The following is a 72,089-nucleotide window of genomic DNA, read 5'->3' on the forward strand; positions in this document are numbered from 1 at the left end:
CTGGCGGAAGCCAATACAGTAAATAAATAGTGTCCATTGAGCTGTGACAGTCTGTATGCAAAAAGGCTTTTCATACATTTATACATAACCAGTACAGAACAGTAAAACAGTACAGAAGGGGGAAAAACAAACAAGACACCCCCAAGCCATAGCATGGCAACTCGGAACCTCGGAGTGAGGCACAAAGGCTGGCTTGACAAAACTGGAGTTACCCTGACGCTCCTAGCTCCGATCTGGTGTCTGTACACCTACATATATATATGAGCAGTGAGCTAAAGCCCAGTGAATAACATAAAGCGTAAAGGGGTTTAGAATGAATGTCCTTACAGTAATGAAAACAGTTCAATTTAATCAGTATTTCAGTTGTTCAGTACAGTAAACGGTCATATGTGGTACATCCATTAGCATAACAGTCACAGTAGGTCTTAAAAGACCGAACAGTAATGATGGCCATCAGTCAGTAAACAGTAGTGGCTCCACGAGGGAACCGACAGAGATCTCTGTAACAATAACAGTAACAGTAAGCCGTAGATACTAAGGATGCCACAGTACAGTTCAGAAATAACGGACATACATTCATTCAGTAATACCAGTTCAGTAAACAGTTCAGTTCAGTATTCAAAAAAAATATCAGTTGAACATATCTTTACACAATTGTTACTCACAGAGTTCTGGGCTACAGTATGCTAGAGCGTGTCTCCCCAGTTGCCAACCCTACACAGTTCACAGGTTGAACACACTAAGCTACACAGTTGGGAAATCTCATAACTTAATCCCTAATTTGCCTTGGTGTGTTCTACAACGATATCCTCATCTAAATGTCTTAAACTAGGCCTAAGAATGCCTAGGATGGGATGAGGATGCAAAAAAAACACTTAGAAAACATTTCACAAAGTTTGCTGAAAATAGGAGCCTCGCTCGAGCGAGACTTTCTACGCTCGAGCGTAAGTCCAAAATCAAAGGCTTCGCTCGAGCGAGGAATCCTTCGCTCGAGCGGTCTGCAAAACAGTAAAAGTACTGGATGCTGAAATTTTACGCGCGATCGTCGCTCGATGGTCGCTCGAGGGGAGCCCTGGTCAAAGGTGCTCGCTCGAGCGGGGAATCCTTCGCTCGAACGAGGAAGCCAAATTTGGAAATTTCCAGATCTGCCTCCCAAGCTCAAACCAAGCATTCAACCACTCCAAACTCGACCTCTTGGGCCCAAATTCTGGAAAACATCATTAAATTCAATGTATAACAAGTTTCAAAGCTCAATTTATGAATTCAAGCCCCAAAGGTGAGTCAATTAAAACCACATACAAACCCATTTTCAAGAACAACATTCAAACATGCATGAATGAGTTTTAAACCAAATTAAAGCTCTAAAGCTTGCTCAAATGAGCTCATTTCTTTTCAAATCAGATGGAAACATGGTCTATAACAACAATATGAGCATGCATGCACTAATGTCCATGTAATCAACCTCAAAATGCAACAATACCAACATGCATGCAAGAAATGATCTTCAATCCATCATTAATGAACCAAATCATGACTTAGCTCTTCAAATTAACATGAATCATGCAAGAATGAACTCAAGAACAGCAACAAGAAGATGGATGTCCTACCTTAGTCTTGTATTCAAGGTCTAGGAGCTCAAAGTAGCAATCACACTTCAATTTTCAAACAATTCTTCAAGTTTCCAAGGAATTCAAGGTGAATTCACTCTAACTTCCTACCTCCCTCTCTCTAGTCGGTGGTGTGCTCAAAATGAGCTGATGAAATGTATGTGTGAGCATAATGAGAATCAAAGATGATCCAAGTAGTGGGCCACTTAAGTGGCAAAATGGTAATTAAGTCCAACTCTTTAATTAGCTTAATTTAATCTAATTTAATCATACCTAATCAATTTTCAGATAATTATACTATAAAATCGCATAAATTATGAGGGTCACGGAACATCAATCGGTGTCTAATTCGGCCGCCGATAAGGCCTTCAATTAGCAGCTTAAACATATAAACATGAACAGATAATCAGACAATCAAACAGATAGAATGCAATTAACTAACATATACTCAGTCAATTCAGTTCCAGTTTCAGTCAGTCAGTTCAGTACTTTTAATCAGTTCAATTATCGGTCAGTTATCAGTCATTATCAGTTCCGTTTAACAGTAACCGGTGATCAATCAGTCATTAATCAGTAAACAGTATGGGGTTGTTACACTGTGGTCGCCAAAAGATTGAGCATTGCCGACGGAAAAAATAGTCGCCAAATGTATAAATAATAAAAAAATTAATTAACTATTGGTGACTAATAGTTTAGTCGCCAAAGGTATAATTTCCAAAAATGGAATTGACTATTGGCGACTAAAACCTTAGTCGCAGAAGACCTGTGTATTGCCGACTAAATGTTTTTTAGTCGCCAAAGGTATTGCCGACTGTCTGTTCGCGACAAATCCGGCGACTAAAAGATTTTGTCGGGAAAAGTGGAAATTTGACATTTGGCTACTAAAAAGGGACTTTTGGCGACTAAAAATTTAGTCGCCAAAGGTGTATTTTCTTGTAGTGGAACTACCTGTTTTAGTCTAAAGCCAAAAAATTATTAAAAAAATCAAAAAGTTTATAACTTATACAAAAAAAGTCAAAGATTTTTTTTTTCTCTCTACATTTTTCATATTTTTTCGTAGAAAATCAAAAAGTCATTCCAAAATATATTAATTTTTTTACCTCATATTTTAACAAAAAAATTAAAAAATTACTAAAATAACTTGTTCCCAAATATTCTACTAAACACATGCTACATTAATTTTTTTTTTTAGGTTTAATATTTCAGTTTGTTTTTAACTGTTTTCACTAGTGCAAACGCTCTCAGGTGAAGGTGGAAAGAGAGAACGCATTGACTATACATCTCTAATTGTTTGTACATAAGGTTTAGAGTGAATTACATTTAGTACCTGCACTTTCATTAAAATTTTATTTTAGTCATTTTATTTTTAATTATAATAGTTAATGATGATTAATGTTGTCGATCCAAAAATAAATAAATAAATAAATTTAACTTTTTTCTTGTTTTAAAGTGAAAACGAACAGGGCTAAAGTCAATAATTAGTAGTCAACCATAGAAGCATGACCCCGAAATAATGCAGAGTAACAATAAGCAAATTACAGAATTGGTTGTACATGTTCCTCAATGTGCAAGTGGATTGAAAAATTCAATTGTAGGAAAGAATAAATTTAAATAAAAGGCATTGATTTTGAAAACTGATGAGAAAGAAAGTCAACTTTCGTGCAATTTGACTTATATAACTAAAATTGTAAAATTTTATTGTGATTTTCTTTGAATTTTTCTGGTATCTTGATTTCTTGCATTATTGATAGAGACACTCATATAAACTCTCCTTTTTTTCTTCTCTCTCTCTCTCTCTCTCTCTCTCTTCAAATTACAGGATTTTATTTTTGTTAAAGTTTGGAGACAAAAATGATTGAACACTTTTTTTTTTTTTTCCTCTCTCTCCAGTCAATCATTTGATGATAAAATAATGCATACATATTATAAGAACTATATCTGTTAGAACTGTTGGAAAAAAATCAAATATATATTGAGATTGATGACAAACTATTACAAGAAAGTGTATTCAATATTTATAGACTTACACAAAGTGCCAACCAAAAAACTAACCTAACCTATAGTAATCAAGCAGCCCAATTAATTAAGAGAATATGTAAAAATGGAAATACAATATTTAGAAATATTCTTCAATGTCTCCTCAAACTCAAGTAGGTAAAATTAAGTTAGAGTTTAAAAAGAACAACTAAAAAATCAAAAATAGAGATCCGCCAATACAGTCATGGAGGTGATAAACCAAGACGGGGCTACCTTAAGAAGAAAGTTCTATAAGGTAAAACTTAGATTTTTCTTACATTCCTTCTCATTTTGTAAAATTTATAAAACATTGTCGTTTTACAAAGGGATTTTGCAGGCCTCATTGAGTTGTGATCTTGTTGGATTTCGCACATTTGATTATGACAAAAAATGGCTTGCATAATCAAATGTATAGAATCCAATAAGATCACAATTCAATGAGACCCGAAGAATCTTTTGCGATGTAACAATGTTTTATAAATTATATAAAATGGGAAGGAACTATGCAAGAAAAATTCAAGTTTTATCCTATGAAACCTTCTCCTCTTGGTAGTCCCATCTGGGTTTATTGCCTCCATGACTACATTGACGAATACCTAATTCTCGGATAAATAGGCCTTCCACAAATCCTAATCAAACCAGACACCGTTGTTGGGAATCACAGGCAACATGTAATGAAACAGATTGAAACACGATCAAAATCCAGAAACAAGAAGCGGTAGAGAAAAGGATTCTCTAAGGGGAGATTTACCAATAAATCCCAAATGTTAAACTTATGAACCAATTGGTCCCAATTTTTTTTTCTAATAAACTGTTTAGTCCTTGGATATTTTGAGGGGCCTTAATGCCCTCATTTAGATGTCATTAGATGCATGTTCTTTATGAGGGTATGTCACGTGACACACACAATATGTCACGTGACACACACAATGGGTGCCACACATCAAAAAAGTACACCAAGGCTCTTTATGAGGGTGTGTCACGGGACACACACAATATGTCACGTGACACGCACAATGGGTGTCACACATCAACAAAGTACACTAAGGCTCGTTATACTTTTTGCCTTGGAGTGTCACGTGACACACATAATGGGTGTCACACATCAACAAAGTACACTAAGGCTCTTTATGTTTTTTTCCTTGGAGTGTCACGTAAGACACACACAATATGTGATGTGACACATACAATGGGTGTCACACATCAACAAAGTACACTAAGGCTCTTTATGCTTTTTGCCTTGGAATGATGTATGTCACGTGACACGTACAATGGGTGCCACACATCAACAAAGTACACTAAGGCTCTTTATGCTTTTTGCCTTGGAATGATGTATGTCACGTGACACACACACGGAAGGGTATAATTGACCACTCAATGTTACCAAACAAAGGAAATAGGATCAATTGGTAAGATATTTTCCCACTGATAGGACTAATCAGAACAATAGAAATAACCTTAAGACCAATCGGTAAAACTGTTTGTGAGATAGGATTTATTGGTAAATATCTCTTCTCTAATCAAGTAGTTTTCGCCATGTGAAAAAACTTGGTCTATCTGCAGAACATGGCTACTTCACCAGGTGGTGTTAAGAATGATTCTCCATGGAAGCCCTGCATGTTGCCAATGGACTGACTGGAAAAAGAAAAAGAAAAAAAAATGCAAGAAATTTTAAAAGAACTCTGAAAATATTGTATTGAGATATTGATGTCTAACCATTACAAGGAATAGCTTTTATTTATAGACTCATATAGAGTGCTGACCAAGCTAACTAATTCATCTTTGAATATTTTTGAATTATTTTACTTGTCTTATAATTCATCTTTGAACAAGAATAAAAAGGAGCATGACCCAAAGAGTATACAAAGTTCATTGAGGTAATAATATTGTCAACCGAATACCAATTGAATCACATGAATATCAGCGAACATGAGCTTGACATTGCTTAATTTCAGTTACAATGCAAATCAGTGGATTTAATACCTTTTCCTGCCCATTGATATTGCTGCCTCAAGCAGGGGAACTGTGATTTAGTGGTGCCAAAATCTCTGCAAGTTGCTCAGCCATCTGCATCTGAAGCTGAATCTTAAACAATTCCACAACTGCCTCTTCCGACAATTGAACCTCCAATTGATCCCCACAACCACTCTGAATACGGCCCCGGAATCCAAGCCACCATCATCATCGTCATCCAGATACAATCCTGGCTTTACCTCATTCGTAGCACAAAATGTATGCACATGAAAATCATCACACTTAACACAACAATAACCCCATTGCTTACTCTGCAACACATTGTTACATACCTTGCAGTTATGATCACGGAATGCCTCTTTCTCTGGAATGGTGTGAACGAGGCTTAGTTCATGTGGGTGTGACTTGTGATTCACCTTTGGAGGCAAGAAAGCACAGTGGAAATGGAGGTCAACCTCACATGTCGCACAACAGTATGAGAAGGACTTGCCTGTGGCCCCGCACGCGTTGCAGAGGAAGGAGCCGCTGCAGTAGGTCGGAGATGGGAGGAGGATGAGAGGGTGGGAAGGGTGTTTTATGAAGCGATTGGCATTGCCGCAGTGATTGTGGAGGAAGAAGTTGCATTGCCAGCAAGCATAGATGGAATCTGAAGTGCATGAAGTTTCACAGCCTCAGCAATGGAATGTTTGGCTTTGCTGCACTTGATAGAGGTTCAAGTTGTGATGATGGCTGAAATGCTTGTACTCCATTCTCTCTCTATCTCCCTCCTCTTTGATGTTGACTTGAACAATATATACATGTAAACACCTGTCCAAAAAAAATATATATATATATTCAGAAAAATGTGTAGAATTTTAAAGAGTCCGCATTATATCAAATTTAAATCTATATCATAAACATTCAAATTTTAGACATTTTTCCTGATACATAACCTATTCTCAAAATGGACCAAGTCAATTAAGCTGTAGCCAAGATGTGCATGTTCTTTATTGTCCAGTGGGCGATTGGAGAATTAAAAAGAAGTCAAAGTAGATGATTTATAGAATTTGTTATAGATCATGGCCTAGTTGATAGTTAACTTTTGATTCAGAAATTGGTTGTATATATAATCTTTATGCATGTTACTGCAATAGGTTGAAAAATTCAGCTGCAGGAAAAAAAATAAAATTTAAAAAGTTGACTTTTAGATGTCAATAGTTAGGCGGGAAATATCCACCTTACAATTAAAAAATAAATAAAATAATTTTATATTTTTGAGTCATAGTTAAAAAAATAAAGATAAAATGTCGTGACTAAAAACAACACAAAGCACAACTAAAGAACTTGTGAGTTACAACTAAAATAACGTTATAATTAAAAAAGAAAATTACTCACAACTAAAGAAGAAAATGGTATAACAATGGCTGCATATGGTACACCCTTTTCAAGGGCATGCATATTAGAATTTCCCTAGTTAGTCACCTTGAAGTACAAAATGATTTCTAATTAATACGATTGTGAATTAAAAAATCATCGACGGCTAAAAAAAGCTTTATAACAGTTGAATCTATCATGTCAATATTGTAAATATGAGCAATACTAGAGACCCACACATTTGACCCACAAATGCACCCACAGTGATATGGCAAGGGAATTAAGCTCTCAATCATTAAATGTGTAACAAATCAGAAGTTAATACCTATTATATCATTGTGGGTAGAATAGTGAGAACTTTTTGTGGGTCTCAAGCATTTTCCTCATGAGTAGTCTGCACCTGCTGTAAATTGGATTGTGAATCAACAATAAACTGATACAAATCGTGAATCAGCCTCCACGTAACCAATTTTTTTCTAACAAATATACTTTAGTATATCACTATCAAGAGGCCAAAAAATTGTATTAGCCAATATAATGTCTTCCATATTCTGGAAGTTGTAATGAAAACAAACCACAGCTATGTTGCCCTAAGTAGTAGGATTTGTGAATCATTTGAATCAAGCCAACCAAGTTCCTACTCTTGCAAATAAGCCAGGCTTTTCCAAATCTAAAGAGGCTGTGTTTGTTTGAGAATTAGGCATAAGCTTGGAGCAGATGCATCCCTGCTAATTCCAAATCTTATGTTTGGATACAAAAGCGGACCTTTGGATTAACATATATCACCTATATGAGGAACAACTATTGAGTCCTTCGAAGGGGGTGGAGCAAAATGGGAGGATAAAAGAGGATCCAAATTAAGAATTAAAAAATCAAAATATTCTCAAATTAAGGTCATTATACTATATAGTCTATGTCAAGTAATTCCAAACAAACATGGAATATAACAGTATTCTACTAATTTCTTCCCAATCTAGGGATATTCCAAAGGTGAGATATGATACGAATCTTAAGGGATTAGTAATCTAGTCCAATTCAACAAAACCAACATAACCATAATGGGCTTAAGTAATCTTACGTTAATTTCAAGTTTAAATTGGCATTGACACCCAAGTTTGGATGGAATTTTAGAACAAGAAATTCGTAACAGAAAAGTTAATGGACCAAAGATATTGTAAGTTTGTTGATCAGGAGATTATGTTTGCAACAATATTTTATCTTTTTATGTTCCTTTGCATTTTTCAAAGGAAGACTTTCAATAGGACACCGCATTCACAGGTATAAGACTCCAACTCAAGTATTATACTTGGTAATATAGAACCCATCTGTTAGGAATTATTATAGTTCAAGTGATGATTGGCAAATTATTTATCAACAATCTATTAAACGAAGAAAAATCTTCTGAAGTCTATATATGAACGAGTCAAAAACACAGGCAAAACGTCAACTTCCCCCATACCCCTCCTTTCAAAACTAATATTATTTCGAAATACATAATGATTCCTATCAACTCACAAAATCAAATCAATGCAAGAGGGATTACAAACCTGCTGCAGCAATGGTAGCTGCTAGTAGCAGTAGACCCTTTGTTGTACATTACAACAGGCTTGTGCCTGCCATCTGTCCCTCAAGTTTTACAGCGTCAATCAAGCACTCCTTTCTGATGCAGTTCTCGTCACGCGTCTTCAAAAGTGCCTGTTTCTTCTTTTCAAGCTCTTCAATAGCTTCATCGAGTTTGATGATGGTTAGCTGCATAGAATCTGTCTTCTTGCGGAGATCATCAGTTTCTCCATCTTGTTCAATAATAACGAGATCTTTAGAATCTACAACTGCAAGTTGCTCTGCGATCTGGACATCTAGTCCAGCAAGGTTAAGGTGTACAGGAACATCATGATCAGCTTGGAGACCAAAGTAAGCACGCACCAATTTCATTAAATGGGCAATGAAAAACTTAATTTCGAAGTCTGCATATTGAGCAAGAGTGAAGGAGTGAAACCAGGTCAATAGTAGACTTGTAGTTATGTCCACGACCATGGTGCTGCACATGCTGTGTATGGCTTCACATACTGTCATTATGAATAACATCATTGCCTTTGTACTAACTAAGTATTGATCTATTTCTGAAGTCCCCGTATATGGAAAACAAGGCTTTAGGATGGACACCTGGTTCTCCAAAATCAAGTATTTTCCATCCTCAATAACCATGGATGTGGAATCCCAATTTTCCCAAGGCATTGTGACATCAATTTCAGAAACAAACTTTTCCATCAAGACCTTGGTCATACCTATTTTGTTGTCCTCATCCTCATCCTTGTCCTCATATAAAGATGGATTTTTGGAACGATGGCAGCTTCTTGAACATCCCTTTTGTAGGATTCAAAAATACCTTGCACCTCTTTGTTCTCATCCTCTATAAATGAATCTAAAAATTCTTTCAATGTCAGTGCAAGCTCCTGAAAAGTACCAAAAACACATAATCAAGACGATGATTTTTTGAATGAGTTGAGCAATAGTAGAAGCACAAGTTTAAATAAAAGAAAAAGAAAATGAGGACATAAAAAATAAAAATTTAAAATTTAAAAAAGAGCTTGAAGAATGTAGGCACTTTCACCCCCAGGCTCAAGTAGAACTAAGATAATTGTAGATAGAACACTTTTAAGGGCAATATCAACAGATGCAATTTTTACGTCAACTTTTTCATGCTTTGATCACTCTTCTTCTAGAATATGTATGATCTAATTATCAAGACAAATTAAAATTAGAACAACTTAATAAACAACTGAAGAGAAAAGGACAAACAACGAAAAATGGAATTAAATTATTAAAATATAATTACTTCTCTAAATTGTCCATAGTTCTTTTTCCAGATTCCCTCGTATTCATTAAATGTAGAAGGCAAGAAATTTTTAGTACACTTTCCTAGAGGAGCTTTTGACACTTTGAACATTCACAAGTCTCATTTTTCTAGAAGAGTATTAGTTAAGTGTACTTATTTAAGTCATATCACCTCTCTACTTTTCTGTGTTTCTTTTTATAAAATATTTAAAAAATACACTTATTTAGATCATTCTAAACTACCTATAAATATTAGGAGTTAACCTTTTAACTGCATCATGACTTCAAACACGTTAAGTACTCAAAGGTGACGTATTCCCAAACTAGAGTGCAATGCAATATGTTCATGCAATTTACATGAAATTGGACTGGAGCACACAGGCATTTTAAAATTTTTAATCTGTGAAACTATTAACATCATATATATATAATATTATTAAAAGTAGTATTTTTCTCACTTAGGTGACAAAATCTAAAAGCTTACTTTTTTCTAAAAAATCCACATCAGCATGTCATTTCCATTTACATATAAAGTTCTACACAAACTCAATTTCAATTATAATAACCAATTCTATATGGACTCTATTTGAGAAATACTTATCTTCCATATATATGGTTATAATTTTATAATTATGATATTTGAAAAAAATTATCTTGATATCCCACATCGGAAAAAGTGAGTTGTTTCACTTATATAAAATGAACCTTATACTCCTATTTAATATTGTAGTGTTATGCATGTTTCAGTTCAAGATAATTTAAATTTTAAAATTAAAATAACATTTAAAAGTTTTAATTAATTAATTTGTGTATAAGTTGATTGGTCTTTTGACCTAGTTGATTAGGCTTAACCGTTTTCGGTTTAACTAATTTGCTGGTTTAACCGCGATTTTAGCAATTTTATCAAATATATTGGTTAGATTTGTTTGTTTCAAAATAAACTACAAATTGACCTAATTAAAGATTAAATAATTGATATTGTTTGATTCAAAATAAATTTTCTATCCAAACAATTGTTAATTTTTAAAGCAATGCTACGTACCTCGAATTTGAACTTGCCTCAAATGGCTCGAATTTCATTTTGTCGGTCGTTTGGCAAGTCATTCGGCAAAAAGGCTGACAGTCGCGGTCGACAAGGTGACAATCGCGCGGTAGACAAGTGTTTTACCTGGTCATCTGGTCGGTCGTCCGGTCGGTCGTCCGGTGAACACAAATTCAAGCCATTCGAGGCACCAAAGATTTCTGTAATTTTTATTTTACACAATCTCACATCGGAAAAAGAAAGAAAAAGTGAGTTGTTTCATTTATATAAAGTAAACATATGCTCCCATTTAATATTGTAGTATTGTGTTTGTTTCTGTTGAAGACAGATTAAATTTTAAAATAAAATAAAATTTAAAAGTTTTAATTAATTAAATTTTACGTAAGTTGGTTGGTCTTTTGATTGATTTTAATGATTTTATCAAAAAATATATATTGTTTTATTTCTAAAAGGTATGTTTAAATTTTATGACAAACTTTAACATAGAAAAATTAAAACTAAAAAAATTATAAAACGAAATTTATTTTTATTTTATCATAAATATTTTTTTTAATTTATTCTTTTTTTTTTCATCTTTACCAATTAAATTATGACATCTATTTTTTATTGTGAACTTAGAATATAAAATTAATGACATGACAACTGCAATAATAAAATGGTTAAAATTTAATTCATTCTAAATTACTTTTATATACTTTTTAAATAAATTTTATGTTATTATTTAATTTTAAAATTATTTTTAATTATTTATTTAGCTCGTGCATCGCACGGGTTCATATGCTAGTTTTATTAATTAAAATAAACATTACAACAGCAATAAAAGATGAACACATTCTTAAGCAATTTGACAATGAAAAAACCCAAATAGTTGCCCAAACATATGGCAAACCAGCGAAACTGAAAAGGAAGTTGGCTAGGTGCCAACTACCTACATGCTCCTTGAACCCACTAATACTGTATTTGGTTAGGGAATTTAGGAAGTAATTTGAAAAGGGAAAAGGAAAATAAAAAGATAGGTAAAATGTGAATAATATATATACATTTCTATTTGCACCCATTTTCGTAAAATTCCTATCGATAGGTGGATTAATCGAATGATGACACATGGCAGTGAAGTCAAAATGAAGTCTTTCAGCAGTCAAGAGGCTACGTGGTGTGAAGGAATGGATCATGTGCATTAATTGGCTGATAGGGTCATGAGCTAGTTATCAATTGGTTAATTGGCTTGGTGGACTGATTTATAGTGGATCATATTTGTGAATTAGAAAGCTTTCCTTTGTCGATCATCCTTCAAATCAACAGGCCACTTTTACTCAATTGCCCAAAACTGCCTTGGCCTTTTTGAATCTTCAAACCTTCTTTGGTTCCTCTTTCTGAAGCAAAACCAACTTCTTCAATGCTGCCACATGTCCCTCATGATCTCTAACACTATCTTCAACAAAGGAAAATATTTTACTAAGGCCTATAACTACTTGCAACCTCCTTTGCTTTTTTAAACCTTTATCTTTGACCCAACTCCGCTTTTAAACCTCCAACCACATCATCACACAATTTCTCTTTGTAACTGGTTAATTGTTTCAGAGAAGTCCTCATTCCTTTGTGGCATTTGAATCAATTACACAGTTGCTTGGTTATCCTTGTTTAATTGTTTGGTTTAAATTGTTGTTTAATTCTTGTCGATTGGGAGTAAATATAATTTTTACTAACAATTTTTGGCACGCTCAGTGGGACAACATCCTAATTTGGAACAATGGAAAATCAAAACCAAACGAATGGCCCTTCTATATTGCCTAGTAGCAGTTTGGTTCCACAATTATAGGAGGCTTTTGCATCTCTTTCAGTTGAGGAAAAACAGGTGCTGGTTGGTGAGTTAAGAAGTGTTATTGATGATTTTTCTAGAAGGCAGTGTCAGACAAGGGTGGAGGTCCACAAGACACCTTCAAATGTTGGTGTTGTAACTTCATCAATTGTCATGGTTGCAAAAACAGAAGGCCATGAGAATCAAAATTCCATGGCAAGGGCGCAATTTCACAAGGAAGAAATATTTTTTGGGTTTTCAAAAAATATTTCTAACCCATTAATGTGTGAAACAAAAAATCAGCCCTTTGTTGCAACTCTTAGTCCAGAGAGTAATGCAAACAATTAGTTTAAGAAGTGTGATCTTAATCCAACTATGGCTGAAAATTATGAATAATCAAATGTGCATGAATTTGAAATCTTTAACAATGTTCAAGATGTGAAGTATGAGTTTTTAAGGCCACCTTATGCTATGGCTTTTATTATTCAAAGTCCATTTTGGATTTGTGGATCACATCAAAGTTTATTCTTTATGAAATGGCTAGCAAGAGAACAAAGTTCAGGAAGTTATAGAAATATATTACCCATTGTGATTTCTTGATTAGCCAATTTCGAAGTACCAATAACTAAAACAATATGATGTTCCAAATATTTGCTTTATAGTTTAGAGTGTCTGTTGACATTGGAAAGTTATTGTGCTCCAACTAATAGGCCAATTCTTGTTGAAGTATTTCTATGGTTTAAACACTTGGTTCATGCATTGCTCTGTTGATTATGTAAATACACTTTCAATTGAAGTAATCTAGTACCAATTTAAAAACTCATACATGGCCTACATGGACTACATTTGTGAAGGATGCACAACATATTTATAATATGGCTTTTGGTGGCTATCTTATTAACATGTGCTTATAATAATAATTTTTTTGTTGATTCGTAAAAAAAATGAATTTCGGTGATGATTTTTTGACAAATCAATTTTATATAAGACTCTTTAAGAATTCGAGTCTTCTCATTCTTAAAGAGTTTAGGGGCATTGTTTGTACTCATTTTTGTAAAATTCTTATTGACAGGTAGATTAATCGGATGATGACACGTGGCAGTGAAGTTAACCCCTTGAGTCACATATCTTATAACTAACACATTTTTGCTAATAACCACACCATTTTGATTATAACCAATATCACATATCTCATAACTACTACGCACATGAATCATAACCACATCTCACAACCAACCCCTTAAGTCATAACCAACATCACATATCTCATAACCACTAGTCACATATCTAATAACCAACATCACATATCTCATAATCACTAGTCACGTAACTGATATCTCATATCTCATAACCACTAACACATATAGCATAACCAAACACCCTTTGGCACCACTTTGCTCATAACCATTATCCACATATCTCACAACCACTAACACATATAGCATAACCAAACACACTTTGACACCACTTTGCTTATAACCATTACCCACATATCTCATAACCATTACCTAGATATATCATAACTACTACTCACATATCTCATAACCACACCACTTTGATCATAACCAACATTACATATCACATAACCACTAATCACATATCTCATAACCAAACAGCCTTTGACTTATAACTACACCACTATGCTCATAACCAAAAACACATATTTTATAACCACTAATCATATATCTCATTACCTTGACCCACATATGTCATAACCACATTTCATAACCAACACCCTTTATTTCATAACCAACATCACATATATCATAACCACTAATCACATATCTCACAACCACTACCCACATATAGGGGTGTAAATTTGGCCCATGAGCTCGCGGCACATCCCAAGTCCACTCGTGCCCTGGGTAGACCCACCTAGGCCCGAGCCTAAGCTCAACCTAAGACCTTGGGCTATGTGTTCTAGAGCCCGGCCTGGCCCTGGTGTGTTATGGAATGTGACCCATCCCGTGAGCTCGACTCGAAATTTCCTTCCCCATCTGGCTGGACCCGACCTCAATAGCTCCCTGCCTCTCCTGTCACCCCTGTCAATGCAATGGTCAAAAATTTAAAACAAGAAAAATTTGAAACAGTCATATAATCGTTAATTCCACCAACAACCAATTTTATTTTCTTTTATTTTTATATATATAAATTAACCCCTCCCCCCCAAGTCCTATAAAAACCACCCCTCTCACATTTTATTCCTCACAAACAAATCTGTCTCTCAAACTCTCATTCTCTCTGAACTCTCAACTCTCTCAATCAATTTTGAAGTGTCATCCCTAAGTGACAATTGCAATTGATCACTTATCTCTATTTTAGATTTGTTTTTAGTCATAGTATCTTCATTAAATATAATAGAAATAATAATATACAAACGATATACTTTTTAAAATATCTATATACACTTATAGACATATATATAATTTAACTAAATTTTAATAAAAAATATGTTGAAAAAAATTATCATGACGTGATTTTATTTTGTTCTACTAAATAATTTTTCTCCTAAATTTTTCCCTAATTTTTCTTCATTTTTTTCTCCAATCAATTTTCTTTCCCTTGATTTGACCTAGTTGTGCCCGAGCTCTCTCTATTTCTTAATCAAACTTTTCTATTTTGCTTAAATCATTGAATGACCATTATTAATAGTTCTTTCTCACTGGATTCTTCTTCTCTTTACTTATGTGTCTCTGCAATAGATCCTTGAACTCGTCACTATTTTCTCTATCTATTTCAACACTATTCATTCTGGTGATATTTCTCTATTTAGTAAATGCATCTATCTCGAAACTCTAGCTCTTTCACATTAATATGTCATACATATACAAACATTTGGTCGTAGTTATGCTTTGAAAGGTTTTGTTATTATCAATTTGTACATGTGTTATAGAAATGTTGAAAAATGAATATTATGCATTTTGTTGTACTATTCTGCTATCTTAGTCCTCCTCATCCCTCAAGCATCTCTCTCATTCCTTACTGTCACTGTAGATATCTCCGATGTTCCTTATCGGGAACGACACCACCTTTGACGTCATTTTCACAGGCGATAAGTCCGTTCAGCCTCTCTTTCTCATATTCCCTTTCCTCTTGCTATATTGGTTAATCTTCTCAAACTCTCATTTTCTGTTCCATGGCTTTAAGTCGCTGATTAAATTATTCAATGATTGTCATTACATTTTGTTTTCTCTGTATCATTAGAGATCTCAATTGGTGATTCTACGGTTTTTAGTGATATATTGGTCATTTTATGATAATTGTTATGAAACTTTGTTGCTTGATTACGATATTTGTGGTTTATAAAAAATTTGGATATTTTTGTTACATCAATTAGTTGTGTTGTTACGCATGTTGTGATTGATGTTATGAAATTTTATGGGTTTGTTATGACATTTGTAATTTGTAAAAATTTTGATTATTTTTACTATGCCAATTAGTGGTGCAGTTATGCATTTTGTAGCTGATGTTATTAATTTTTATAAGTTGGTTATGACATTTGTGGGTTTTAAAAATTTTAGATGCTTTTGTTACACCAATTTGGGAATTAATTACGACATTTGTGATTTTCTATAATTTTAAGCAATTTTGTTACGCCAATTAGTGATATAGTTATGTATTTTTTATTTTATATTACAAAATTTTAGGACTTAATTACGATATTTGTAGTTTCTAAAATTGTAAATATTTTTATTATGCCAATTAATGGTGTGACTATACATTTTGTAGTTGATGAGTAAAATACTCTTTTTTTATTAATTTTACTTAATAAAAATAGATGAAAAATTTATATTAAAAATAAATAAAAAAATTTGAGTATAAATTGACAAAATTATAAATTAATAATAATTTTATTATAAGACTCTAAATGTTTTAATTTTTTTTATAATGATTATTACATAATTCCCTCCAAATAATTTTATCCAAAAATTTGGAACAAACATCCAAATTTTGTCAAAATCAAAATTTCCTCCTTAATTGTTCTTCACAAATGCCCAGACCCTTTCTTCATCCCAAACGTTTTCAAAATTACTCTCTCTCTCTCTCTCTCTCTCTCTCTCTCTCTTTCTTTATCGGTCGTCGTCGCTGCCCTTGCCATCGCCGAGACCTTTTTTGCTTTCATCGCCGCATCCTTTGCCACGGAGAAAAGCTCCCAAAGCTGTTGACAAAGATCTCTACAGGATCTCGCCGGAGCTCCTCTGCGCCAAGCACCGAAGAGTGAGTTTATTCGTCTGCCCTTTTCTTTTCCTCCTCGTTTTAGCAAGCTACATACCTCAATCTCTCTCTCTCTCTCTCTCTCTCTCTCTCTCGCTCTGTAACTTGTTTCTCTCTGTTTCTCATCTCCATTTTATGAAATCCTAGACCCAAATCCCCTTCTTCGAAACTGCCCCTTTCACCTTTGTGAACTCACTGGGTTGGTTTATAAAATTAGAAAAATATGGTTTAAATAGGTTTAGGTTTTTTATGTTTGTTAGTTGTGTTGATTCCATATATATATATATATATATACACTTGAAATCTGGCTTGTGTGTGAAATCTGATGTGTGGGTAATTGAATTTGAATTTTGTACTCATGTAACTAATTTGCCTATTGAAATTTGTTTATGTTTCTAACAATTACTCTTGTGGTGGCTTGATTTTCCTATGAGAAAGAAAATGGTTTGGGATGTATTACCTGTAGCAATTTTTTGGGAATTGTATAAATTGAGAAACAATTGGAATATTTTGATGTTACTGTATAAACCCATTAAGGTTTTATAGTTCACAAGCTCACAGACAAACAATTTGATATTGTAAGTTCATGAAGATGTATCGATAATTGTTTGTCATATTTCCCTTTCATTTCCCTTCCTATATCCATCCTAAAATACTAGATCCAAACACAACCTTAGTTGATCAAACAATGGATATTGACATATTGGCAACAGTGGTATACCTGTAATCCCCTATTCTATATAACTACTTTTTTTTTCTTTGCTCAAACGGTGTATAATAAACATTACATCAAATTGAACAATTAAAATTCAACAATAATTAAAAAGTCAACAATCACTAGACTAACAACTGTCACAAAAAATAGTCTAAGAAATAAACTACACAATCGCCATATTGGGGAAACCAAACTCCTCTTCATAAAAGTCTGATATCACAACCTCACACTTTAAAACGATGCTACACATTGCTACACAACCACCAGATTAAAATTTAAAAGTCCTAACTACTCACTAATGATTAGATGACTCAACAAATACAAAGTAGTGTGCATAAATCACGTATCCAAATTATTTTATAGAAAACATGTGCAGCTATGCAAGTTTTAGTCCATGTCCAGTGTGAAAAGTATTGGTCAGGCTTGATTTTTTATGATTAAAATCTAATTCAAGTGCAACAGGAGTCGACCCCAATATCTAAATTGCTGACTTGGGATGGTACTCATTTGAATTGAATCCACAAACGAGTTTTCAAAGTTCAGCTTGAAGTTCTTTTTGAATTGATCAATGTCTTGGAATCTACTCTCTGAATTTTACTAGTCATTTAAATGAATATGTATTAAAAGGTTCATATGAGAGGTCAACAAATAAGACGGTAGCCAAAAGGAATTAATGAATAACTTAATAAAAATGATATGACTGCTATTAATGGTCCAATACTGAATAAACGAGTATCTCCTCTAGATGGAAGAATGTTCTCTTTGAAAAGCAATTTTGTACCATCTGCTAGAGCTTGAAGAATTCCCAAAAGGCCAGCATATTCTGGGCCAAGACGTTGTTGTATCCCTGCGGATATTTCTCTTTCTAACCAAACCATTACTAGTACACCTATTGTGATTCCTAATACAAGAGTCAAAATAGGAACAAACACCCATATGATCCGATAGACTTCTTTTAAGGATTCCAATATAGAAAAAGAATTGATAGCCTGTACTTCTATTGTATTAATTATCATTTCAACGATCAACTTCTCCCATAATGATATCTATGCTACCTAGTATTGTCATAATATCGGCCAATTTCATTCTTTTAACTAATTAAGAAAGAATTTGCAAATTGACAAAACCAGGCAGGCAAATTTTCCATCGCCAAGGAAAAGCACTCTGATCTCCTATCAGAAAAATTCCCAATTCTCATTTTGGAGCTTCGACTCTTACATAAATTTCTTACTTCGACAATTCAAAAGTCAAGGAAGGTTTTTTACTGATGAATCGGTATTCAAAATCATTCCATTCGGAATTCCTTACTCTATCAAAGCGTTGGATTTCTAAATTCTCATAGAGTACGCCCAGAATTCCTTCCAGAGCCTGTTGAATAGTTTTTATAGATTCTGTCATTTCAATGAATATAAATGGTGTAAGAGTTTGGGGTAACTCCACTGGTATCAGTCTCATCCAACCCAAGGAGGGACACCCTACCCTATTCTTAGTGAATTCTACAACTGGAGAAGTTAATAAGAACATTCGGGATCCTTCCACAAAGGCGAGAGTCAAGTATGGAATTCACAATGAGAATGAAGCGGTGATATCGTTTGGAATGGGTGATGAGGGTGGTGATTTATACATAGGCAAGGTTGTAGAACAGGATTGGACGTGTCTGTATTCGCTGAAAAAAAAGAGATGGAGCAATATATCAGTCTTTCCCTACAAAAGCGCACAAGTCTCTGGTTGTGGAGTGTTTCTCAAAAACAAAATCCATTAGTTGGTTTCCCGGGAAACAAATTTAACACCGGTGATCGTGGCCGTGAGCCTTCTTGGAGACTTGGTTGAAATTCCAGTCCCAGAAGAAGCTGTTTCAGGACCCTACACTCTTGTATGTTTCGATAGTTGTTTGTGCTTGATGCACTACGATGACAATATTGCTGGAGAAGAAGAACAAGGACATCGTTCCTTCTGGGTTCTGGAAGACTATTCTGATATCTCTTTTGTTGATATCACCCCATGTAAGGGGTGATTTTCTTCTCCATGTAAAGACAGCTGTGGCATGTCAAGGAAGGCGGCTGCCAACCGACAAGCCGTAAAGGTGGACGGCCACTGAAAGGAGAAGAAGGGGGCTGGCAGCCAGCTCACATGGAAGACTCTCCTACCTACCATTATGTGTATAAATAGAGAGGGTGAGAGAGGAGAAGAGAGAGAGAACCGTGAGAGAGAACAACAAAGAGAGTGAGAAATGTGAGGCGGAGAGACCGTCTCTCTCGGTGTGAGCGCGGGAGACGAGTGAGTGGCTGAGTGAGGAGAGTCTGAGCTCCTCCTATTTTGTAATCTTTCTGTAATCTCTCCATTGTTATAGTGATAATCGGTTACTCTCCCGTGGATGTAGGCTTTGAGGTCGAACCACGTTAAATATGGTGTCTCCTTCTGTGTGGGTGTGTTTTTCTGCTTGGTATGATTTTTATAAGGTCTTGGGCGGGATCCTCGATCCCAACAAGTGGTATCAGAGCCTCATCGGTGTGTTTCGGAATGTGCACCACCACTAATATATATATATATATATATAAGAGTGAAAAAATAAAATTGGATAATATTAGCATAACTTTAATCTATCTTTTAGTTGTGTTGTGTTAAGATTAGATACATAGTGATTTTTTTTTTTTTTGCTTTTAATCAAGTTTTTGGCTTTTTAGACAAATGATTCGTGAAGTTGGTAAAAAGTTACTTTTAACTTTTTTGATTAATATTTGTTTATTATGTCAAATCACAATAAAATGATCAAATTACCCCCATTAATTTAAAATATTTACAACTTCACTAATGTAACACATTTTGACTCATGAGGGGTAGAATTGAAATTTCACTAGTAGCTAAAAATCAACTTCTCAAATAAAAAAAAAAACAAAAAAGCTAACTTTTAATTTTTACTACAAACCAGAAAAAAGGTTACTAAAAGCCAACTTCCCAAAATAGCCCTGAGTTGTGCAAATCCACAATTCATATAACTTTAGCATAAAGCCAAATAACTTGAGGACTATAGTAACCTAAAATAACAATACCGCTAGGTAGTTGGAAAGTGAGGGGCTCGAATGGCCTGAACGAGGTGTGTGAAACCCAAGCATTTTCACCGTCTCTTTTATTTCTCTCTCTCATCGTTTTGGTCACCAAAACAACCATATCTGCAGTTGTTTACCCTCTCTCTCTCTCTCTCTCTCTCTATACATTTCTGAATATATATGGTAGAGATGAGTAATCAATTGTAGAGATTATCATGGCCTTAAACACCACCACAAGTGAAAGTCTCCACCTTTGATGGTCATCTACTTTATTTCTTCTTCTCTTGAATCACTGTTTCGCTATAAAGTTAGATGGGTCTCTCTTGGTCTTTTTCAAGTACTTTGTTATCAGTGACCCACTCACTGTTCTTGACAACTGGGATAGCCTCGTTCGACTATGTAATTGATGATGGGACAGCCTCGTTCGACAGCACAGCTGAGCTGGCCATTCGATAGTTCACTCCAAGAGAAATTATAATGTGCTACAAGTTGAAATACACATTGTGCTCTCAATTTGAATTTTATTGGTTAAAGAAAAATAAAAGGACAAGTGTCCGATTATGAGTGGTGATGAACTCACCATGCGGCCTACAAGTGGCGAATGAAATATATTAGTAGGATTCAAACCCGTAGGAAAGAGAATGAGAGTAGTGCATAATGATAGAGAAATTATTTAGTGATTTTGGAATAATAATTTTTGCCGTTCATAAGATGACACTTGTCAAGGGACTCTAAGAATTCAAAAAAAGATATTGAAGTGTTACTATGTCAACCAATCAAAATGATGTTAGAACAGTACCTATATATATTCCAAAAGCAACAGATAATTTCTCAGAGTGGAGAGTAGGCACGTGAAATCAAATCAAATCAAATCAAATCAAATATGAAATCCACTTGAGAATCAAATCTACACATCCCCTGATTTTTTGGTTTATATTTTTGAATACAAAAACACGATTTTGCAAAACTTTCATTCAAATTTTCTTAGAACGACAGATTTCTGAACACAAAACGACCTCGCCAAAACGTGATTTGAAATTTTCCCAATATATATATATATAAATAGTGCCCTTTAATATATTAGAAATAGAGGATGGAAGTTTTCTTACAAAAATAATTTTTTTTTTTTGTTTTGTATACACAACAGTAATAGTAAGTAATAGTTCCAAAGAGAAACAATTGAGTTGGTACTTTCATCTTTACGCTATGTTTGGATTGAGTGATTTGGAGAGAAAAGAAAAGAAATTGAGTGATATGTATTTCTTTTATTTGTTTGGATAACCTAAGTAGAGAGAAATGAGAAGAAATAGAGAGAAATGGAGAGAAACTCATTTCTCTTATAAGCCTCATTTTCAATCTTCCCAAAAATGGAGAGATTGGGAGAGAAAAGAAATCACTATTTTCATAATACCAATTTTGTCCCTATAAAAATAGAAGAAATAAAATGATTAAAAATATAAAAAGGTTATTTTCGTAATATAACATAAAATAATTTCTTTTCTTTTCTCTTAATAAAATCTAACCAAACAAGAATGAGAGAAATCATAATCATTTCTATTTTTTTTTTATTTCTTCCTTATCCAAACAAAAAGGACAGAAATCACAGTCATTTCTTTTCTTTTATTACTTAAGTAATCATTTATTTTATTTTCTCTCCTAGGTTCCCAAACATAGTGTTAGTGTGTGATTGATTTGATTTGATGATGACGACCGAAGCATCCTACTCCTTTGCATCATCCTCCTCTGCGTCTTCCTCTTCGTCATCATCAATTTCAGTTTCAGTTTCAGTTTCAGAGGATGAGTCTTTGAGGGATTGGAATGCCTTGCCGTTATGTGTGCTTGGAGAGATCAGTTCCAAGATTCCAGCATCATATCTTGCAAACCGTACCTGGATGTTTCAACAATGGCAAACCATGAGGGAACATGGAACTTTTGCGTCTTGGCATTGTCGCATTCTCTCCGGCCTAGTTGAACTACCGACAGAGTTCTACACCCTGTGGGTGTACTCTGATGATTCCCCTTTTACCGTCAAATTCACGGAATCAAAAGGCATTACTAAACCTGTTCGAGGTAAAGGCTTAATGAATTTAAATGGTGTAAGAGTTTGGGGTAACTCCACTGGTATCAGTCTCATCCAACCCAAGGAGGGACACCCTACCCTGTTCTTGGTGAATTTTACAACTGGAGAAGTTAATAAGAACATTCGGGATCCTTCCACAAAGGCGAGAGTCAAGTATGGAATTCACAATGAGAATGAAGCGGTGATATCGTTTGGAATGGGTGATGAGGGTGGTGATTTATACATAGGCAAGGTTGTAGAACAGGATTGGACGTGCCTGTATTCGCTGAAAAAAAAGAGATGGAGCAATATATCGGTCTTTCCCTACAAAAGCGCACAAGTCTCTGGTTGTGGAGTGTTTCTCAAAAACAAAATCCATTGGTTGGTTTCCCGGGAAACAGATTTAACACCGGTGATCGTGGCCATGAGCCTTCTAGGAGACTTGGTTGAAATTCTAGTCCTAGAAGAAGCTGCTTCAGGACCCTACACTCTTGCATGTTTCGATAGTTGTTTGTGCTTGATGCAGTACGATGACAATATTGCTGGAGAAGAAGAACAAGGACATCGTTCCTTCTGGGTTCTGGAGGACTATTATGATATCTCTTCTGTTGATATCACCCCATGTAAGGGGTGATTTTCTTCTCCATGTAAAGACAGCTGCGGCATGTCAAGGAAGGCGGCTGCCAACCGACAAGCCGTAAAGGTGGACGGCCACTGAAAGGAGAAGAAGAGGGCTGGCAGCCAGCTCACATGGAAGACTCTCCCACCTACCATTATGTGTATAAATGGAGAGGGTGAGAGAGGGGAAGAGAGAGAGAACTGTGAGAGAGAACAACAAAGAGAGTGAGAAATGTGAGGCGGCGAGACCGTCTCTCTCGGTGTGAGCGAGGGAGAGGAGTGAGTGGCTAAGTGAGGAGAGTGTGAGCTCCTCTTCTTTTGTAATCTTTCTGTAATCTCTCCATTGTTATAGTGATAACCGGTTACTCTCTCGTGGATGTAAGTTTTGAGGCCGAACCACGTTAAATATGGTGTCTTCTTCTGTGTGGGTGTGTTTTTCTGCTTGGTATGATTTCTATAAGGTCTTGGGCGGGATCTCCGATCCCAACAAGTGGTATCAGAGCCTCGTTGGTGCGTTTCGGAATGTGCACCACCACTAAAATATATATATATATATATATAAGAGTGAAAAAATAAAATTGGATAATATTAGCATCACTTTAATCTATTTTTTAGTTGTGTTGTGTTAAGATTAGATACATAGCAGTTTTTTTTTTTTTTTTTTTTAATCAAGTTTTTGTGTTTTTTAGACAACTGATTCGGGAAGTTGGTAAAAAGTTACTTTTAACTTTTTTGATTAATATTTGTTTATTATGTCAAATCACAATAAAATGATCAAATTACCCCCATTAATTTAAAATATTTACAACTTCACTCATGTAACATATTTTGAATCATAAGGGGTAGAATTGAAATTTCACTAGTAGCTAAAAACCAACTTCTCAAATAAAAAAAAAAAAATACAAAAAAGCTAACTTTTAATTTTTACCACAAACCAAAAAAAAGGTTACTAAAAGCCAACTTCCCAAAATAGCCCTGAGTTGTGCAAATCCACAATTCATATAACTTTAGCCTAAAGCCAAATAACTTGAGGACTATAGTGACCTAAAATAACAATACCGCTAGGTAGTTGGAAAGTGAGGGGCTCGAATGGCCTGAACAAGGTATGTGAAACCCAAGCGTTTTCACCGTCTCTCTCACTTCTCTCTCTCATCGTTTTGGTCACCAAAACAACCATATCTGCAGTTGTTTACCCTCTCCCTCTCTCCCTCTCTCTATACATTTCTGAATATAAATGGTAGAGATGAGTAATCAGTTGTAGAGATGATCATGGCCTTAAACACCACCACAAGTGAAAGTCTCCACCTTTGATGGTCATCTACTCTGTTTCTTCTTCTCTTGAATCACTGTTTAGCTATAAAGTTAGATGGGTCTCTCTTGGTCTTTTTCAAGTACTCTGTTATCAGTGACCCACTCTCTGTTCTTGACAATTGGGATAGCCTCGTTCGACTATGTAATTGATGATCGGACAGCCTCGTTCGATAGCATAGCTGAGCTGGCCATTCGATAGTTCACTCTAAGAGAAATTATAATGTGCTACAAGTTGAAATACACATTGTGCTCTCAATTTGAATTTTATTGGTTAAAGAAAAATAAAAGGACAGGTGTCCGATTATGAGTGGTGATGAACTCACCATGCGGCCTACACGTGGTGAATGAAATATATTAGTAGGATTCAAACCCGTAGGAAAGAGGATGAGAGTAGTGCGTAATGATAGAGAAATTATTTAGTGATTTTGGAATAATAATTTTTGCCGTTCATAAGATGACACTTGTCAAGTGACTCTAAGAATTCAAAAAAAGATATTGAAGTGTTACTATGTCAACCAATCAAAATGATGTTAGAACAGTACCAATATATATTCCAAAAGCAACAGATACTTTCTCAGAGTGGAGAGTGGGCGCATGAAATCAAATCAAATCAAATCAAATATGAAATCCACTTGAGAATCAAATCTACATATCCCCTGATTTTTTGGTTTATATTTTTGAATACAAAAACACTAATTTGCAAAACTTTCATTCAAATTTTCTTAGAACGACAGATTTCTGAACACAAAACGACCTCGCCAAAACGTGATTTAAAATTTTCCCAATATATATATATATATATAAATAGTGCCCTTTAATATATTAGAAATAGAGGCTTGGAGTTTCCTTACATAAATACATTTTTTTTTGTTTGTATACACAACAGTAATAGTAAGTAATAGTTCCAAAGAGAAACAATTGAATTAGTACTTTCATCTTTTACGCTGTGTTTGGATTGAGTGATTTGGAGAGAAAAGAAAAGAAATTGAGTGATATGTATTTCTTTTATTTGTTTGGATAACCTAAGTAGAGAGAAATGGGAAGAAATAGAAAGAAACAGAGAGAAACTCATTTATCTTATAAGCCTCATTTTCAATCTTCCCAAAAGTGGAGAGATTGGGAGAGAAAAGAAACTACTATTTTCATAATACCAATTTTGTCCCTATAAAAATAGAAGAAATAAAATGATTGAAAATATAAAAAAGGTTATTTTCGTAATATAACATAAAATAATTTCTTTTCTTTTCTCTTAATGAAATCTAACCAAACAAGAATGAGAGAAATCATAATCATTTCTTTTTTTTTTTTATTTCTTCCTTATCTAAACAAAAAGGAGAGAAATCACAGTCATTTCATTTCATTTCTTTTCTTTTCTTTTCTTTTCTTTTATTACTTAAGTAATCATTTATTTTATTTTCTCTCCTAGGTTCCCAAACATAGTGTTAGTGTGTGATTGATTTGATTTGATGATGACGACCGAAGCATCCTCCTCCTTTGCGTCATCCTCCTCTGCGTCTTCCTCTTCGTCATCATCAGTTTCAGTTTCAGTTTCAGTTTCAGAGGATGAGTCTTTGAGGGATTGGAATGCCTTGCCGTTATGTATGCTTGGAGAGATCAGTTCCAAGATTCCAGCATCATATCTTGCAAACCGTACCTGGATGTTTCAACAATGGCGAACCATGAGGGAACAAGGAACTCTTGCGTCTTGGCATTGTCGCATTCTCTCTGGCCAAGCTGAACTAGCGGCAGAGTTCTACACCCTGTGGGTGTACTCTAATGATTCCCCTTTTACCGTCAAATTCACGGAATCAAAAGGCATTACTAAACCTGTTCGAGGTAAAGGCTTAATGAATTTAAATGGTGTAAGAGTTTGGGGTAACTCCACTGGTATCAGTCTCATCCAACCCAAGAAGGGACACCCTACCCTATTCTTAGTGAATTCTACAACTGGAGAAGTTAATAAGAACATTCGGGATCCTCCCACAAAGGCGAGAGTCAAGTATGGAATTCACAATGAGAATGAAACGGTGATATCGTTTGGAATGGGTGATGAGGGTGGTGACTTATACATAGGCAAGGTTGTAGAACAGGATTTGACGTTCCTGTATTCACTCAAAAAAGAGAGATGGAGCAATATATCGGTCTTTCCCTACAAAAGCGCACAAGTCTCTGGTTGTGGAGTGTTTCTCAAAAACAAAATCCATTGGTTGGTTTCCCGGGAAATAGATTTAACACCGGTGATCATGGCCATAAGCCTTCTAGGAGACTTGGTTGAAATTCCAGTCCCGGAAGAAGCTGCTTCAGGACCCTACACTCTTGCATGTTTCGATAGTTGTTTGTGCTTGATGCAGTACGATGACAATATTGCTGGAGAAGAAGAACAAGGACATCGTTCCTTCTGGGTTCTGGAAGACTATTCTGATATCTCTTCTGTTGATATCACCCCATGTAAGGGGTGATTTTCTTCTCCATGTGAAGACAGCTGCAGCATGTTAAGGAAGGCGGCTGCCAAGCGACAAGCCATAAAGGTGGACGGCCACTGAAAGGAGAAGAAGAGGGCTGGCAGCCAGCTCACATGGAAGACTCTCCCACCTACCATTATGTGTATAAATGGAGAGGGTGCGAGAGGGGAAGAGAGAGAGAACCGTGAGAGAGAACAACAAAGAGAGTGAGAAATGTGAGGCGGAGAGACCGTCTCTCTCGGTGTAAGCGAGGGAGACAGGTGAGTGGCTGAGTGAGGAGATTCTGAGCTCCTCCTCTTTTGTAATCTTTCTGTAATCTCTCCATTATTATAGTGATAACTGGTTACTCTCCAGTGGAGGTAGGCTTTGAGGCTGAATCACGTTAAATATTGTGTCTCCTTCTGTGTGGGTGTGTTTTCATGCTTGGTATGATTTCTATAAGGTCTTGGGCGGGATCCCGATCCTAACAAGTGGTATCAGAGCCTCGTCGGTGCGTTTCGGAATGTGCACCACCACTAATATATATATATATATATAAGAGTGAAAAAATAAAATTGGATAATATTAGCATAACTCTAATCTATCTTTTAGTTGTATTGTGTTAAGATTAGATACATAGTAGATTTTTTTTTTTTTTTGCTTTTAATCAAGTTTTTGGCTTTTTTAGACAAATGATTCGTGAAGTTTGTAAAAAGTTACTTTTAACTTTTTTGATTAATATTTGTTTATTATGTCAAATCACAATAAAATGATCAAATTACCCCCATTAATTTAAAATATTTACAACTTCACTCATGTAACTGTGACGACCCAGAATTCTTCCCTCCGCTCGAGCGAAGGAGTTTACGCTCGAGCGGACTTTTAGAGTTTTCAGCAATTTTGCAGACTACCCGAGATTCTGAGAGTGGTAGATTTCCGCTCGAGCGTAGAAGTGGACGCTCGAGCGGATGTCTTTGTTCGTCTGAGCGCTCGAGCGCAAGGTGGGGCGCTCGAGCGGGTCGCCTGGTGAGCTTGAATTTTGAGGCACGTGGGGTCATCTGAGGCATTTTTTATTAATGTATTTGGAACATCGTTATTTTATTTTGGGGTCTTGATTGTGGTGGTAATATGATGGTAGAGTAAGATTGTATAAAAAACCTTAGTTTGAATATTTTGTCTACGATCAGCCGTCACTCTTTTGCCATTTTCTTTTTCCACACTTTGAATTTGGATGTGAGGTTGGAACCATTGGAAAGCTTATTTTCGGGGCTTCAATTTGAGCATAAGAACGACTTAAAACGGAGTCCGGATGGGAGAGTTATGCCTATTTGAAGTTTTGACATCTGTGCTGAATGCATGTACGCTCGAGCGTGAAGATGTGCGCTCGAGCAGGTTTTTCGGACCAGCAGCTTTAAAAACGGGATTTTGGATCATTTTAGATATTTTTCTTCTTTCCTCTTCCTTCCTCTCTTCCATGTCCGAAACCCTAGCCCCCAAACCCTTGAATTCCTTTACTTTGATCACGATCCACCATGGTTTTTGGCATCAAGGATGAAGAACAAGGGAGGATTAATGTTTTTACCCGATTGGAACTTGGATTTGCGAAGGCTTCTTTCCAAGCTCACTCTTTTGCTTGATTATTGAGGTAGGGGTTCTATTTCTCTTCAATACTTACATCCATGGTTAGATTTGAGGTATTTTCATTGTATAAATGTATAAATTTTCATTTTGAGCATATAGAGGAAATTATGAGATTTTGGGAATTTTGAGTTTGAAACATTGAAGGTTCAATTGATGGGTTAAAGTGATGGAGTATGATCCCTAGATGTATAATCAAGGAGGGAATTGGGATGTAAGGTCGTGGTATGAGAAGTATGAATTTTTTTATGGAAAACTTTATGTTCTTGAAACCCTAGATGAATTTGTGATGATAAAGAATGATTTTGCTCAAATTGGAAATAGAATCATGGAATTGGTGGGTTGAGTTATACGTGTACAAGTTTAATTGGATTTCCGAGATGTTTTGCAATAATATTAAAATTTTACGAATGAACCTTGTTATGGGCATTATAAATCATGTTAAATTGAGAAAGGAAATTAGGGGAAATGATTTAAAGAATTAATGTGTGACTTCATATGTGTGTAGGACACGCTTCGGGAGGAATAAATGCTCCACCAATGCACTGTGAGTAATAGTACGGAGATGTACATTTTATTTATTATTGATGATTATTATCACTAACGCTCTGTTTCTTGTAAGTGTTACACGAATATGTTACATGAACAATTATGATGAGTGAAAGTCAATGTGAACGTTGAAAGATTGGCATATATCGGTATGACTTTGGAATGACTTCGTTCTATCAATAGCGAATAATAATTCTCTATTATCTATAAGCAAACTACGTCGTTTCTTAATGAATAAATAGAATTATGTTCATCTTTAAGCCAAGTATCTGTATGAAACTGAGATTATGCTATTGTGTTACTTATGGACCCGAGGTCATCAAGAACCTATGACACGCATGCAATGTTTAATATTATTATGTGGCCTCAGTTAATAATTGTTATGATTATTATTATTCAGTTGTTCGCGAGACACCTGTATTAATTTGTAATCAGGCCATGGGAAACTTATGTGCATTATTGCATACTGATACTTTAAGAAGACTGAAATCATTCTCATTACATGGGCTTATGCCATTACAAGTTACATGGGCTTTATGCCATTACAAGTTTCATGGGCTTTATGCCATTACAAGTTTCATGGGCTTTATGCCATTACAAGGGCTTTATGCCATCACAAGTTACAAGGGCTTTATGCCATCACATGGGCTTAATGCCAATCTATGTTCAAGGGCTTCATGCCAACTTTTCAAGGGCTATATGCCATCTTTCAAGGGCTTTTTATGCCATATGTTTCAAGGGGCTATTGTGCCAGATGTTCCAAGGGCTTTTATGCCATATGTTTCAGGGCTTTAATGCCAATGTGTTTCAAGGGCTTTATGCCATTTTGATAAGAGCTTCATGCCATTTTGTTAAGGATTTCAAGCCGTTCTGTTAAGGGCTTAAAGCCATCGTGTTTAAGATTAGGCTCAAGGCCGTTCCGTAAAAGATACTTAAAATATAAATGATTTTGATGAAATCCGTATTTGGAGTTACGAAATGTTTCATATGATAAGTAATTTCTGAAATGAGAAAAATGCTATGAACTTATGATATGTTTATAATATGATATGCTTGCTGGATAATTTTCCCCAAAATGCCTAGATGCACTATGAAACCCCGAATGTTCAAGATATGACAAGTTTTCTGAAAAAGATACTTAGCTATGCATACAGAAACAAATAAACCACATGTCCTCTTTATTGATAAACACACGGATATGGATTATAATTCACGTTGAGCATTGAATTGTTATGTGTTATTATTCACTGAGCTTGACTCACTCTATTTTATGTTTGTTTCTGTAGGCACTCAACCTGGAGATCAACCTTCACCTGTGGCTTTTGTTACCCAGTTGTCAAACCCTGAGTATCTAAGCTCTTAGCTATTGATCGTTCAAGTTATGGAGTTTTGCTAAGTTTTATTTTGTACCCTAAATGTCTGTTAAGATCGGCGTATATGTATATGTACATAGCTATCTTCAGGTGCACGTCGCTGTATATTTATCTGCATTATGTTCTGTTTGTGATCCTGGCATGGTAGTGGTAGCTCAATGGATATATTGTTATTATTATTATTATTATTATTATTGTTGTTGTTTGCTATTATATACTATTAAATGCTTCCGTTCAGGCCCCGTAGATTATATTCATCAGGTTTTATGTCCGTTTTCCGAAGTGGTCATGCCCAAACTTTTAGGGGCGAGTTAGGGGCGTGACAGTAACACATTTTGACTCATGAGGGGTAGAATTATAATTTCACTAGTAGTTAAAAACCAACTTCTCAAATAAAAAAAAAATACAAAAAAGCTAACTTTTAATTTTTACTACAAACCAAAAAAAAGGTTACTAAAAGCCAACTTCCCAAAATAGCCCTGAGTTGTGCAAATCCACAATTCATATAACTTTAGCCTAAAGCCAAATAACTTGAGGACTATAGTAACCTAAAATAACAATACCGCTAGGTAGTTGGAAAGTGAGGGGCTCGAATGGCCTGAACGAGGTGTGTGAAACCCAAGCGTTTTCACCGTCTCTCTCATTTCTCTCTCTCATCGTTTTGGTCACCAAAACAACCATATCTACAGTTGTTTACCCTTTCTCTCTCTCCCTCTCTCTATACATTTCTGAATATATATGGTAGATATGAGTAATCAGTTGCAGAGATGATCATGGCCTTAAACACCACCACAAGTGAAAGTCTCCACCTTTGATGGTCATCTACTCTGTTTCTTCTTGAATCACTGTTTAGCTATAAAGTTAGATGGGTCTCTCTTGCTCTTTTTCAAGTATTTTGTTATCAGTGACCCGCTCTCTGTTCTTGACAACTGGGACAACCTCGTTCGACTATGTAATTGATAATGGGACACCCTCGTTCGACAGCACAGCTGAGCTGGCCATTCGATAGTTCACTCCAAGAGAAATTATAATGTGCTACAAGTTAAAATACACATTGTGCTCTCAGTTTGAATTTTATTGGTTAAAGAAAAATAAAAGGACATGTGTCCGATTATGAGTGGTGATGAACCCAGCATGCGGCTTACACGTGGCGAATGAAATATATTAGTAGGATTCAAACCCGTAGGAAAGAGGATGAGAGTAGTGTGTAATGATAGAGAAATTATTTAGTGATTTTGGAATAATAATTTTTGCCATTCATAAGATGACACTTGTCAAGTGACTCTAAGAATTCAAAAAAAGGTATTGAAGTGTTACTATGTCAACCAATCAAAATGATGTTAGAACAGTACCTATATATATTCCAAAAGCAATAGATAATTTCTCAGAGTGGAGAGTGGGCGCGTGAAATCAAATCAAATCAAATCAAATCAAATATGAAATCCACTTGAGAATCAAATCTATACATCCCTTGATTTTTCGGTTTATATTTTTGAATACGAAAAAACAAATTTGCAAAACTTTCATTCAAATTTTCTTTGAACGACAGATTTCTAAACACAAAACAACCTCGCCAAAACGTGATTTGAAAATTTTCCAATATATATATATAAATAGTGCCGTTTAATATATTAGAAATAGAGGCTTTGAGTTTTCTTACATAAATAAATTTTTTTTTTGTTTTGTTTGTACATATATATACACAATAGCAATAGTAAGTAATAGTTCCAAAGAGAAACAGTTGAGTCGGTACTTTCATCTTTTACGCTATGTTTGGATTGAGTGATTTGGAGAGAAAAGAAAAGAAATTGAGTGATATGTATTTTTTTATTTGTTTGGATAACCTAAGTAGAGAGAAATGGGAAGAAATAGAGAGAAATGGAGAGAAACTCATTTTTCTTATAAGCCTCATTTTCAATCTTTCCAAAAGTGGAGAGATTGGGAGAGAAAAGAAACAACTATTTTCATAATACCAATTTTGTCCCTATAAAAATAGAAGAAATAAAATGATTAAAAATATAAAAAAGTTATTTTGGTAATATAACATAAAATAATTTCTTTTCTTTTCTCTTAATGAAATCTAACCAAACAAGAATGAGAGAAATCATAATCATTTCTTTTCTTTTATTTCTTCCTTATCTAAACAAAAAGGAGAGAAATCACAGTCATTTCTTTTCTTTTCTTTTCTTTTATTACTTAAGTAATTATTTCTTTTATTTTCTCTCCTAGGTTCCCAAACATAGTGTTAGTGTGTGATTGACTTGATTTGATGATGGCGATCGAAGCATCCTCCTCCTTTGCGTCATCCTCCTCTGCGTCTTCCTCTTCGTCATCATCAGTTTCAGTTTCAGTTTCAGTTTCAGAGGATGAGTCTTTGAGGGATTGGAATGCCTTGCTGTTATGTGTGCTTGGAGAGATCAGTTCCAAGATTCCAGCATCATATCTTGCAAACCGCACCTGGATGTTTCAACAATGGCAAACCATGAGGGAACAAGGAACTCTTGCGTCTTGGCATTGTCGCATTCTCTCCAGCCAAGCTGAACTACCGGCAGAGTTCTACACTCTGTGGGTGTACTCTGATGATTCCCTTTTTACCGTCAAATTCACGGAATCCAAAGGCATTACTAAACCTGTTCGAGGTAAAGGCTTAATGAATTTAAATGGTATAAGAATTTGGGGTAACTCCACTGGTATCAGTCTCATCCAACCCAAGGAGGGACACCCTACCTGTTCTTAGTGAATTCTACAACTGGAGAAGTTGATAAGAACATTCGGGATCCTCCTACAAAGGCGAGAGTCAAGTATGGAATTCGCAATGAGAATGAAGCGGTGATATCATTTGGAATGGGTGATGAGGGTGGTGATTTATACATAGGCAAGGTTGTAAAACAGGATTGGACGTCCCTATATTCGCTCAAAAAAAAGAGATGGAGCAATATATCGGTCTTTCCCTACAAAAGCGCACAAGTCTTTGGTTGTGGAGTGTTCCTCAAAAACAAAATCCATTGGTTTGTTTCCCAGGAAACAAATTTAACACTGGTGATCGTGGCCATGAGCCTTCTTGGAGACTTGGTTGAAATTCCAGTCCCGGAGGAAGCTGCTTCAGGACCCTACACTCTTGCATGTTTCGATAGTTGTTTGTGCTTGATGCACTACGATGACAATATTGCTGGAGAAGAAGAACAAGGACATCGTTCCTTCTGGGTTCTGGAGGACTATTCTGATATCTCTTCTGTTGATATCACCCCATGTGAGAGGTGATTTTCTTCTCCATGTAAAGACAGCTGCAGCCAGTCAAGGAAGGCGGCTGCCAACCGACAAGTCGTAAAGGTGGATGGCCACTGAAAGGAGAAGAAGAGGGCTGGCAGCCAGCTCACATGGAAGACTCTCTCACTTACCATTATGTGTATAAATGAAGAGGGTGAGATAAAGGAAGAGAGAGAGAGAACCGTGAGAGAGAACAACAAAGAGAGTAAGAAATGTGAGGCGGAGAGACCGTCTCTCTTGGTGTGAGCGAGGGAGACGGGTGAGTGGCTAAGTGAGGAGAGTGTGAGCTCCTCCTCTTTTGTAATCTTTCTGTAATCTCTCCATTGTTATAGTGATAACCGGTTATTCTCCCATGGACGTAGGCTTTGAGGCTGAACCACGTTAAGTATGGTGTCTCCTTCTGTGTGGGTGTGTTTTTCTGCTTGGTATGATTTCTATAAGGTCTTGGGCGGGATTCCCGATCCCAACAAGTGGTATCAGAGCCTCGTCGGTGCGTTTCGGAACAAAAACAGTGCATTGTTCGAAGCTACCTAGAAGTGAGGTTGCTCGAAATCAAGTTTTGAGCATACTAGGAGCAAGGTCTCGACGAGAGGAGTCCAGAAATGCAAAACAGAGCCCCAGGGGAGGCAGGACTCGCCCTCACGCGCTCCCTGAAAATGGCGCGTGAGGCCCAGTCACAGCACACGGTCTCACGCGCCGTGAAGTCAGACAGCGCGTCGGCCCAGTCTCACGCACGCTCCCCACTCGCGGCGAAAGGAAGAAGGTGAGTGGGGGAAACACGTGTATGCCACGCGCATGCCACGTGGCGCCGCTTCAACAGCTACGCAGCACGTGTCGGTGACACGTGGTCGCTACGTCAGCGTCCACGTCATCACCACGTGGCAGTCCAGTCAGTGCCACGTCAGCACAAAGAGTGCCACGCAATCAGCCCAGTCATCACCACATGGCAGCATAGTGATCGCCACGTCAGCACGCAGAGGAGGGATCCGATGCAACGCGGCTAAGGTGTAGCTGCAGAAGGAGTGATCCGATGCAACACGCCTAAGGTGTAGCCGCAGATCTGAGGCATACAAAATGTTTTGGCTAGAATTAAGCCATTCGGAGTCCGTTTCTTGCGATCCAATAGTGCTTTCCAACTATTTGGAGTATTTCGGACACATCCATACGGTCAGACTCTGGAATAGGAGTTTCTATAAAAAGAAGGCAGATCAAAGTGGCAGACAGCATGAGGTGCAGCGGACGTAATATTCTGTTGGAATACGGAATATTCCCTAAACTTCTGAAAATTGCAATTTGGCCCAAAATTTTCAAAAAATTGTGGTGTGGCCCAACTTTCGGGGATGGTTTTTAGTGAGGTCCTCGGAAGTGCAGCGAAGGTTGGTCCTAGCTAAACGGACTGTTCCGGAGGCAACCGCGAGATCAAAATAGTGAAATTTTGAACGGCTTTGAAAGATTGTCAAAACATGAGAATTTTTTCATCTTTAATAATCGAAGGAAGGTTGCCGGATATTGTGGAACGCTGTAGATTCACTGAAGAGGTTAGAATGGGCAGATTCTAACCAGATTGGACAACCAGATACAGATCGAGATAGATCATTGGAGACCAAAGAAGATCAAGCTTGATCAAATGGCAGATCAAAGGAGATCAGGATTTGTCGAGCGCGATCAAAGGATGGCAAAGATGATTATCTTCAGAGTTCATTGGAAGATCTGGTTCAATCAGAAGAGAAGACCATTCATCGACGGATAGATGATTTGGCAGCAAGTACAAGCTCAGGGAAATGTTGTGGCTGTTGGAGCTACTGTATACAAGTAGGTACTGGTGGTATGTGGACTTGTAGAACAGTAGTTGCAGAGGAGCATACTAAGCACAGAAGCACAAATGCAGACGTGCATCAGTGCAAGGGTACGCTAGAGTGTCGTACAGAGGTGCGAGAAAAGTATGCAGCAGCGGGTTGTTGAAAGTTCACAGGAACTGCCAGACAGAGGAATTAAGAAGGGTAAAACGCAAGAGTGCGCGCCAAGGAGTAGCAAGTTTTTTTTCTCTATGGTGGTTTCTTGAGTTCCATGGCAGTAGAGGATAGAGTTAATGCAGATCTCTCAAGCGAGCACGACGTAGAGAGACCAAAAGCCAGGGGTGCGAGCACTATGCAAAATTGCATAGCTGACAATGCTTTGACAGATGGAGCTACTGTCAACCATCAATCTACTTGACAGCAAATCAGGGATTACAAAGGCACAGACAACGAGCATATATGGAAACGCTAGGAGGTTGTTCAGAAGTGCAGAGGGCAAAGGCTGCTAGTTTAAAGGAAAAGCTCCAATGGGATAAACAACGAGTTTTCTATTGCTCCAATGACTGGTCCTGTGAGATAAGGCATGACAGTCAATGGCATCTCAGCAGGGGATGCAAGACATCCAATCAGGGGGTGTCGGATATCTTGGTTACCCAAGTTCAAGCATAGCAAGTGAAGACATCCGAGACAGGAAGCGTGGAAGAGATCTATGAGAGATAGGAGTAGAGGCTCTCTCCAAATCAGAGAGTGGTGTGAGTTGAGTTGAGGATGTAGGATTCCCTCCTCTTCTTGTATCTCTGGTGTATTATCTCTAGCTTCAGGGGATGTAACGTCTCAGTGAGGAGACGAAGCCTATGTTGAAATTTGGGTGTGACAAGATTAGCAGCAGTGTGTGCAGTAGATCACCTCACATGGGTTGAGGGGGTGATTTGTTGATATCACCCCATGTGAGGGCTGATTTTCTTCTCCATGTGAAGATAGCTGCAGCATGTCAAGGAAGGCGGCTGCCAACCGACAAGCCGTAAAGGTGGACGGCCACTGAAAGGAGAAGAAGAGAGCTGGCAGCCAGCTCACATGGAAGACTCTCTCACCTACCATTATGTGTATAAATGGAGAGGGTGAGAGAGGGGAAGAGAGAGAGAGCCGTGAGAGAACAACAAAGAGAGTGAGAAATGTGAGGCGGAGAGACCGTCTCTCTCGGTGTGAGCGAGGGAGACGGGTGAGTGGCTGAGTGAGGAGAGTGTAAGCTCCGCCTCTTTTGTAATCTTTCTGTAATCTCTCCATTATTATAGTGATAACTGGTTACTCTCCCGTGGACGTAGGCTTTGAGGCCGAACCACGTTAAATATGGTGTCTCCTTCTGTGTGGATGTGTTTTTCTGCTTGGTATAATTTCTATAAGGTCTTGGGCGGGATCCCCGATCCCAACATCTTCCTGGATCAGCAAAGGGGTACCATTTGGCTATGCCAGTCTCACTCCCCTATGCAATGTTGAGGGTGGATACAAAGCAATGTTACTAAATGAAGAGAAGTTGGTTCTGTATAATCCGGTTGAGCAGATGCTCAAGTATCCAACTATCAAAAATCTCCCCCCAAGGACGCAAACTGAAAGGTCTAGCGAGTTTGGATAGCCTCCACTCGCCTACCAACTACTAATATTTCCAGAAGAAAATATAGCACAACACACACACAAGTATATAGTTGTTTGAGTCAAATATTCTTGCTTTCTCTATATTGTTTTTTCATACCGGAACATTAAGTCACATATTCTTGCGGATCGCATGTCGTGTGGATCATTTACCATTAGTCGAATATTGAGTTGAGTTAGAATCTAGAGGTAGTTCTTGCTTCGGTTGAGTGTATATTGGTCTCTGTAGTTTGCTTTCCCTATTATTGTTCAAAGTGGTAAGTAGATCTATGTTGCTGACTTTTTTTCACAAGGTGTTGTTGGTTTGTTGTGGTTTTCCAAATTCCCATGAATTAATTGTTTGGGAACCCTTGTTGTTGTGTTTGCATTTGGATCATTTTACAGTCTTCTAGTCGTTGTGTCCCAGTCAATTTTGGCGGCTGTATCTTCTTACACTTCATGATTACTATTTTAGATGATTTAACAGTTTGCGATAACAGCCACTGTTTATTCCATGGAACTGAATGTGATTGAGTTTGTTTATGGTTCATATTACAAACTGTGAATTTCCACATTCTGGAATTACTGTTTACATTTAGTAAATTAGTATTATAATTTGTAGGACTTATACAATGGTGTACATAGTGCGAGATGGAACCTAATTTAGACACACCAATTTCGGTTTGTCACATTTTCAGAGTATGTGCGCAACGCATTTTTCGAAACAAATTTGAAAATTTACAATTTCTGAAAATTCGATTTAGAAGTTGGAAACTTTCTGAAAATGTAATTAGAACTGACAATTTTACTCTACTCGTATTAGTCTCTTAAATTGTTTTTGTATATTTCTCTGTTCGCTTGGTCATAATTTCAAGAAAAAATTTACCAAACCCAAATTGAAGTGTGGAAATTTACTTTGTTCTCTGTTACTATACCAAACCCAAATTGTGGAAATTTACCAAATCCAAATTGTGCTATATACGTTGCTTCGGCATATTAATGATTGAAGTGTGAAAATTTACTCTGAAAAAAATTTCAAAGTTGATTTGAAGTGCGAAATTTTCCAACCCCAAATTGTGGAGTTTGTATTATAGAATTATCCAAGGAAATGATCCACACCACAACCAATCGGCGAAGACAGAGATTTAATTTGCGTGAATAAAGCGAAAACCACCCCATTTGTCACAACTCTTGTGATCGCTAAAATATTACTATTTTCTTTTTGGTAATGATACCAAAATATTACTAATAAAAGTAGTTTTGGCTCCGTTTTGTTTAGTTTTAAAATAAATAAAAAATATGTAGAATTTTAAATATTTTATTAATATTTTTATCTAATATCTTATATAGGTATCAGACCAACATCATATTATGTGAGTCCCACACCTATGTGAGATATTTGATAAAAATATTGGTAAAACATTTGGGATCCCTAAATTACTCTTAGAATAATGATTTGATTGTGGAATTGTGTTTTGAAAGATAAGTTTTTGAAATGAGTTTTAAAAATAGAAAACGTGTTTGATTATAAATTTTAAAAATAGTTTTGAGTTGTATTTTGAAATTGTTTTAGGTTTATTTTTTAAAATATTTACAACTTTTCTTAATTTTATTTTTTTAAGGTAAACATTTTTTATTGTAAATATTTATTTATTTATTTTTAATGTACACTGTATTTATTACATTTGTGCATTGTAGTTTTTAAAATATTTGAAAATTTTATTTTTTATTTAAATAAATATATTTTTTATTTTAAATATTTTAATTATTATAGGATTAATTTTGGAATATACTATTCTATTAAGATTATTTGATTGGAATTGTTGCTCTTGATGACTAATTTCATCATCAGTGGAAGTATTTGATTCGTGATTAGTAATTAAAGAAGGTTGCTGAGTTATGACTGCTATGCCTTTTTCTTTGAAAGGTTTGGTAATTAATTTGTTAAATATTTGTTCAATTGCATCAACTGTATGGATATTTTGGGTGACTAAACTCAATTTATTCCTATGACTTGGGAGGTTAATAAGTGGTTTTTCAAGAGTCTTATTAGTTGATATATGACTATTTGAGTAATCATCAAAGGTAGTCTCATTAGATAACAAGTGGTTTTTCGAGAGTCTTATTAGTTGATGTATATAGATGTTCACACAATACATAGAAATCACAAAAATATGAGACAACTTGGTTTGAGTTTTCTAAAAATATTTTTCAAAAAATTCTATTTTCTTGTTTTTCGTATTTTTTTTTTTTGTTTTTACTGAGTTTTTCTAGACTCTTTAAATATTTTTTTTCAATTTTTAATATTTTAAAAATCCTTAAAAAATAACGAAAATATTTTTCTTCAAAAATAAAAATAAAAAATATTTTCTGAAAAAAATATTTTTTCAAAAAATAGTAACTTTTTTTTTATTTTTAAAAATAAAGTTTTGAAAAGAGTGTTTGGATATAAGTTTTGAGAAGAATTTTGAAATTTTTTTATTAGAATTATGATTCTAAAATAAAAAATAAGAACTTTAAAAAATCAACTTCCACTCAAAATATCACTTATTATAATTGTGGTAAAAAAAAAAAGTCATTATTCTAATAAATGTAAAGTAAAAGAAAAACTTAATCAATTACAAATCTCTGAAGAAAATCAAAGTAAAATATTTGAAATCTTTAAATTAGAAAATATTCAGAATCAACCCCATCAATCTAATAGCTTTTCTAGTAACCCTTCTAGTAATTACCATAGTGATACTTCTGACTACCCATCTCCTAGTAATAATACTGAGGATGATCAAATAGAATTAGGTTGCAATGATACCTGCTGTAAACAAGTTAATGTCCTTAGTAAATCACAACAAGACGAAGATTAATTAATTGAATTAATTAGTAGATTAGATGATCCAGAATTAAAAAGAAAATACACTAACAAATTAAAATCTTTATTAATCAACAACGATAATAAATCTCATCATGATAAACCAATTATTAAATCTCATCATGATAAACCAATTATTAGTTTAGCTACTACTTTAGAAAGATTTAGAAAAGATAAATATAAAGAAGTAACTTTACAAAATTTACAAAAAGAAATTAACCAAATCAAGCTAACTATTAAAGAATTAAAAAAACAAAGATAAATCCTTAAAAGAAGAAATTGCAATATTAAAAATTAACAAGAATCTTAATGATTTTCAAAATAATAATGACACATCCTCTAATGAATCTAGTAATAGTCATAATCCATACCGTGTCATCTTTGATAATAGATCTAATAAATCTAATAGTGAAGATGATAAGAAAGAAAGTAACCGATTAAATATCATCAATAGAATTAATATTTAAAAATGGCATTCAAAAGTCAAACTAATTGTTAATGATTATGAAATAGAAGTCATTGCCTTAATTGATACGAGCGTAGACCTTAATTGTATTGAAAAAGGTTTGATCCCTACTAAATATTATCATAAAACTAATGAACAACTAAGTTCTGCTAATGGAAGTGTAATGCATATTAAATACAAGTTATCCATAGTTCATATTTGTCAAAACAATATTTGTTTTAAAGCATCATTTGTTCTAGTCAGAAACATGACATATAAAGTCATTTTAGGAATTCTATTTATCTTTTTACTATACCCATTCACCACTAGTAATCATGGCATAACAACTTAAGCTTTTGGTCAAATAGTAACTTTCCAGTTCCTAACTCCTCATGAAATTAAAGAATTAAATCAGTTAAAAGACTATTTCATATTTCAATCAATTAATAGATTGACTAAACAATTAAAATTCCTCAAAGAAAGAGTAAAATATAAAAGAATTAAATCTCAATTAACTAACCCAATTCTTATTTCAAAAATTAAAAAATTTGAAAGTCATTTAGAATATTTTATATTTTAATTTTAAAGATAAATTAAAAAAATAATTTCAATTTTTTTTTAAAAATTAATTTTTTTTTTCAATTTTTAAATTTTAAAAATACTTAAAAAAATAACGAAAAATGTTTTTCTTCAAAGATAAAAAATATATATTTTCTGAAAAATTATTTTTTCAAAAAATAGTAATTTTATTTATTTATTTGTATATATATATATATTGTTTTAAAAATAAAGTTTTGAAAAGAGTGTTTGGATATAAGTTTTTGAGAAGAATTTTGAATTTTTTTTTATTAGAATTATGATTCTAAAATAAAATCAAATGCTACCTTTGTTTTTGGTAATGATACCAAAGTATTCTTTTTTCTTTTTAACACCCTCTTATTATAGATAGAAAATCACTTCATAGCTGAAAATGCCAAAAACTTATCAAAATACGTGAGGTTCACACAATCAGAAAACATAGAAACACCCAAACCGACTATATAAAACACAAGGCATATATATATATATATATAGATGTTCACACAATACATAGAAATCACAAAAATAGGAAAACGAGAGAGAGACAAATGGTTTTAGCGGAGGTTCCAGAGGAGGTGATGATGAGTGAAATTCTAACAAGGCTTCCGGTGAGGTCTGTTTTACGATTCAGATGCGTTTGCAAGCAGTGGTGCTCTTCAATGGCCACTCCTCAATTCATCAGAGAACACCTGAGGAAGTCAAAGTCATCGTCAAGTAGTAACAATAGAAGAATCATGATTGCTGGTTACGATAATAGCGGTTTCGTGTTCAAATCAATGTCGGTTTATTCGAAACCACCGTTCAGCGGCTGCTTAGTCGCCTACAATAATTATCCTTGGAGCAATCGGAACCCCGCCAGGATTCAAGGTAGTTGTGATGGATTATTCTGTTTGACTACCAGAAGGGTACCAGGCATCCACATTTGGAACCCTTCAACAAGAGAGCATAAGACGTTGCCCTCTTTTATGAAAAAAGGATGGTCTGGTTTTGGGTTTGGTTATGATCACTCTATTCATGCCTTCAAGGTGTTTGCGATGAGGTCATGTGGTGTTGAACAGATCCAAGTTCATGTTTATACATTGGAAACCACTACTACTACTACTAGCCGCTCCGGGTCTTTGTTATCCGACGACTCCTGCTCCGAGGCCTTGTACCAGATCCCGTCCGACTCTGACTCGGACGACCCCGGCCCTTTCTATTACTCCGAGTACGAGTACCTGTACGAATCCGAATCCGAAACCGAAACCGAATCCGAGTTCGAATCCGTGTTTTGGAGAAGAATTCAGGATTTCCCTTATCACCCCCCTCCTTGTTCACCTGGCAAGTTAGTTAATGGAGCTCTCCATTGGCCAGTATATTTTGGCCCCCTGGCTTCTGCTTCTTCTTCTTTTCTTTCACCTGGCGATTTGAGAATTGCTTCTATTGATGTGACAAAGGAGACTTATGGTGAAATTCCAATGCCTTATCAGGTACAAGAAGATAGACATAGTGGTTATCTTTACACTGGCTTCGAGGTTTTAAGAGGATGTATTTGTTTGATTTTTAATCAACTTAAAATTGGATGTGATGTGTGGGCGATGACGGAATACGGAGTCAGAGATTCGTGGACAAAATTGGTGACAATTCCACATCTGCCATCCACGTTTATCTTCCAACCTTTACTGTCTTTGGATGATAGTAATGGTGAAATCATCTTCTTGGAAAACAACTCTCAAACGGGTGTGTACAATTCAAGTGAAAATATATTCCCTGCCCTTGACATTGTTGACGATACTAGTCTTGGTCAAGTCTATTCCTATTTTGAGACCCTAATCTCGCCCAATGCCGTATGAAGATTAGGTTGGTTTGGGATATTCTAAAAAAATGTATTTATTAGCTTATATGGGTTGGGTTTGGGTTGGGTTTGATGTGATGTGTTAGAGAGGTGATGTGATTTAAATAAGATGATGTGACTTAAATAAGATAGTGACTTTTTGACTTTTTATATTATTTAGGTCATGCCAAACTTGGCCTATTTGCATGATTTCTCCAGTATAGTATCAATTTTACTAGCTTCTCACTAGTTTTCTCCAGTATAATATCAACTTTATTATTTATGTGACTTCAATTTTATTCCATACGTTATTATATTTATGTATGCTGCTCAACTGATAAGAATTTTATTTTTTAGGCCGAAGTTTTTGGTTTCGAGTCGATGCACTTTGTGATAAAACTTTGGACCCTTTTTAGGTGTGCCTTACATATGGTATTTATGAAAAGGTGTAAATTCTAGTAAAAGATGTAAAATTTATGAAAAAAATTATTTCACAAAAGGAGTAACTTTTCAAAAAATATGTAAATTTTCAAAAAAAAGTGTAGGTTTTAGCAAAAGGTGTAAATTTTTTGAAAAAAATTATTTTACAAAAGGTGTAACTTTTCATAGTTAGTGTAAGTTATTTTAGAAAAAATGTAAGTAACTTCACAAAATGTGTAAGTTTCGTTTTCACAAAAAATGTAAGATTCAATAAAATGTGTAAATTTTTTCACAAAAAATATTTCACAAAAAGAGTAACTTTTCAGAAAAGATGTTAGCATTTCCACAAAAGGTATAAATTTTCAGAAAAGATGTGATCAATGACATCTTTTGTGATCAACTAATAAATTCCCAAAAAACAGAGAAAAATGCAGAAACAAAAGAAACAGAGGATGATTTGGGAATGTGATCAATGACATTGCTGATTATAGATAGAATCAAAGAGAGATAGAGAAATAGCCAATAGTTGGATTACAAATTTTGAACTTTTTCAAAGGGAAAAGCTGATAAAATAAAAATGAATATCAGATATTCATTCTTCACAGTTATAGTTCTGAAATCAAAGTGGCACGACTATTGGCTGCAGATGTTAATTTTCATTAAGAACCAAACTTAATATCAGATATTCAATAAGGGTTAGGGTTTTCAAATCAAAATCCCTAATGTAAATGAAGTTTAGAGTTAGAAACAAACCTGAGCTACATAAAATATCTCTTGGGAATATTCGATTAGAATGGAAGCAACTAGTTCTTGACGTCGAGAAAGTGAGAGATTATGAAGAAAGATGTCAACACTGAGAGAACGGTGGCCCCGACGCCGACAAGGCTGGTGGTCTGCGGCAATGGCTGAAGCTTCGGCTATGGCGGAAGAAAAGAGGGAGGAGAAGAGAAGAGCAAGAGCGAGAGAGGGAAGCCAACTGACTTGGGACCTCTCGACTCCTCTGATTTCCTTTGCCCTCTTTTTGGTAACCAACGCCGACGGGGCTGGTGGTCTTCGACAATCGCTGCAGCTTCAGCTATGGTGGAAGAAAGGAGGGAGGAGAAGAGAAAAGCAAGAGCACAAGCCAGAGCAAGAGAGGGAAGCCAACTGACTTGGGACCGTTGGAGTACTCTGATTTACTTTGCTCTATGTTTGGTAACCGGTTACACCGGTTGCCAATTCAAAATTAAATTATTAAAATAATTTAGTTATGAGATAATATGGTATATATAAATAACTAAATATAACTAAGTTATGAGTTAATATGATAATGGTTATGATTTATATGATATTAGTTATGATATTAAATCACATAACCTCATAACTGATGTATGGTACATCCAAATATTCCATAGCATCACCCTTAAATCACTAGCAAAATGGATAACTATGCATGCAATTTTAAATTTAAGTTTAAATTTAGGAAGCAAGCAAGGCATTGAGAAGTAAGAATATTTAACCAAAAACATGGTATTTTTCATTTTAAATTTAAGTTTAAATTTAGGAAGCAAGCAAGGCATTGAGAAGTAAGAATATTTAACCAAAAACATGGTATTTTTCAAATAAAAAACATGAAAAATAGTACCAATTAAATTTTTTTATAGGTTTCATATTAAAAAAAATTCAAATTAATTGGTACTATTTTTCATGTTTTTTATTTGAGAAATACCATTTTTTTTTTTATAGGTTTCATATTTCAACTCCGCCGGGGTTGTTAACAACTCCGCCGGTCCCACGCCTGGGTTAAGAAGGAGGGTTGTGTGTTAGGTAGCCGACAGCTAACATGTAAAAAAGCTGTTTGGATCCCCTATGAAAATGAATCCTACTTTGAATCGTTTAAATGCTAGGTCGTTATCCTCAAGTAACACGTTGCGCCTGCCTTTGGGTGTTTCGAAAAGTGAGCAAGGGACGCCGCATCGACGCCTGAGTGCAGTAAAAAATGGGCAAAGGTTCCCATGTTTTCCTAGACGAGCGCAGGTAAAAAAGATAGTTCAAGAATACAGGTTTAGGGTAGCCACTTGGAATATAAGAACCTTAACTGGTAAGACGATGGAATTGGTAGATATTATGATTAGGAGAAGAGTTAGTATAGCTTGCGTACAAAAAACTAAGTGGATGGGTGAGAAAGCTAGGGAAATTGAGGATACCAGTTTTAAACTATATTATAGTAGTAAGGACAGACACATATATGGGGTAGGAATCATAATTGCCAAGGGTCTAGTGGAGAATGTAGGGACGGTCATTAGGAAAGGGGATAGGATTATATTAGTTAAACTAGTTATTGGAGGGAATATAGTGAACGCTATTAGTGCATATGCCCCTCAAGTAGGATTAGATGATCAGACTAAGATGGATTTTTGGGAGCAAATGGATGAGATCTTACAGGAGATACCCGTAGGAGAGAACCTGGTTATAGGTGGAGATTTTAATGGCCATGTAAGTATAGATAAACTAGGCTATGAAAGAGTGCATGGTGGATACAGTTTTGGTGACAGAAATGAGGTTGGAGAGAGTATCTTAGATTTTGCGTTGGCTTCTAACCTGGTGGTGGTGAATACTATGTATAAGAAGAGGGAGGAGCATTTGATAATTTTTAAGAGTGGGTCAGTTAAGAGCCAAATAGATTACTTCTTAGTGAGAAAAATGGACCGCCTAAAATATAATGATTGTAAGGTGATTCCTGGAGAGAACCTGACCTCTCAACATAGGATTTTGGTACTAGATTTATGTTTTAGAGGCCAATACCAAGTTAGGAAGGATAGTAGGCGTCGTAGAACGAAATGGTGGGACCTAAAAGGGGATAAACTAGAAATATTTAAGAATAGAATGGATAAGGAAGGTACTTGGGACTTGGAAGATGATGCTAACACTATGTGGAACTCGATGGCCAATTATATGAGGAGAATCTCAAAGGAAATGCTTGGAGAGTCGAAAGGGACAGGACCCAGCTCTAGGGAAACTTAGTGGTAGAGTGAAGAGGTTCAAGCGGTAGTTACGGCAAAAAAAAGAGTGCTTTAAAAAGTGGCAGAGAGATAGAACTGAGAAAAACCTTAAGAGCTATAGATTGGCTAATAAGGAGGTCAAAAAAGTAGTGAGGGGGTGAAGTTGATAGCTTATGATGACTTATACATTAGACTATATAGTAAAGAGAGAGAGAGAAGAAGGTATACAAACTTGCTAAGATACGGGAGAGGAACACAAGAGATTTTAATCAAGTTAAGTACATCAAGAGTAAGGATTCTAAGGTATTGGTGAAGGATGAAGATATTAAGGAAAGATGGAAGAATTATTTTGAGAAACTATTAAATGAGAAACATGGAGGTACGGCAATAGGGAAATAAATGACCAGTAATACGATAAACCAAGACTATAGGTTTTATCGCAGGATTAGGAACTTTGAAGTGGAGATTGCACTTAAGAAGATGAAATCGAATAAGGCTTTAGGACCCGATGATATCCCTATTGAAGCTTGGAAGTGCTTGGGTAAAAAGGGAGTTGCTTGGTTAAGTAGGTTGTTTAGCAAAATTTTGTTGACTAGGAACATGTCAGATGAGTGGAGGAAGAGTATTTTAGTGCCACTATATAAAAATAAAGGAGATGTCTAGAATTGCAACAACTATAGAGGAATCAAGCTAATGTGTCATTTAATGAAAGTGTGGGAGAAGGTGATGGAATGCCGATTGCGAGATACAACAGAGGTGTCAGAGAATCAATTTGGGTTTATGCCCGACAGGTCAACAATGGAAGCTATTTATCTTTTGAGGAGAGTAATAAAAAAGTATAGAGAAAAGAAAAGAGACATTCATATGGTGTTTATCGACCTTGAGAAAGCATATGATAGAGTGCCCCGAGATATAATATGGTGGATGTTAGAGAAGAAATGGGTGACAAAAGGTTACATTGATGTGATTAGGGACATGTATGAAGGGGTGGTGACTACTATTAGATCGCCTGCTGGAGAGACAAATAAATTTCCTATCATTGTTGGGTTACACCAAGGATCTACCTTAAGCCCTTATCTTTTTGCTTTAGATATGGATCAGTTGACGAGAAATATTCAGGATGACGTGCCATGGTGTATGCTTTTTGCAGACGATATCGTGCTATTGGATGAGACTAGAGAAGGAGTTAGCACAAAATTAGATATTTGGAGAAAAGCTCTTGAATCGAAAGGATTTCGGATAAGCAGAACTAAGACAAAATACATGGAGTGTAAATTTAGTAACAGTAACAATGAAAGCAGAGGAGAAGTGAATATTGAGAATCAAGAACTACCTAAGAGTGAATATTTTCATTATTTAGGGTCGATTATCACAACAGCGGGGGAGCTTGATGCGGATGTGGCCCATTGGATTAAGGCGAGATGGTGTAAGTGGAGAAATGCGTCTAGGGTACTGTGCGATAAACGAATACCTACTAGACTAAAATGTAAGTTCTATAGAATGGCTATTAGACCAACGATGTTGTATGGAACGGAGTGCTGGGCAACCAAGAAATAACATGTAGATAAGACGAGTGTGATTGAAATAAGGATGCCAAGGTGGATGTGTAGCAAGACAAGACAAGACAAGACAAGACATGACAGAATTAGGAATGAGTGTATTCGGGAATGGGTAGGAGAAGCACCGATAGAAGATAAGTTGAGAGAGAATCGATTAATATGGTTTGGTCACGTTCAACGGAGACCAACAGAGGCAGTAGTGAAGAGATGCGATACTGTAACGGTAGAGAGGAGTGTTAAGGGACGGGGTAGGCCTAGATTAACGTTAGCTAATGTTGTAAATAGAAATATGGATCTACGTAATTTGACTAATGAAATGGCTTTTGATAGGGCCGCATGGAGAAGAAGGATTTATGTAACCGAGTTCATTTGATGGGATTTAAGACTTGATTTGGTTTGGTTTAATTATAGGTTTCATATTTCATTATTTGTATGCATTATTTTTCTCTGTTTTCACTAGGTGCCAAGGCCAAGGCTATCTGGTGAAGGTGGATGGATAAACACATAGAGAGAGAGAGAGAGAGAGAGAGAGAGAGAGAACATTGACTATACATTTCTAATTGTCTAACCACCGGGTTCCTAATTTGGATGATCAGCCTGGCTTGGTCACATGGGATATAAGGGGGCACTGTACAACAATCCCCTCTAACGACCAAAGGTTATGTTGGATTAATTATTTAATTCATTGCTTCATTTGTTTCAGTGTATATCTAAATAATATAATATAACCTAACTCTTTGGTATGATGCTTACTTTTTTATTTTATTTTAATATAAATGCCTTATAAATTTACTATATAAAATAAAAAATAAAAAACCTAACCCTTCGGTAGTGGGCACAAAGAAGAGTTGTGAATTTATCAGTGTGTATTGTGTTTTTACGCAAAAAAAATTTAAATAATTTACGAAGATATTTTTTTATGAAACCTTGAACTCACCAACTTATGCATAATTGGTTTGAGTCGATATGATTATCAATCAATCTATTGTATTATGGAGGAGAAAAATTAAAATGTGATGATATGCTGCTCTCGCTGAAAAAGTTTTCTCAACTATAATGGGTTTGAATTTGCTTAAAGAAAACAAAATTACTAAGTCTCAATTTGCATTATGTGTATCTATTAATTTTGAGATGCGGTGTAGCCAGTATTATTTTAATGATAGTGGATATTTTACAAAAATGTTATTTAACATAATGGATGAGAAAAATATTTGTAAATGTAAACAGAGTTTGTTAAATTATGTAAATTTTGGTGTCTTCTTGTGCTAATTGTTTTTACCCAATATTTATTTTTCACTCTATATTTATTTACTTTTGTTGGTAATTACATCCAAAAAAAAAAAAAATTCCAATTACATTTTCAATTAATATTTCATTTTCAGTATTTTTTTTTTTGAAACTGTTTTGACTAGGTGCCAAGGCTATCTGGTGAAGGCTATCTACAACACATCTCTAGTTGTCCATGCATATGACCAAATTGGCCCCGTAAAATATTGCCCCCCGTTGTGCCTAATTTTTAGGTCGCAAATGAGAAAGTGGGATATAACTTCAGTATCAACAATATTAGAGAGTTCTAATTTTAGAACTCTAATGATGTGGCAAGAGAAAACAAAAAAAAAAAAAACAAAAAAAACAAAAACAAAAACATAAGCACACACATCACATCAAATGTGGGCCTCACTCCTTGCCACATCACTAGAGCTCTCTTTGGAGCTCCAAAATTAGAACTCTTAATCTTTATTCCTTCAGTATGGGAGGGTTTTATTTTATGTATGTGTTGCTCTCAAAAAGCTATTTATTTTTATTTCAACTGTTTAATTTAAATGAGTCTTGATATAATTAGCATTGTCTCACAAAAAATTTCAGCAACATTATTAATTGTAGAGCAATTGAGATTTTTTGGGAGCCGCTCCATTTGTTTGGGTGAAAAATAATTTGTAATGGAAAACTTTTTTTACAGACCAAATAGTGTAATTTAAAACAATAGGAATCAAAGTGAAGAATAATTGTGATCAATGGAGTGTTCTGCCTCTATTTTACATGGTTGGTTATGTGTACATAATGATTCCTATGAAATGAGACATAATCAAATCAACAAAAGAGCCAAGGACCACAAACCAGCTGCAACAATGGTAGTTGCTAGTAGTAGTAGACCCTTTCACAGTAGGCTTGCACCTGCCATCTGTCTCTCTAGTTCTAGAACATCAATCAAGCACTCCTTTCTTAAGCACCTATCCTCTTGCATCTTCAAAAGTGCCTGTTTCTTCTTTTTAAGATCTTCAATGGCTTCATCTAGTTTCATAATGGTTAGCTGCAAAGATACCTACTTCCAGAGATCACCATCAGTTTCTCCATCTTGTTCAATATTGCTGAGCTCTTTTGAATCTACAACTGAAAGTTGTGTTGCAATCGGGACACCCATTTTGGCAAGCTCAAGGTCTATAGGAATGTCATCATCAACTTGGAGACCAAAGTGAGCATGCACCAGTTTTGTCAAACGAGCAATGACAAACTGAATTTCAAAGCCTGCATATTGAGCAAGTGTGAAGGAGAGAAGCCATATCAAAAGTTGACTTGTAGTTATGTCCCCGATCTTGGTGCTGTACATGTCGTGTACAGCTTCACATACTGTCATTGTGAATAACATCGTTGCCTTTGTACCAAGTCTTGAACTCTTACTGAAGTCCCCGTATTTGGAAAGCAAGGCTTCTAGGATGGACACCCAATTCTCCAAAATCATGTAGTTTCCATCCTCAATAACCTTTGATGTGGAATCCCAATTTTCCCAAGGCAATGTGACTTCCAACTTCAGAAACAAACTTTTTCATCAAGACCTTGATCATATCTATTTTGTCGTACTCATCCTTATCCCTGTCCTCGTATAAACATAGCAAGATCTTGCCTTTTTCTCCTTGAACACTCCTTTTGTAGGCTTCTTCAAAAAGACCTTACACTTCTTTGTTCTCATCCTCTGTAAATGAATCTAAAAATTCTTTCGACGTTAGTGCACGTAGCTCCTGAAAATTACAGAAAACACAAAATCAAGATGTTGATTTTTTAAATGAAAAGAAAAATGGGGACATAAACAAAAGGAAAATGAAGAAGAAGAAGAGCCTGAAGAACGTAGGCACTTTCACTAGAAGGCTCAAGTAGATCTAAGATATTTGTAGATAGAGCAGTTTTAAGGGCAATATCAAGATAGAAAGATTTTTGGGAGGATGGCACCTTCTAGAATATGTATGATCTAATTATCAAGACAAAGTGAGGTCAGAATAACGGAATAAAAAAGAGCAAATAGTGAAAATTGAGATTAAATTATTAAAATAGAATTACCTCTCTACATTGTTGATGGTTCTTTTTGCAATGACAAACATAATTTTCAAGTCTGCAGATTTAGCAAGAGCAAAAGAGTGAAACCAGGTCAAAAGTATACTTGTAGTTATGTCCACAACCTTGGTGCTGCACATGCTGTATATAGCTTAGGATACCATCATGAATAATGTATTTGCCTTCGTACTAAGTTTCAATCTATTACTGAAGTCCCCATATTTGGAAAACAAGCCTTTCAGGGTAGACACTTGGTTCTTAAGAATCATGTCGTTTCCATCCTTAATAACCTTTGATGTGGAATCCTAATTTTCCCAAGGCATTGCAACTTCAACTTCAGAAATTAACTTTTCCATGGCCACGGCCATACGTATTTTTTTGTTCTTGTCCTCATCCACGTCCTCGTATAAAGATAGAAAGATTTTTGGGAGGATGGCACCTTCTCGAACATCCCTTCTGTAAGATTCGGAAAGACCTTGCACTTCTTTGTTCTCATTCTCTGTAAATGAATCTAAAAATTCTTTTAAAGTCACTACAAGTGGCCCCTGAAAAGCACTGAAAACAAATATTCAAGATGCTGACGTAATAGAAAAAGCACAACCAACCAAACCAAACCAAACCAAACCAAACCAAGCCTTAAGTCCCATCAAAAGCACAAGTTCAAAGAAAACAAAAGAAAAAGGAAACGGGGATGTAAAATATAAATATTTAAAATTTTAAAAAGAACTTGAAGAGCATAGGCACTTTCACCCAAACGATTTAAGTAGAAATAAGATATTTGCAGATAGAACACTTCTAAGAGCAATATCAACAGAAGCAATTTTTACCTCAACATTTTCATGCTTTGACCACTCTTCTTGTAGAATGTGTATGATCTAATTATCAAGATAAAGTAAAGTTAGAACAACTCAATAAACAACTGAATAGTAAGGGCAAAAAATGAAAAAATAAATTAAATTATTAAAAAAGAATTACTTCTCCACATTGTCCATAAATCTTTTGTCTTTGAACATTCACAAGAAGTTTCATAGAAACTGTATATCAGGAGTTAATTTTTTAACTGCATCTTGACCCCAAACACGTTAAATACTCGAAAGGCAAAATGTGTCCTGAACTAGAGTGTCATAAACTAATGCAATATGTTCATGCAATTTTACATGAAATTGGATTGGAGCATTCTGTTTTTTTTTTTATTTTTATTTTTTTAATGTAGTAACATTTTGTTAATTAAAATAAACAATACAGATGAAAAATAAAGGATGAATATTCTTAAGCAATCAGACATTGAAAAAAGGGGCAATTTCTTAACAGTGGTACAGAGAAAAAGAAATCACACAAACATGAATCAATTCTCACAACTGACATTATCTCAAAATACGTAATGATTCAAATGACAAAGTCAAATCAAAGCAAGAGTAAAGGAGGACAAACCTGTTGCAACAACGGTTGCTGCTAGTAACAGGAGAGCCTTTGCTGCACATCACAACAGGATTGTGCCTGCCATCTGTCCCTCGAGTTCAAGAGCATCAATCAAGCACTCCTTTCTACGCACTTCTCCTCGCGCGTCTTCAAAAGTGCCTTCTTGTTCTTTTCAAGTGCATGTTTCTGTTTCTTCTTTCCAAGTGCCTGTTTCTTCTTTCCAATCGCTTGTTTATTATTTTCAAGCTCTTGAATAGCTTCATCCAGTTTGCTAATGGTTAGCTGCATCGAATCTACCTTCTTCCGGAGATCATCAGTTTCTCCATCTTGTTTAACAATGGCGAGTGCTTTGGAATCTATGACTGCAAGTTGCTTTGCGATCTGGACACTAAGTCCAGCAAGGTTAAGGTATACAGGAACATCATGATCAGCTTGGAGGCCAAAGTGAGCACACACCAGTTTTGTCAAACGGGCAATGACAAACATAATTTCAAAGTTTGCATATTGAGCAAGAGCGAAGGAGTGAAACCAAGTCAAAAGTAGACTAGTAGTTATGTCCACGACCTTGGTGTTGCACATGTTGTATACGGCTTCACATACTGGTTATGAAAAACATAATTGCCTTTGTACTAAGTCTTGATCTATTACTGAAGTCCCCATATTTTGAAAACAAGACTTTTAGGATGGACACCTGGTTCTCCAAAATCATGTAGTTTCCATCCTTAATAACCTTTGATGTGGAATCCCAATTTTCCCAAGGCATTGCAACATCAACTTCAAAAACAAGCTTTTTCATGACTCGTGCAGAGACCTTGTCTAAATGTGCGGAGTGCCTAAGCTCAGAATTCTTGATGTTTTTAAAGATGCCAGTTTCTCCTCGGACATCCCTTCTGTACGCTTCAAAAACACCTTTCACTTCTTTGTTCTCATCCTCTGAAAATGAGTCTAGAAATTCTTTCAATGTCAGTGCAGGTGGTTCCTGTAAATTACAGAAGACACAAAATCCAGATGCTGACTTTTTGAAAGAATTAAGCAATAGTAGAAGCACAAGTTCAAAGAAAAGAAAAATGGGACATAAAAATAAAAAAATAAAAAAATAAAAAAAGAAGAGCTTGAAGAATGCAGAAGAAAGATATTTGCAGATAGAATGCTTTAAGGTTGACATCAACAGAAGTAATTTTTACCTCAACATTTTCATGCTTTGACCACTTTTCTTCAAGAATATGTATGATCTAATTGTCAACACAAAGTAAAGTTAGAGAAACTGAATAAATAACTGAATAAAAGGGGGCAAACAATGAAAAAATAGAATTCAATTATTAAAACAAAATTACTTCTCTACATTGTCCATAATTCTTTTTTAAACGTCCTCATATTCATTAAATGTAAAAGGCAGGAAATGTCAAAAACATCTTTCTAGAAGAGCTTTTGACACTTTGGACCACACTACTTTCACACTTACACCAACTCACATTATCCAGTTAAGTAACTGAGATTTGAGAGCGTTTGCCACTTTAGAAATCAGGCTGCTCATACTGTGGTGAATTAGGGAATTACTAACCTCTATGAAATGAGCGGCTATATCTTATTGAGGATGGCTGCCAACTAATGTATGATGATCATTTACTTCAATAATTAATCCTACCTTTTGATTTGTTCTATATTGGTCTTGCATTGGATCTTTGATATATGACTTGAATTGCAATAGCTAAAAATTCCTGTTTTAAATCAAAATAAAATCACGAGATCTTATTTAGTAATGACCAATCTATTCATGATATCTTATCTTAATAGGACAAATCCGTCTAGTCAACCCAATCACTGTTTCATCAATTTTAATTTGATATATAAAACTGAATGCGGACATACCTCAGACACCACGCAATGAGGATGTGGCATTTTTCACAATAATAAGTTGCCTGTGCTAGATCCCTTCTTTTTTCGCAAGCATCACAGTAAAGCTCTGCCTCATCATCTTCATCCTGATGGTCTTTAATTGGAGAATTGGTGAAGGTAAGGCGATGGATATGATTATTGTATTTGAGGGTAGGCGGTAATGCTGAAATACAATGGACATGGTGACTGAAATTGCACCACACACAACGGAATAAAGGGCTATGGGGGCAGAACTTTGCACAGGTCTTGCAACCCACTCGAGCAGTTTCCGCGAAGATCAAAGCAAGAGGGTGGCGGTGAATTTTAGACCTGCTCATAATAGTGGGCTTTGGCAAAAAAGCACATCTAACATCCATGTACCACTTGCAGTGGGAACATTCGTAGAAAAAACCATGACAATCGCTCAAACATACCCCACATTTCATGTTGCGTGTATTTACTTGACTAGTGGAGGGTGAGAGTGTGGTGAGGATGAAGGAGGTGCTCGATTTCTGGAGGCAAATTAGCACATGATTCGTGAAGCAGGGCACAGCATTCAGGGCAAAAATAAATGGAATCGTTCAAGGGCCGCCAACAAGCATAGCAGGTATAAGAATGAATAAGATTCTCATTTTTATTATTATTGTGGCACAAAAACAAGGGATGGGAGTGGTTGAATTGTTCAATATGAGTATGACCATGTTCAGGTATCAAACAAGCACAATGAACATCTACCACAAACTTGCACTTAAAACAATGGTAGGCGAAACCGTGCCGCCTCTGGCAACAGACGCTGCAGATGAACTCTCGGTCATATGAGCCAGGCCGAGAGCGGAGGACGAGAGGATGTGAGGAGTGAAATGGGTGTTTAATTTCCCATGGCAACTATAAGCATGAATTGTGCAACAAACCCTTACACTGTAAACATACATAGACACAATCTTCATTAATAACCAAGTCACAGCAAGTGCACTTATAAATCAAATTCTGATCCTTATGACACAATATAAAGGGATGTGGGTGATTGGGTTGGTCCTTCCGGTGCTGAAATTGAAATTGAATCTTCTTGTTGTGGTGGTTGTTTTTGGTAGCGATTGCGGTGGGGGTTGGGGTGAGGAGAGCGCACTTGACATGGAGGACAAAATCAGAGGCGAGACATTTGTAGATGAACAAGTCTCTTCCGTAACAATTGCCACCACAAGCGTAGCAAAAGTGGGATGAAAGGAGTTTATCGGAAAGGAAAAGGGTGTGGTGAGGGTGGGGATGAAAGGGGTGGTGATCGAATTGGAGTGGAATTTGAGAACAGGAATGGGTGTGGATGCGTATATCAGGGCACTTACTACAACGATAGTATTGCCAATCAGTGATTGGTTCTCGGCATGCCCTGCACTTACCCTCTACACTTCTCCTCTGCCTTATCATTCAGTTCCAATGTATGCTCGTGTAAGAAATGCTTACTCAACGTCTTCTTCATCACCCCTCACCTCTCTCCTCTCCTCTCCTCTCTCTCTCACAAACTCAGAAGAATCACAGTGCTGCAGTTTGGCCTCCGACTGTTCAAATTTTGCATACTTAACGATTTTAGTACAGAAGAAAATTTTGTGGTTGAGATTTTAGTACATTGTGGCTCATGTCATGACGTGAATAAACCTAGACCACATGTTAAAGTTTTTTTCCTGGGGAAAAATTCTGTCAGCGTAGCATTCTTCATCTATGTGATTTATAAAAATAAAAAAAATAAAATTGATTCGATAATTATAATATTTTTATTTTATTATATTTGTCACTAAAAAATAAATAGTACATTTTTAAAAATAAATTTGTTGCTCATTTTTTTAATGACAAATTCAATAAAATTAAGATACTACAATTAGTAGACAGACCTAAATTTTTGCGTAGATAATATATATTAAAAGTTCTAAAAAAATAAATAATTCAAATTATCACAATGGGATCCGCAATAAATCCCATAAACCCAAACAATACCTCTCCAATTCAGATAATAACTCCTTTCCAATACATATAATTTTCAAAAGAGACATTAATTAAGAGTTGTTATTGGGCGCTCATGGAGCATTGTCACATGATATTTTAAGCTATTATGATTGGTGGAAAAAATAGAATTTATAATTTTATATTGAGTAATTAAAAAATATAATAAAACATAATATATAGTAATTAATTCTGAAACATAAATACGTGGCACTCCAAAAATATTAAATAATTTTTCATTAATTAGAGCCTCCATGCACGTTGAGGGAATCCAAACTGCACTGAAATTATAACTATACAAAATAGTTTTCCACAAATTTTATGTCACGTCCCCATCACAAATTAACTAGACACCAACTAAACATGTGGCAATCTATATACCTTTTTATGAATAGATGTTTAGCCTAGTTTATGTTCATATTGATTAATTTTTAAACTTACACAAAGCACCCCTTTCATATACACCAAGTAAATTTTGAAGAGAGCCCACAAGCATGGTTTAATAAATTAATAACACTTAATGAGAGCCGAATTTAATAACTCATATACTTACAAAGACTTAGACATATTTTCATTGTTATGTAATTGTAATAAAAAAAATTATTTTTTACTTTTTTTGCACATGGTGAGATATATTAATAAATAGATTTTTTATAATCCAGAATGGTTAAAATAGAAGGGAGTAGAGTTTATATTTGAAAATCAAGTTTTCAATCTCCCTCCTCTTATTTTAAGAGATTTGGTGTGCATGGCAGGGGTATGTGCGGTGCGTTTCGGGTGATTTGAGAGTAAAATTAGAAATTGAATGGCAGGTTAGCGGATTGACAAATTGTGATTTGGGCGATTTTTGACAGATTGAAGAATATTCTAACTAATTGGGCGATTTTTGACGGATTGACGAATTGAAGAATATTATAACTAATTATCATACATTTGTATAATATATAACAGTAACTTGTATAATATTTTTTATTTATATAACACAAAGTAATTTTAAATAATATGTTTCATATATATAACCACTAATTTGTAATAAATTTCATATCTTAAATCTCGCTCACACTCATGTTTACTTTGATATTTTATTGGAATTTAAAATATATATATATATATATATTAACTATAGCGGAGCGGAGCAAAGCGGCTCGATTATCGGATTATAAATTTTAAAGTTTAAATCGCGGTTAGTGATTAGAGCAGTGCAAATTAATACGGATCGATATGATTTTAACAGATTGTGCGGTTTTTTGCATCGCCCTACTTGCTGTGAATTAAAACAGCAACATATGTTTTTTTGGGTGGGCAGAACGTGAAGCTGTTACTCGTATCAAAACAGTTGCATTTCTAAACAATATGTTTGCCAAAACTATGTGAGTGTTTGGGAAGTAGGTTTTTATGTAGATTTTTTTAGTTGTATGATATTATTGGAGAAAATTTTTTTGGTGTTTGGGAAGATAGTTGGGTTTTTTTGTAGTTGGATGTGATATTTGTGAGAGAAAAAATGAAATGATTATGGGGTTGGATGTGATATTTTGTTTGGATTTGTTTTTTTTTGCTTTGCAAAAACTGTCTTTTAGTGGAAAAAATAAAAATAAAAAAAAACCCACAAAAAATTTTCCCTAAACACCGCCTATGTTTATAGTTTTAAGTGATGTTATATACTTATTTTTCTTATAATTGAATATTAAGAAATTTTGTAACCATGATAATAAATGATAGGTGATTAAGGCCGAATTGTAAATCATTGAGGCCATTAATTAGAATCTCTTAACTTCACTTGCTGGTCAAATTGTATATTTTATGTGTGTTGAATGTCAATCAGATTTGTAAGCATAAAATGGGCAAAAAGACAGAATTTGGACAGAATTGACTTTTTCGCACGTGCGTTGACTTTTCCCGCACATGCGTTAACTTTTTCTGAAAAAATGTGCCCGACGTTTTAAACCTGTTTGGAAGAGATCAGAAGTATAAAAAGGAAAAGAAAAGGCTGGAATGGAGTTCTGAACTTGTTTTGACAAAAGAGAGAGGCTAGGGTTTGAAAAAGAAAAAGGAATTGAAGCTTCAAGCATGTCTCCCATGATGACTTCTTCTTCATCTACCTCCTTCCACTCCTCCATAAGTGGCTAGTCTCATTTTCTAGGGTTTTGAAGAAACCCTAGCCATGTAATTAGTTTTTCTTTTTGATTTTCAATTATGTAAAGGTTTGAACATTTGTATGGTGTTTTAAAAGTTTCATATATTTAATTTTTATTATTTCTTCGAATATTCGGCTTTCTATGATTGTTGAATGTTATCCATACAAGAGTTTTCTATTTCTTTCACATTCAAGGCATGAGACGAACCATACTATGAGGAACGAGTCGTATCGCTGCCTTAGTTTAGAGTGAACGATTCGTATTACTTGAGATGGTTCGTGCTCATACATTGAATGTGATGATTTTCTTGTTAAATGCTTTGAGCTTGTAGTTGCGAAGCATTATTCCATTCGAACCATAGCATAATTGTTTTTCAATCTGAAACCCTATTTACGTAACTAGTGGTGGACTCATTGCCCTAGGTTTTTCCCCAAATCAGTAAACTCAATTTTATTTATAGTTGATAATTTCATTACTTAGTTTAATTTATTTGTTATTAAATTAGGTTATGAACAATCAATCTTTTTTATTAAAATTAATTTAGGAATTTAACAATTAAATTAGTTTAATTTCATAATTGTCTCTGTGGATTGATACATGGACTTGTCATTATTCTAAAAGAATTTGGTGTAGTTTAGTGTTTAAATTTGGTGTGTTCAACGACCCATCAAATTTTGGCGCCGTTGCCGGGGACTTCTGGCGAAATTAGTTAATTTAAAGTTATATTCTTATTTTAATTTTTAGTTTAGGATTTTATACTTTTGTGTTGCAAAGTGTGTAGAGTGTTTGAAATTGGAGCTATCACCGAAGTGCAAGCAGAGCGCAGCCGAGCTTTAAAAATATTAAAAAAAAACCGCAGCACTAAAGTGCGTAAACAGAAGGAAACACTTGCAAGCAAAGCACCAAAGTGCTAAAACGAAAGTCAAAGCTCAAATAGAGGTTGGAGGCAACATCTACACGTCAAGCATCCGCAAGACGAGCAAAGGGTTTTCGTTGAACCGCTGTGAGTATTTCTCCTTTGGCATTTTGCTTTTGGAACTTAGTGCACAGAGTCGAACTTTTTGTGTGTGTGTGGGTAGTGTATGCACGGGCGCCATTCTTGTCGCTCTGAATCGTGGAGTTTGGACCTTGAACTAGAAAGGACTCTTAGGAGACTTAGGGCCTCTGCCCGTGTTCCTAGGCTTGAGTATTCATATTCATACATTGAGCCATTAGAGATGGCAGATCCTAATGTCCCGAATGTGCCTAACCGGACCCTTAAGGATTATTTCACACCCACTGCATATACATCACCATCATGCATCCAATTACCCAAAACCACTTGTAGACACCCCATTTTTGACCGTCCTCAAGACTTGGACGTCATCGTTTGAATACTCAATGATCATCCATGTTTGTGTTCGTTTTGAGATCTCGGAAGTTTTGGTTGCGCGCCTTGCCTTAGGATCTCTCAACTTGACTGTTTTGTGCTTGGTTGTGGACCAAGAACTTGTGGTTTTTGCACCTGAGGGTAGGAAGTGGCTTGTTGGCCATCCCCTTAACCCACCGGCCATGGCCTGAGGCCACTAGCCTTGTTTTCTTTCCACCGGCCAAATGTATTGGTCGATCGGCACTATATTTTGTCGACCGGCCATTTTCTTGGTTGATCGGCCACTTTTTCTGGCCGAGGCATTTTCTTTGCCTTTTTCAGGCATTGTGCATGCCAGCTGTGCCAGCTAGTGAGCACAAACTCTGCCCTCCATACACGTGTATGAAGGGATTTCATCCTTACACTTAGGTTCCCCTTGGAAGCTTGGAATTGGATTTCCTATAAGAGGAGGGCCTCCCCTCCCTTTCCAGAGGTTCAGCCAACTGATATAGAATATATATATCACTCTTTCTCTATATCTCCTCTCTCTCTATAGTTGTGTGTATAATAGTGTTCTAAAGGGTATTTTTGTTCATATCTTTGCACTAAGGCACCTAGTGGTACACTATCCCTTAGTTACTAAGGTGCTAAGGAGTTGTTTTCAGAGTTTTTGAGTTGGTTTTGATCAAAAGGAGGTGCTGGAGTTGGTGTTCTTGAAGTGTTCTTCAAGGGTGAGAAACTATTTTTTTATTCCCCATTTTTGCTTAAGCTTTTAGCAATACTTGCATACCATTTTAAGATTAGTGTCCAACTAAAAAAAGTTCTTTTTTTACATGCTTTTGATCTTTGTTTAAGATCACTTTTGTGTTTGGGATTGTTTACCCCCTCTTAGGCCTTGTTTGGCCTCATTTTTGTGCCTTTTTTGTGAGCTTCGGGACCACCTTGTGTTGGCCTTCTCACCACTGAAATCCAAAGGGATTTCAGTGGTGGGGATGATGTTTTGAGGTCTTAAGAAGGAGAGGGCCATGCCCTCTCCTTGTTGTCGTCAATACTTATCATATTTGCCTCATATGTGAGCACCTTTGTTAAGTTCATGTTGTCCATGTCTTAGCTGGTATTTGTGGTTATTTTGCATTGATGTACCACTATTTTTTCCTATCTTGGTCATTCCATGCATGCTCTATACACTTGTAGTGTAAATTTTGCAAACTAGTCTTGTATGCTTCATGTTTGAGCATGTCTTTCTAGCCTATGTTGACCTCATTTCAGTGGGTTTTTGGTGTTGTTTTAGCATGTCATGACTCTATTTTGGGTGGGTTTAGTCGGCTCTTACATGCTTCATATACTTGCTTTGCAATCCCCTCATTTGCCTTAACATGCACCTTGTGTTTAGACCACTATGCTTACATGTTTTAGCTTAACTTTGAGAAGCTTTTAGCTTTGTTTTACTATGCTTGAGGTCTAATTTTAGTTGCTCGGGTCACATATGTCATGTTTTGTATAGCCACTATGCAATCTAGCTTGTTAGCTTTGAGTGTTCAAGTCATTAGTATGCTTTATTTCGACCATTTCAGTGATTTGGCATCACTTGTCATGTTATTTTAGTCCATATAGTATGCTCCTATGCTTGCACTTGTGACTCCTTTAATGTTTTAAAGAGTTGGTATGTTGTGCCTCATGAATGTGTCATTGCGTATGCCATCATGTTTAGGCCTTTGGGATGCCATCTAAGTGGGTTTTTGGGCCCATTTTGGCATGCCATAACTCTGTTTTTATTGGCTTAAAACATGCTATGTTTGGTTGTCTTAGGTGTAGTGTAATACCTCTTTGGTAGCCTTACATGCCTCATGTTCTTGCCCCTTTGTCTTAGTTTGTTTTGGCTTTGGTCATTACATGTTTTAGGCTTACTTCGCCATGCTTTAGGACTGTTTTAGGTCATGCTTACCATACGCCCTTTGTTTTGTGTAGCTTTGGTTCAAGTCCCTTCACTAGCCTTAAGCTTTAGGCCTCCTTGCATGCTACATTTGTTTTGTTTGGTTGATTTGGCATCACTCCTCACATGATTTCAGAGCTTAATGCATTGCCATATTCTCATGTTTACCATGCCTTGCTCATGCTTGAGGACTGTGCATTGTTCCTTAGCTTATGGGCCTTTATATGCGCATGTGTGTTTTGCCCTTTTGGTGCCATGATTTTGGTACTATGGCCACTGTTTTGGCATGGCTGAGGTCTGCCTATTTCAGTTTAAGTCCACTAAGCATGTTTGCTTTCATGATATTTCCATGCTTGTATTGTATCATGTTTGCATGTTTGGTATATCACATGATATTTAGCTAATTGTATTACATAACAATGTTGCATGATTGGCATGCCCATGTTACATTAGCTTAACTTGCATGCCTAGGTTGCATTGCATTTGGCATGCTTGCTACCTTAGTCTTGTGTGCATACTTGAGTCCTATTGCGTTTGACATGTTTAGGTTGCATAACATTGCTTTTCCATGTTGCATTGTATTTGGCATACATGCATTGCATTGTGTTTGGTTTGGGGTGTCAAACCAAACACGAGGAGCGAGGAACGTTCGTACTTGAAGTGACGAAACGTTCCTCAATCCTTAGTCACCAATGCTCTTGATCCAACATGATAGAGTGCAAGGCATTCATGTGTTTTTGTGCATTCACTCCACATTGATTTGCACACTTGGCACCTTTGGCCATCATGCATTGAAATGCGTGATTGGTGGTCCGAGGGTCGAGCACTACGCTCCCTTGAGTTCATAACATGATAGGGAGGGTGGTCGTGCACACATTGTCTTGTAAATGCCTTGCCATGCACTATCTGCCCTCTGCTGCAGCAAAAACAGTATTCTGCAGGAAGGGATGGCCGGTCGGCCGTCTTCAGTGCCGGCCGGCTAACTTAACCTAGCCAAGAGCTCCACTTTTGGTCGATGATCATTTTCCCATGGCCGGTGACCTCCCACAGTGCTCAGGGAGTGTTTCAGAAGCATCCCAAGGATTTTCACAATTTTCAGAGATGCAAAACAGTGCAAACAGAGACAACATGTGGCATGGCAACGGGTTTCCAAGCGAGGCGATCGAGCATGCATCATTCAATCATTCCAGGGTGGAGCTGCGGCGGCCTCCTTTTTGTAATTAATTAAGGGTTTGTAATAATTAATTAGTTAGGATAGTTGATTAATCATTTGGGTTTTTATTATTTATTTGGACCCTCCGTCGAGAGGGCGAATTTGTAATAAGTGTGCGTGCATGTGTGAATGTCTTCCAACCCCACGTCTTTCTCCCTTTTACTTACCTGCTTTTGATGGTTAGTTTTAGGTCATGTTTCAATTAGCATACTTATGTTAGCATGTTTGCATACATTCATTCGTATTGCACGCACCGGACTCGGCGCATCATACTAATTGCATAGTGTTTCAATTCCAACTTGAATACGTGTATCGAGTTGTTGCATTTCACATGTCATTCTTAGATTAGCCAAGCCTATTCTAGTTGCATTTTGCATGTGTTGCATTAGACATCTTAGCATGAATTAGGATCATGCATGATTTCTAACTAGTTTCTTATTTTTGCTCAGAGTACTAGGTAAGTGTTTATGCTTTAGCATCTTGTATGAGTGTGAGTGTTACCATGATGGCATGCTTGCCATGAGGCTAACTGCTTATGTGATATAACTGCCTGAATGCCTGTGGGTGAAGGTTAGATTACTTGAATTGGAACAATTCATCCGATCTATACTTGTGTGTTGTGCGCATCACGTAGTAATTTTAGGGTAATAACCAGATTAAGAACACATATGTTTTCAAAACAAAATATCATGCTTAGTACAGGCCGATCTTTGATCGGGCGAGCGGGGGTGCTCATAGATGACCTTCTCCAATCGTACCCAAGTTCCCGAGCCGAGGCAACTTTGGTTATGACGGACACGTGGCCTCAGACACGAGTCAGGGTTTGCTAAATTCCCCCAAAATAAAATATTTAGGTGGCGACTCTATATCTGGCAAAGCAATCCATGTTTGGCACTTCTTTCTAAAAAATCAGTTTTTCAAAACGATTTGCCGGATTTGGACTCTTTGGTGATTTATCAATCTCACATCGCACATTGTGGGATCAGATTAAGAACCGTGACAAAATGAGTCCGAACTGTAGCATGAGGCCCTCGGAGCGCATCTACAGTTTCTGGTGACTCCGCTGGGGATTTAGAGAACTTGACTCGAACTCATGATATCTTGTTTTGATTACACTTCTGTGTTTCTTTGCATTGCATTTGCATTGGTGCGCCTAGGACACCGTGTTTGCCATCTTCTATTCCTGAACGGTTTGTTGGAGGCTCACTTTGAGAAGCGTGCCATAAGGTTGACCGGTTACGGGCTCTGCCACGATGGGAACACAAACCCCGATTTTTACCGGGGCACCCCTTTTGACCATTCGACCTAGTGCATATCGGAATTCGTAGTGACCATTCCAAACTAGGACAGGTTGCTTACCCGATTATAGGTTGTTTGAAACCACTATGTGCGTAGTGAAACCCTAGTTCTTGACGAAACTAGGACAGGGAAAGCCTACCCCTCCATAGGGGTGTTTTGACTCTCACTTGCTTGCTATGTGCTTTTAGAGTGCGTCTCTACAGGAATGCATGTATCAGTTTGCAAGACTGGGCATCGGGCCTGAGGGCATCAATGTTTTGAGAATCAGTTATATCCGCGGGTATCAGATTCAGATTTGGGGCAGTGGTTTGGAAACAATGATCAATAGTTGAGAATAGTATATTCAGCCTACAAATGCCAACTGTGTGTTGTGATTATTTAAGCCGTTATGCTGTCCATTTTTCTGGTTGTTTGTTTCCTTATATTGCTTTATTTATCTTTTTGCTAGGTAGTTTAGCACAATTGCTTCCGACCAAGCAGATATTCCCCAAGTACTCTGGACTAGAGGTCGCAGACTCCATCGATCTGAGGATCTGATAGACGGACAACCAATGTTCTACTCTTTACCCCCGGTTGCTAGACGGAGGTCAGTGAGGCATAATGTATCGGTACCACGGTTCCCAGATCAGTGGTCCTTGAGCAGTCAGGTTGAGATTTCCGAGTCTACTGCAGAGGCAGATATACCAACAGTTCAGTTAGATCAGGGCAGTATAGCAGGAATGGAGGAAATGATGCGTCAACTCCAAGAAAGTATGAAAACTATGCAGCAGGACGCTGTTCGTCAAGCAGAATTTTCCAAACAACAGGCTGAGGTCATGGCTCAACAGGCAGAGTTAATTGCCTGGCTACAATAGCAAACCGGAGCATCTGCTTCACACCAAGCTCCTTCCCCACCAAGAGTCCCAATACCCGGGGAGATGGCGAATGTCCAGAATATCCAGGAGGATACAGACATCCCAACGGGGTCGGCTCCGCCCCCAATCCTACCCCAGCTATCCAAAACACCTACCAACCTACCAGATTCTCCCTTTGAGTTTGAGGTGAACCCCACAGCGTTAAATGTGAGCAAGCTTGAAAAGCTGTTCAAGAAATCCTAGGGTGTGAAGTCCATTCCAAATATAGAGGATGGGTATACTGACTCAGCCATGCTGCCAGATCGGTTTAAAATGCCACACATCGACTGCTTTGACAGGTCTGGGGATCCTATGGTGCATTTACGGTTGTTTTCAGATATACTAAGGCCGATGGGCCTATCTAGATTGCAGAAGCTTTCTTTGTTTGGCCGGACCTTGTCAGGTGTAGCGGCCATCTGGTATGCAAAATTGGAAGATTCCGTCAAGAGAAACTAGGAGGAGATAGCCGAGGCCTTCATAGCTCAATACTCTTATAATACACAGATCGAGGTCACAACTCATGATCTCGAGACCACCAAGCAAGAACCGAAGGAGAGCTTCTCCGATTTTGTGACCCGATGGAGGGCCAAGGCCTCGATGATGACCATCAGGCCTGTTGACAAAGATCAGATTCGGATGGTTGTGCGCAACCTCCAGCCCAAGCTTATGCAAAAGATGATCATTCTCCCCCTCCCCACCTTTGTAGATTTACATGAGATAGGGGCGCAGATCGAAGACGCTATGAAGTAGGGCCCCATTGATAATGAGAGAGAACAGCCCAAGAGAACATTCAACCGCAGTACGAATGCAGGCACGAGCAGTGCTGCAGCTGCTAGATCTTCAGATGTGAGTATGGTTACCATCACCAGTACCCCAACAGACCTTGCAGCTACGCCATTCACCAGTGCGTCCGGTAGTAGCTCGCAAACAGCTAGATACGCACCCAAAGGCCAAAGAACCTTCACTCCCCACTATATATGCCCCTGTCCAAAGCATTGAGGGTTTTAATAAGAAAGGGGCACTTGAAGCCCCTAGAGCCGCGACTATTGCCAGAAAAACTTCCCCCCCTCCCATAACCCGGCAAAGTACTGTGCATTTCACCAACAACATGGTCATGACACCGACCAATGCTATAGATTGCGTCACGAGATTCAGGATCTCGTCGACAACAGGGTGATCATGCCTCCGGAGAAACTGAATGTCACAACCAACCCTCTCCCACCACATAACCAAGCTCCACCTCCCAAACGCATCAATATGATCCAAACTGGGGTTGTGCCATACGACCCTAGTATATATATCACCCCTTCCCACCTACCCAAGCCGGAGGTGTTCATTCCTGACAGCACTGACTTATGCGTGTTGGACATCTCCCAAACCCAACCTGAAATGGTGGTGGTAGCTGTCAAAGATAAAAGTGGGTCGATTGCGGAGGCAGACGAGAATACAAATACAGAGCCTGCGAGGTCTACAAGCTTCATGTACAACCTGAGCGGTTACATTACATCAGCAGGCCAGGCTAGGTCGAATGTGGAATTGCCAGTAGAGGCAGGGATTTGTGTAGTCTGGGAGGATGGACTCAATCAGGGGCTAAATGACTTAGCAGATTTGGAGGAGGACATCGCAAACCTTCAATTCTTCAACGAACAAGACTCGGGAGACGTGACAGTCAACTGGTTTGATTTGGATAAGGCAGCAGAGTCTACTGGGTGGCTTGACGACCAGCAGGATGTTTTTGAACAACCTCAGCTAGAACAGGGTCCGTCAGGGACGGGGACATCAATTGTGGCCGGAAGGGCCGGTAATCTGGATGCATCGTCGGAGAGCGCCGATGTTAAGAATTTCGCTCGGGATCCGGGCAATTTGAATATAGGGAATGTTGAACAGCGAGCTGCGCTGAAGCAGTTTGAGCGGGAAAGGATCGAAGATTCTGAGAGGGTCAGAAAGGCCAAAGCCCTTGCGGGGACAGAACGTGCTGTGTGCACTGGAGCAGAGCATGCTGCGGGCACGGGAACAGAAGGTGTTGTGGGCACCAGAATAGTTGTGACAGAGCCGGACAGGTGTCTATCGGCTGCCGATGGCATGTGGTGGGAAAATGATGATCTATGTCTAGCCCACACAGATGAAGATTGGGGGAGTAACCAGTCGGATGATACCTGGTATATTGGCGAAGTTGATCACATGACTAGGAGCAGACGGCATTTCAAGCCCCCCGCACTTAGATCAACCAAAAGCGTTCGAAAAGGACATGGAGGCAGACAAGCAGAAGGATTAATTGCTCGAAGAGGAGGCTGTGCTGAAACAGCTAAAGAAGATACAGGCAGACATCTCCATCTGGGGACTGCTTATGGCTTCACGAGTCCATAGACAAGCCGTCCTATTTGCAATGGACAAAGCCAAACTCTCAATAGACACCACGCCTGAGCAGCTGGTAGGATTGATTTTTCCGGGAGGAGCTTCCCCGACGTTGACCTTTTCTGACAAGGAACTGCCGTCTGAGGGCGCAAACCATAACAAACCGCTCTACATCTCTGTGGAGTGCAGAGACAAGTGGGTACCGGTGGTTCTTATTGATACAAGATCTGCTATTAACGTATCCCCGTCAAGGACAACATACGCAATCGGGTTGAAGCCCGTGGACTTTGTGCCAACTGTCCAGGTGATAAGGGCTTATGACAATACTAGCAGAGAAGTGATGGGGACTGTGCAGATTCAGACCAAGGTTGGTACAGGACATCACGAGATTGACTTTCATGTCTTGGACGTTCCCGCGACCTTTAATCTACTCCTGGGGCGGCCGTGGCTGCACCAGGTAAAGGCAGTCTCTTCCACACTGCATCAGATGTTGAAATACCCTCACGAGAAGGGGGTGGCTATAGTTTTTGGGAATTCGTCAATCCATCTGCCGCCAGAAGTGTCTACACCATTTTGGAAATCGAGCATGGCACGGAGGATGTGTTCTTATCAGGATTCACCCTAGCTGAGGCCCGAGTCGTACAGAACATCTTAGCTATTGATGAAGGGTTGTATGTCAACGCTCAGTCAGTATACCACATGAACAAACTCCAGCACATCCCTGGGATGGGACTAGGAAGAAGTGGCCGGAAGGGCATTGCAGTATCGGTTGAAGTGCCGCACAACCTACATACCTTTGGTTTAGGTTATCTGCCCACCAAAGAGGACTGGGTGAGGAAAGGCAAGGAGATGGCCGGGAGAGGAGAACAAAGCAGGCAGGGAAACCTTATGAGTTAATGCACCGACCCATCCAGGGTACCCTAAACGGACGTTTTGTATGGGAAGGGAAGGATTTTCCATTCTGCGGTTTCCCAGAGCCATGGTTGAACGCAGAGAAGCGTCGCTTGCCAGGGTTTGAGATCTTTTTTGACTTGCAGTTATCCGGGGATGATGTTGCCGAGGAGCAGACAGACCCATCAGCTGAAGTTAAGTAGTGTACGAAAGTGGATTCTGAGAACACCGAGATTGAAATGGGGGTAGCACTGGCTTGTCTACTTTCAGATTGTCTGATCGTACAGAAGTGCTTGGGGGATAACTTCTTGGTATCCATGATAAGGGATGAAGCAGTTGCGAGCCCATCTGCAAACATTTTGGATGCATCCATTGCACCTTCCCTCGTCTGGCAGTACGAGAAAGGCTTCTTATCGAGTAGCACCGGGTCAGGTAGTGAGACAGAATCTGATTCCACTAAGTCTGTAGGGTCGGAATCAGATTCCAACTCGTCTGAGTCTGAGTTTGAGTCCGGTACTCCTGGGGGTGACAACACAGATGCCATAGTCCTGTCTAGGTCGTCTTTTTCCTTTTCCTTTAAGTCTGTTGTAACAGAGGAATCAGGCGACTTGGAAGTGGTTAATGAGAATAAAATAGCTGTGGCTTTTGAGTATTTTTCTATGCCTTTGATTTATTGTATTAATCAGGACTTTCAAAATTTTGATGAAAACGACGAGGAAGAAATTCCCCCGGTTTTACAACGATTAATTGATCAAGAGCAGGAGAGATTTGTTAAACCCTTGGTTGATGAAATCACTACAGTTAATGTTGGTACTGAGAAGGACCTGCAGCTGGTCCAGATCGGGCCCACGTTGTCTTCGAAGGAGCACGAGCGCTTAGTCGCTTTATTAAAAGATTTCAAAGATGCTTTCGCGTGGTCCTACGAAGACATGCCTGGAATCGATCCTGAGATTGTACAGCACTGGATCCCTCTTAACCCCGAGGCCCGACCTGTCAAACAGAAGCTCAGAAGGATCCGCCCCCGACAGGGCCATCAAGATCGAAGAAGAGGTCACCAAGCAAATCGACACAAGGTTCCTGTTGGTATCTAAGTACCCAACTTGGCTGGCCAACATAGTTCCGGTGCCGAAGAAGGATGGCAAGATTCAGGTATGTGTGGATTTCAGGGATCTGAACAAAGCCAGTCCGAAGGACGACTTTCCTCTGCCGTATATCGATGAGTTAGTGGACTTCACAGCGGGGCATGCATTGCTCTCATTTATGGATGGCTTTTCGGGCTACAACCAGATTGTAATGGCACCCGAAGACCGGGAGAAGACTGCTTTTACTACCCTGTGGGGGACCTACTATTATAGAGTGATGCCGTTTGGGCTGAAGAATGCTGGAGCTACATATCAACGGGCCGCGACCAGAATATTGCACGACATGATCCACAAGGAGGTTGAGGTGTACGTGGACGACATGATTGTCAAGTCTAAAGAAAGAGGGGGCCACTACACCGCCTTGCAAAAGTTTTTCCAAAGGATCAGGGAATTTCGGTTGCGGCTGAATCCTCAGAAATGTACTTTTAGTGTTACAGCAGGGAAAATGCTGGGGTTCTTGATTACACAGAGAGGTATCGAAGTCGACCCTTCCAAAATCAAGGCCATCTTAGAAATGCCACCACCGAGGACTGAAAAGGAGGTGCGAAGCTTTCTGGGTAAAGTGCAATTCATAAGACGGTTTATTGCTAAATTAACCTTGACTTGTGAACCACTCTTTGGTCTCCTGAAGAAAGGAACAAAGTTCCAATGGGACGGCCGATGCCAAACTGCTTTTGAACAGATCAAACAATATTTATAGAACCCACCTTTGTTATCACCGCCTAAGCCGGAGAAACCGTTGATTTTGTACCTTTCAGTGACTGAAACTACAATGGCCTGCATGCTTGCACAAGAGTCTGAGGACAAAGTGGAGAGAGCTATCTACTACCTAAGCAAGAAGATGCTGGACTACGAGACCCGTTACACTCCGCTGGAAAAGGCTTGCTTAGCCTTGGTATGGGCTACCAGGAAGCTGCGGTACTACCTGTTAGCTCACTCTGTAATGTTGGTTTCAAGATTAGATCCCATTAAATATCTCTTCAAGAAATTGGCATTTACGGGTAGGCTAGCTCATTGGTTGTTTCTGCTTTTCGAATTCGATCTGAAGTATGTGATGCGTAAGTCAGTAAAGGGGAGAGTGGTGGCGGAGTTCCTAGCCGATCACCTAGTTGAAGGGGATGAAGCAGTTGAGTACCTATTCCCAGACGAGGCCATTCTGCATGTCGAAGAAGAATTTTGGACGATGTACTTTGACGGAGCGTCAAACTAACACGGATATGGGATAGGGGTGTTGCTGATGGCACCCGATAATTCTCGTATTCCTCTAGCATTCAAACTCTGGTTCAAAGTCTCGAACAATGAGGCAGAGTATGATGCGTGTATTGCTGGACTAGAAACAGCTCTGAAACTAGGGGCAAAACGGTTGGACGTCATCGGGGACTCGAACCTTGTTATATCTCAAGCAAAATGAGATTGGAAAGTTAAAGAAGAAAAGATGAGAATCTACCACCAGACCTTGGACATGCTGATTCCTCGGTTTGAGAAGCTGAACTTCGCTCATCTACTAAGAGAGAACAACAGGTTCGCAGATTTACTAGCAACTCTATCCTCTATGATAGACATCCCTTTTGGAGTCCAGATGCGTCCAATCATCATTAACCAGAAATTTGTGCCGGCTTACAAGCTGATTACTGCCATAGAAGAGGTTCAAGATGAGAACCCCTAGTATTACGATGTCTGGAACTTCTTGGAGAAAGAAGCGTATCCACCAGGGGCAAATGCCAAAGACAAGAGGGCAATCCGAAGAATGGTTGCTCAGTTCATCATCTGCGGAGGAAAACTGTATAAGAGAGGTTATCTGGGAATGCATAAGCTGTGTGTTGAGGCTGAAGAGTTGAAGCGCCTAATGGAGGCCATTCATGGAGGAGAGTGCGGAGCACACATGAACGGGGTGATGCTGGCCCGGAAAATCCTCAGACAGGGTTACTACTGGTCCACCATGGAGGAGGATTGTATTAGCTTTGTTCGGCAATGCTACAAATGTCAAATCCATGCAAACCGCATGAACATCCCGCCGTCAAAGCTGTACAATATGACTTCGCCATGGCCATTTTCAGTCTGGGGAATCGATGTGATCGGGGCTGTCACTATGAAGGGGTCCAATGGGCATGAGTTCATTCTGGTCGCAATAGACTATTTCACAAAGTGGGTTGACGCCCAATCTTATGCGGTGTTAAAGGCTTCACATGTTGCGAAGTTCATCAGGAACAACATCATCTGTCGCTACCAGGTCCTGAAGAAAGAAGTGATTGACTTGTTGGAAAAATACAACGTGACTTTTCATAAGTCATCCACATATCGGCCGCAGACCAACGGAGCAGTTG

At 37.2% G+C, this 72,089-nt stretch overlaps 1 protein-coding gene across 6 annotated transcripts; it reads right to left on the reverse strand.

Annotated features, from left to right (window-relative positions):
• Nucleotides 1–9,635: 9,635 nt before the first annotated feature.
• Nucleotides 9,636–56,147, reverse strand: LOC114277489 (uncharacterized). 6 transcript variants are annotated; one of them, XR_014349804.1, is made up of 7 exons: nucleotides 54,559–56,141; nucleotides 54,251–54,407; nucleotides 53,874–53,921; nucleotides 52,702–53,668; nucleotides 52,098–52,145; nucleotides 51,277–51,825; nucleotides 9,636–9,685 (listed from the first exon to the last, which is right to left on the reverse strand). XR_014349804.1 is itself a non-coding variant. In XM_082903783.1 (6 exons), exons 2-4 carry the CDS (start codon nucleotides 54,362–54,364, stop codon nucleotides 53,282–53,284), a joined length of 465 nt encoding a protein of 154 aa, XP_082759909.1. In that variant the 5' UTR covers nucleotides 54,365–54,407; nucleotides 54,559–56,140; the 3' UTR covers nucleotides 51,278–51,825; nucleotides 52,098–52,145; nucleotides 52,702–53,281. The 6 variants fall into 6 exon arrangements, 4 of the variants coding, with proteins under 4 accessions (XP_082759909.1, XP_082759911.1, XP_082759908.1 ...); XR_014349803.1 differs by lacking the exons at nucleotides 9,636–9,685; nucleotides 54,251–54,407 and adding an exon at nucleotides 51,168–51,187 and having other exon boundaries at nucleotides 54,559–56,147; XM_082903783.1 differs by lacking the exon at nucleotides 9,636–9,685 and having other exon boundaries at nucleotides 51,278–51,825; nucleotides 54,335–54,407; nucleotides 54,559–56,140.
• Between the last annotated feature and the right edge of the window lie 15,942 nt (nucleotides 56,148–72,089).

Source organism: Camellia sinensis, chromosome 13 (genome assembly GCF_055761805.1).
Source record: "Camellia sinensis isolate YWXY chromosome 13, ASM5576180v1, whole genome shotgun sequence".
NCBI lineage: Eukaryota > Viridiplantae > Streptophyta > Magnoliopsida > Ericales > Theaceae > Camellia > Camellia sinensis.

Coding starts and splice junctions, on each gene's coding strand:
- LOC114277489 (XM_082903786.1), bottom strand. CDS start 54,588: ATGCCACATCCTCATTGCGTGGTGTCTGAG. Junction 53,922..54,558: donor CTCATTGCGTGGTGTCTGAG/GTATGTCCGCAT, acceptor GTTGACAATTAG/ATCATACATATTCTTGAAGA. Junction 53,669..53,873: donor CAAAGCATGAAAATGTTGAG/GTAAAAATTACT, acceptor TGTAATTTACAG/GAACCACCTGCACTGACATT.